Source organism: Schistocerca nitens, chromosome 2 (assembly GCF_023898315.1).
Source record: "Schistocerca nitens isolate TAMUIC-IGC-003100 chromosome 2, iqSchNite1.1, whole genome shotgun sequence".
NCBI classification, from domain to species: Eukaryota; Metazoa; Arthropoda; class Insecta; order Orthoptera; family Acrididae; genus Schistocerca; species Schistocerca nitens.
The window spans coordinates 763,122,782-763,194,870 of record NC_064615.1 but is presented as its reverse complement, the minus strand read 5'-3'; the positions used below and the strand labels follow the sequence as shown (position 1 = coordinate 763,194,870).

The 72,089-nt window shown below is 40.7% G+C and overlaps 1 protein-coding gene across 1 annotated transcript; it reads right to left on the bottom strand.

The window, feature by feature from the left end:
• Positions 1 to 38,262: 38,262 nt before the first annotated feature.
• Positions 38,263 to 57,379, bottom strand: LOC126236996 (protein takeout-like). The gene is made up of 6 exons (XM_049946721.1): positions 57,249 to 57,379; positions 47,806 to 47,898; positions 43,922 to 44,066; positions 43,193 to 43,326; positions 41,042 to 41,191; positions 38,263 to 38,435 (listed from the first exon to the last, which is right to left on the bottom strand). The coding sequence occupies exons 1-6, from the start codon at positions 57,313 to 57,315 to the stop codon at positions 38,281 to 38,283; spliced, it is 744 nt and encodes a 247-aa protein (XP_049802678.1). The 5' UTR covers positions 57,316 to 57,379; the 3' UTR covers positions 38,263 to 38,280.
• Positions 57,380 to 72,089: the final 14,710 nt, after the last annotated feature.

The window sequence follows — 72,089 nt, the reverse complement described above, 5'->3', positions numbered from 1 at the left end:
CTTGATAAATCCAAATTTGGACGTAATCAGATTAAATTTCTAGGTCACATAATAACACCACAAGGCATCAAACCTGACAGCAAAAAACTTGATGCAATTCGTGGGTTTCCTAGTCCGAGAACTAAGAAACAACTCAAAGCATTTATAGGTCTAGCATCTTTTTTTAGACGGTTTGTTCCAAACCAATTAATGAATAACGAATCTTTATTGAGCCTGTTGCGTAAAAATACGCACTGGGTGTGGACAGAAGAATGTCAGCGCGCATTTGACGCTATCAAAAATGCCTTGGTGAACGCAAACATACTGCGACACCCAGACATGACAAAAGATTTTTGTATAGCGACAGATTCGTGTTCATACGGTCTGGGCGCGTGTTTATTTCAGTGGGACAGGAGCAACGACCCCACAACAATCAATGTAATCGGGTTTGCCAGCCGCACACTAAACAGCTGCGAGAGAGCATATTCTGCTACCGAATTAGAGGCTCTTGCAGTGGTTTGGGCGGTAAAGAAATTTAACTATTACATCTATGGTAAAGAAGTCAAAGTATTCAGTGACCACCAGGCTTTGAGCTATCTAATGACTTGCAAATTATACCATACCCGCTTGCTAAGATGGAGGTTAGCATTACAGGAATATAAAATTAAAATCATGTACCTAAAAGGACAAGATAATGTTGTAGCAGACGCTTTGTCGAGGCTTCCACTAGGGCAATCCTCAATGTCAAATATTTTGGAACAATCGGAGGAATATCGAATACTCTTAGTACAAGATAAGGTACATAGGAGGGACTTTTTACATATGTGTAAGAATATGTCTATATTGCAGGAAACTGATCCGACTTGGCGAGATATCATTAACAAAATTAAAGAAGGAACCAATCTTAAAAGTGTTCAGAATTTCAAAATAGTAGATAATATCCTATATTATAAAACAGGTGTGTCAAATGACCATGGAGTCGTGTGTATACCACAACAGGCTATCCCAGCTGTAGTGTGGCACACGCATTTGGCATGGGGTCACCCTGGGATAGGCAAAACAATAAGGATTTTATCCAGATTCTGTTATTTTAAGGGGATAAGCCAGCAGACTCGCACCATTATCAGGACTTGTCCTCTGTGCCAAAAAGCTAAGTCTCAAAATAAGTCCACAAGGTTTGAACTGCATCCTATAGTGCCTCATCGACCACTTCAGTTAGTATCTATAGACATAGCAGGACCCTACCCACGAGCCAGGGGTGGATTGAAGTACATTTTAGCGGTGTATGACCTTTTCTCAAAATATTTAAAAATATACTGCCTTAAATCAGCCACTGCTCGTGGAATAGTTAAATGGTTAGGGAAAGAATATTTTACACAAGTAGGTAAGCCTGAAGCGATACTATCGGATAATGCTTCCTATTTTACAGGCCATACCTGGAAAAACTATTTACATGAACAAGATATAAAGCACATACTAATTTCCCGCTTTCACCCACAAGCAAGTTTAGTAGAGAGAACATTTGGAGAGTTAAATAAATTTTTCAGGTTATACATTGCATATAAACACACAAGATGGCCAGATCTGTTACCTAAGTTTGTAGAAATTCACAACGCAACTCCGCATGCTTCTACGGGGTATCCACCAAACGAGATATTAATGAATAATAATAGAGTTTTGAATGAGTGGCTGGCACCTTTGCCTAAGGTCCCAGTCATTCCTGAGCCTAAGGAAGAGAAGATAAGAAAAGCAGGGTGCAACCTTACCAGGTGCGCTCAGAAAAGGAAAGAAAAATATAATCGACATGTGACGAATAACCAAAAATTTAGTGTTGGGGACTTGGTACTCTTACGCAATCATCCTAAGTCCTCGGCATCCTTGAAACAGAATAGCAAGTGGCAATTGGTGTACAATGGACCTTTTAGAGTAGTAAGTGTGCCACATGAGTGTAGCTATCTCTTAGCAGATCCCCACTCAGGGAGAGTACGGGGACTGTATCCGCGTAAGGATGTAAAAGCATTCCTACAGTAAAAGACTAATAGTCCTATGTGGACACCACTCTTTTGTAAATAATGAACATTAATAGTGTGTGTACTAGTGTAGAAGTGTTTAGTTATAAGTATATGATTGATTTTCTCATGTGTATGGATATTTATGTTATGTACTCTTTTAATTTGTGTTATCTAAACCATGCTCTAAATGTTTGCACAGATAATCTGATTAGTGCAATTATGTGTAGTGTTAAGCTGTGACAAAGTTCAGTCAAGAAGAACATTTTAGTAAGGATTAGTTAGTGTACTACATAATTTCCAATATGTGTGTCAAATTTGAAATATTTCTTGGCACAATCTTTTCTATTATGTTTATGTATGTATATATGTGTAGCTGTCAGATTGACAGACTCGAACCCAGAATAATATCAGTAATATGAGGCCCTGAGAACTTTATTATCTCACCAATATTATCAGAGAAAATAATGCACCCAATAGTGACCCGAGGGCACCACGGGAGGCAAACTTGTTGCAAATTTATGTAACGCAAAGTTACGCACAAAGAAGCTTCAATTGAAGCATGTGCATATTCAATCAGTTAAAAGGAGCTAGCCAGATACAGTCCAAGTCAATTTTTGCCTACAGAGACTACACTGTAGTTACGTAGGACGTTGATAGTAAAGTGTGACATGAGTACAAAGGAGTTATTGAACAATATGCCTGAATCCGGCTGGAATGCACAAATAAAATCTAATCGAACACGAATATAGATGACTTTGGGCAAACTAATACCGAATTTTGAATATTTGTTACCATGTACGCAAATCTCACACCTTGGTAAAGAGTTACAAATGTGCTGTTACAAACAAAATTGAGCAGCGGACATTGTAAATAAAAATAAAGGAACTTTAACAAAAGTGCAGTATTGTGCGGCAGAGACAGACAGTGACTGTTAAACCTGCAGCAATACGTCACGGAGTAGTTGTGTATAAGTAATAAAAAACTGTATCATCGCCGTGTGTGCAAGTGGACAAGGAACTAGCACGACACGAACAGTGAGCCGAAAACGGACGGTGGATCAACTTAGTGTCAAACTTTAACTCTTTGTGTGTCAAGGGACGCTAGGAAAGCGCATTGACTACAGAAATACATTTTGATTTTGTCCTAAGGTGAAAACTTGCGTGTGACTAATGACAAGTCACGACATGGTGAAGAATATTGTGTGCCCATAAAACGTGTTACTGTGACAACGATACATTGTGCAAACCAGACTAGTGAAGGCCTACTGAGTAATAACTGCCACTAACTGTGTACGTTCTTTCCCACAGCAGGAAAAATGCCTATAAGGATAGTACACTGTTTGTGAACTTGTTGCATGTTTCCTGGAGCACTGCAAGAAGACGTCGCACGGGCGAGCTGATATCCAACGCGCATCCGGCTACATCAGCTATGCAGCGACCACAGCAGCCCGTAGCAGACCAGCAGCCACGCCCCTCCGCGCCGTAGCTGTCAACGCCGGGGGCGGTGACCTACACGGAGTCAGCGCGCCGCGCCGAGCGCCGCCCAACAATCACTCCGCACCGCTCACCAAATACAACATTATTGACTTTTTTGAAATGTTCACATAAACTGAATAACATGTCAATGACTTCATTTCGATAAACATTGAACATTTACTATGTATGTCCGTGAGTGATATATCCTAGCACAAGTGACCTTGTAGTGTATCACAAGAATAATAGTATCACACACAAAAAACCTTCCGTTGAACTGTATGTGACTGTGATATTGTGTAATTGTATAACCCCGTTTGTGACAAACTGCTAATTTAATTCAAATGAATAACTGTTAAAAAGACAATAGTGACTATAAACCAACTGGGATGGCTGGGCTCCGGCACAGTTTTGCCCAGGTTTCCTGTTTGCCTACGCACAAATGGGGGAGCCATGAACTTATATAACCCTGGGACTAAATAGAAGAGCCATTCCGTAAAACATACAGAAGTGTAAAGAACGTTACTGGCACCATTGTGTCAAAGTGTAAAAACTCTTTGCCAAATGCTGCCAGGGGGCAATGTAACGTTCCCTGGCATTTTCACGTTATTAAACAACAAGAGTGTATTTGTACCATATACGCCGCTCTGGGCAAGTTGTATATATCGTAATTATTGAACAAAAATATTACTGAATGTGGTATAAAATACATTAGTTATTCTCATTATATTTTTTGTTGTAATATTTCTCTGTATTTAGGATAGGAATTTTTCTGTATTTATTATGTGATTGTAAAATGTGTCAGTATTTGCGGTATCAGAGATATAAAAATTTGCCAGAAGAGAATAATACCGTCAATTTACAAAGAAATGTTAATAGTCGGCAAACGCTATATAAGCACTAAGCATTATGTATTCTTTGGTCTTCTCTGTTCAGAAGTTATCGAGGTAGGACACTGTGAAGAAGCTTTTAACGAATGTGTAGACTTCTTTTGTCTCTGTCTGGACTTAGCCGCCATTAGACGATGCGTTACGAATTAATGTGAGTTGAATTGTTGTTTGAGCTAAATATATCAGTATTTAACAGAAGTGTGAATTATTTATGTAAATTAGCTTGCCCACGTCATCTATAAAATTTCTTTAAGAATTTTTCAGCATTTTTTAGCGGTGTTGCTGGGCTGTGCCGCGACCAACAATCGCAGATCTGAAGAGGCGGCACATTTAAAAAATTATCAACCCCGTAAATCGGGAACAGATGCATAAAAATCAATAGTGAATTAAGAAATTGTTTTCCTTTTCAGTGATCCCGTCGCTGATAAAATTTGAATTAATTATACGTTTGTGCATTCGTAGCCGGATAGTTAATGTTAGTTAACATTGAAATTTAAACAGTTCGGTTCTTTAAAATAACTCAAATGCATAGTAAAGTAGGTTTGATCAGTGATAAAGATCGGCTTGGCAATAATTAAAACATTTTCTGCTGATAGAGATAATCTTGTGTTCTATGGCTAGTGCCGGGATAAAATTCAGTAAAAATATTTAACAAAAAAAACCCACTGCATCTGGAAAGTGTATGCCAAGGCCGAATGATTTAAAGGACTCAATTCTCAACTAAATATTCTTAACCAGTTCATATGAGTTCACGTAAATATTTTTTCTTTAAATGTACGTAATTCTTAGGAAAGTAAAATTTTTTATTACCACACGAAAATAAGAGAGTGGTTCTACAACAAAGTTCGCACGAAAGAAAATTAACTTAAAAGCAAAAGATAAAATTTATTATTATTCTTTAACGAAAAATCAATCAATTCCATTCATATTCCGACGATTTCGTTAAAGCCTGAAGGTGACGGTTTTTGGCGTCAGAACGGGTAGCACCTTTTGAACAAACAACGCTGGATTACAACACAGCTGTTGGTTTCAGTTATCATTATTCAAATACTTCGTGTCCGCCTGCTGAATGAATCAGTGTGCTCGATGGATTACCAGAGAATTATGAATGTAGACAGTCAGTGGGTCACATTTACATTTCGTTAACAGTCGTAGTAATAGGAAAATACTAATTTCAACATCAGTTTGATACAGAAGCAAAGCTTTGTCTGCAGAGTCACAGCAGCAGCAGTTGGTGTTACCAAATATTTGTTACCGAGAATAGATGCTATTCCTCCTGTTCATGACAAATCCGAATACTGTTCCCTGCTTTAGAGAAGAGCTATTATACAGCGGAGTATTTATTATAGAAGCAAAGTTGTCTCAGCTTCATTGATAAAGAAACCAAATAGTACAAACTGCAGCGTCCACTTTCGAGTTCTCACTACACCATATATGAAGTTAGTCATAACCCGTCAGTTATTCAACTGAGACCTCTGCTAGATACGTGAATGTGTATTTCACAGTAATCAAATACACTGCTGGCCACCGTAAATGCAACACCAAGAAAGACAAGAGGTAGCACAACAAGATTTATTTTGTAGATAACATGTTGACCAAGTATCAAATGATTACGTTTACAGACGTCTGTGACATGTGGTTCCTGCCAGTATCAGTACCAGAGTAGCCGCCATTGTTGGAGATCACCGCTGCCACACGTCTAGGCATTGAGTCAAAGAGATGTTGGATGTGTTCCTGGGGTACAGCAGCCCAAGCAGCTTCCACACGTTGCCAAAGATCATCTGGTGTGGTAGCTGGGGATGTAATCTGGGTCACTCGTTGAGCAACCATGGACCACATGTTCTCTATCGGCGAAAGATCCGGAGATCGAGCCGGCCAGGGAAGCAATTCAATCTGGTTATTGACGAAGAACCTTTGGACAATGCGTACCACGTGTGGTCGTGCATTATCCTGTTGAAATATGGCTGTGGCCGAGCCCTGAAGGTAAGGAAGGACAAGTGGCTCCAGCACCTCGGATATGTAGCGCCGGCTATTTAAAGTACCGGCAATGCGTACTAGAGGCGTGCGAGAGTAATATCCAATACCGCCCCATACCATAATACCCGGTGCAAGACCAGTGTGGCGGTGCATAATGCAGCTGTCCAGCATCCTCTCTCCACGGTGTCTCCACACTCGAATCCGACCATCGTGGTGCTGCAGACAGAAGTGTGCCTCGTCAGTAAAGACAACGTCATTCCATTCTGCCGTCCACATCCGTCGGTCATCACACCATTGGCGACGGAGACGTCTGTGGTTCTGCGTCAATGGTAGACGAAGCAATGGACGTCTTGCGGACAGACCACTCTGCTGTAAACGGCGTCGAATGGTACGCGCAGACACTGGATGATGCGTTACAGACGCAATGTGCTGTGCTATGGTTCGGGATGTCACTGAGCGATCCGTCACTGCCACGCGCACAATTTGCCTATCAGCACGTGCAGTGGTGCACCGAGGTGAATGCGATCGACCACGTCGGTCCGTCGTACCCTCCTGCATCCAACGGTCACATATCCGCATTACAGTTGTTTGGTTTCGTCCAACACGACTAGCGATTTCTCTGTATGATAATCCACAATCTCGGTAAGCCACTATCCTTCCTCTCTCGAACTCGGATACTTGATCAGACGATGTTCGCTGTTGTCTACGAGGCATAACTGATTGTCTTGTGAATCAACCACAAGGTAAACACACGTACCGAACGTACACTCGTCGAAATCTCCAAGCCTTAAATGGCGCTATGAGGTGGCGCCACAGGCGCGCGTGATGTGCGTCTGCGCTGAAATTCTAATCAGTTGCATATCTCATCGCTGCAAACCCATGGTGTAAATTTCACTTGATTCGGATGCTTCCTTCAGGGTGTTGCATTTACGGAGACCAGCAGTGTAGATAAAGATGCAGAAGTATCGCCTCGAAAAAACAAACTTACGTAATTAATTATTTGCCTCTTTACTGAAGTCCCACACCACGTCACAGTATCATACCTGCCAGACAATCCAAAACAAAATAGTGCAGCCAATTCATAAAATGGAACCAAAAAAATGGCGCATGCCTTCTCTACTTTATCAGTTGGCATCACCAGTTTGTCTCTGCTTCTCTAGCAGTGTGCTATGGTGGTGTACGCGGTAATTTGAAAGTGTACCTGAACTATGAACAAGTGCTTGCCATATAACAAAAATTAATTGCTTAACTTTATTTTATCGAGATGATAATGATAACTTTATCGCTACCCTTTGTATTACTGTCTTTTCTTTTACCATTCGTTGACAAAATGTTGATAGGATGTCTCTGTGCCAGCTGTTCGTAGTCCAAGTCCTTTATTGTGCTACCATGGTTTGAGCTGAAGAGTAGAGTCTTGAGCAGTCTTTCGTGAAATTTTCTAAATAATTTTCATAGGAAATTGGGAGAGTCAAGTCTTTTCTAGAACAAACGTTGCTGCACTTCAGCTACATTCTCCTGCGACTCAAAGAAACTTATGATAATACATGGTGCCCTTAGTATTCTACTACAAACCGTACTAGTCGTTCATAACCTACTGTTTTCGAAAGAAACTCCAGTGTTTAGGCCCGCCATTTCGTTCCATTTATAACTGTTCTGACATCATTGTTCTGCTTCATATCCTCATGCTTTATTACGCTCAGGTATGGGATGCGGACTCTCGTAGTTTTTATTAACCTTTATTTTAGCGGTTAAAGAACTGCAGAAATTTACAATAACAGCTAGTTACCATATAAAACACGTTTCTATATTGCCAAAAGCTTGTGGTTTGAGAAACGTCTGTTATTTCTCTCTTATTGTATGACTCTCCAACCACAATAGCAGAAATGTCGCTTTCTGTCAGTCTGCAGATCTCGTTAGGACTCCAGAGGTCTGTGTGTTGTTGAACAAAAATACTTATGTCTTAAAATCAGCAAACTTAACTAAAACACATTGTACAATAAAAAGTACACCTTTTGACGTGTCAGAAAAGAGCTGAAGATTTTGAAAGGAAAACATCTTTAAAAATTACCTTCACCAATTACGTTATTTCCAGCCAGAAGTCGAGAAAATCGCAGTATTGATTCCTTAGTCCGAAATTAGTTATTACGAAGCGGAGAATGAAAGTAAAATTATGAGCCGGATTGGGAATCGAAAACAGCCACTGTCACCAGTCAAGATGACGCAGTGGTTGACACATTACACTCACATGTGCCGGCCGCGGTGGCCGAGAGGTTCAGTCCGGAACCGCACTGCTGCTACGCTCGCTCGTTCGAATCCTGCCTCGGGCATGGATGTGTGTGATGTCCTTAGGTTAGTTAGGTTTAAGTAGAACTAAGTCTAGGGGACCTCAGATGTTGAGTCCCATAGTGCTTAGAGCCATTTGAACACTCACATGTGGAGGATTAGTGTTCAATTCCTGGCCCGAACATCCAGATTTAGATTTTCCGTGGTTTCATTAAAATTACGTAAGACAAATTTCTTGATGGTTCCAGCGGAAAGAACGAGGGTAATTTCTTCCCCCTTTTACCGCATTTCAAACTTCTGCTCCATCCGTACGGCCCTCGTCGTTCGCTACTATATATTTTCTCTCTTCTGAACCTTTACAATCCACGGATCTCTTTGCTCACACTCCGCCTCACGGCCTAATCCTGGCAGCACATCTCTCGTTCTCTCCTTGCTGAACTAGCACTCCAGTAAGAAAATATCCTACGGAGAAGTAGCTTAGCCACAGTCTAGAAATGTTTCTGAGAATTATTTATTTTGAGTTGACCTGTCCTGCCCTATTAAATCTGTAGAAGTGTTCCTACGAAGTTTGTGAGGTAAGTTTTAAGCGAGAGATACCGGCAGAATTAAAGTCTTGAAGACCGGTCGTTAATAGTTCAGTCGGAAAAAGAACTGCGCATGGTAAAACTGTTGTTCTATTAAGTTCGCATACAACAGGTTGAGGACGAGTGTACCAAGTATCATGTGGAAGTTAGGGAATATTTGAAGAGGCAGTGTAATATGAATTCTGCGGTAGTATCCACTAGGTTTCTGGTCTAGCAGTGTAAAGGGGCCATTCAGTGCTAAGAACGATGCTGTTGTGTTTGCCCAATTCTTAGGAAAGATGATTCGCTACCTTAATCGTGCAGTTATTCAATGTGACCAACTTTCTTTTTATAAATCAGGAAAAAATGTCAGTAAATATAGGAAATCAAGGAAATTGATAGGTAACTTTATTATGTTGTTACCATCAAACCGTTGCGTAAGAACTGCTACAGAAAAATCAGTGCTGCTACATCCATCACCATTTTTGGAAAGGGTTCCAAATTCTATTGCAATCTGCAGATATTTTAATGTTCACAGATATGTTCTCTGCACACAAAAATTGTATTTTAAGTTAAATATTTTATTCTTAAGTTTAATTACGAATTAAATACATAAAACTTACTATCCTCTAACTGTTTCTGTTTCATTTCATTACAACCGCTACTGTGGCACTGCTCACAAAGAACATGACTGAAGCGTGACTCCAGTGCCATCTTTAGTGTTGGACGGCAGAACTCTTTTACAAGACAGATGTAACGTACAGCAACGTTCAGCAATGGCTGTGCATTCCGAGCATGTTTAGTAAGACACACGATATTAATTTCATTTTGCTGGGTTTGCAATGAAACAACGTGAATATTATTGATGTGCAGGTGAGTGTTAGGAGAAACAGACAGAAAAGTGATTTCTGCTTTGTGAGCGTGGAAGCCCGAAAGTGAACTGTTTAATTCAAGAAGTGTAATTTCTGTCTTGTGACAAGTGGGACACATAAGTGATGAAATCGCTGCTGTGCCAAGTTATCGCTATTCGAAAGGGAATAATTTGAATACGTTCTATTCCATGAACTTTTGCAGCTTATTGTACGGGATTTCCCTTTTTCTGTCCTCCTGATTGCTGACTGTCGCCATCTAATATTTCATTCACAATGTTTGTGGAGCAGTAGGGAGGTGTTGGGGAGTGTTAAGGCAATGGTACTGAAACCACAGAATGAAGTATACTTGAGCATCAGTTTAGTATCAGAAACAATTAAACTCTTTACAAAGAGAGAATAGTGGGAGCGCTGGTGACTAGTGAATAAAGCAGTTAAATCCAAGGCTCACTATATCAATAAATACAATCCTTGAAATACATGGAGGATTACGATAATTAAAAAAAATACAAACACACTTGGTGTGTGTTTTATCAAACTAAGTTAAATTTCTGAGCAGGTGTAGTAATATTATGAATGCCCACACAGTGTCACTTGTTAACAGACAACTACAGGTAAAGTACATCAATAGATCAAGCAAATAATTGCACTTAGCAACTGCACAAATAGTTTAAAGCCCAATGACAATTCCGTAAAACATCAAAGTCAAAATAATTTAAAGTGCTTAAACTTTACATCCGTCATCCTTTTTGGAAACGGTTCCATATTCTATTGCAATCTGCACATATTTTAGTGTTCACAGATACCTTCTCTGCACATAAAAATTGTATTTAAAGATAAATATTTTATTCTTAAGTTTAATTACGAATTAAATACATAAAACTTACTATCCTCTAACTGTTTCATTGAGAAACATGATGCTGTAGTCGAAAAGACCAGTGTATGCCAACATTGACCATTCTTAAATGAACAGAATTTCACCACAAGGAGCTTAAATAGCATTTAAGACAGTTATAGGATAACTGAATTAATGCACAGTGCCCAAAAACAGACATTATAGTTCGTGCTTTCTGACTTGCATGAAATCTGGTTAAAATACAAGAAATCGATTAGTAATTAATTTGAGGGATCTTAAGCTTACGGCTGAAAATGCCTTCATGTACAGGCAAGTTGTCAGGCTTAAGCCTAATTTACACGACGACATTGGGTTGCGCCACTCATTCCTTGGAATGAGTTGCACGCAAGTGGTTTCATATATGACTGTAGAAACGGTGACACCAGTATGCACTTAAGTTTCGTCGTTTTGTGGATCCCTGAGTCGTGTCTGAAATGAAGGTTTTGGCAGTTGCACATCCCACGAGTTGTGACGGAGTTGAATGTTGTTGGATGGAATCGCAGCATAAGAAAAAAAATAAGAAACTTTTTTCGATTCGTGACCGGATGTAGAAAAGACAACAGATCGGTTGCTCAGCATCCTTGTTGAAATAATTTACAACAGAAGATCCAAGAAGTTCTTTTAATTGTCTTAAAATGTCACCAGAACTGTTCACAGTTCTTCTGAATAGAGTTAACTATGCGATAAGGAATAAACGTATTGTAATGCATGGAGACTGTTGCCAGAGCTGAAATTACACATCATATTGCGTGCATTACAATCAAGAACACTCGTCATGCCATAAGATGCGGTTTAAGTTGGTGATGACGCTTTTTCATTAACACCAACAATTATTAACATTAACAGTAATAATTATTAACATTAGCAGCAGTAAATATTCGAAGCAGGCCGCAGTAAGAAGAGAATCCTTTGCAAACTACTCGATTGAATATATTTATTTATTTATTTTTTATTTATTTATTAATCCATCTTTAAGCATTTACATGCAATCGATGTCGTCATGAGTAATGTGCAATTTACATATTAAGAAATATAACTATTGTGAGGTATCACACAAAGCTAAAGTATACATTTTAAAAGAACGTACACAATAAAGGAATACATTTGATACATAAAGATATCCCACATAACTAAAGTGTGCATTTTAAAGAATGTGCATAATAAAAAAATACATTTCATACCTAAGGATTTCTCCACATGTTTAACAATTAAATGTGGGACTACAGAGACAAAAAAAGCTTAGGAAGAGGTACAAACAGAGTTGCAAGTTGTTTCGTAAGTCAGGTCTATTTTTGAAGAGTTTTCAAATTCTTTAACACTGTAAAAAGCTTTGTCTTTCAGCCGTTTTTTAGTCTTACTTTGAAATATATTAAGAGAGACACAATGTGCCTGCACAGGTAATGTGTTGAAAAGCCAAGCCTTCTTCTCATGTATTAATAACTGTCTTGTGTTTTCTTGAGTCGAGTTGTTGGTATGTCTATCTTAAATGTTTGACGAGTGTTATGATTATGAACGGACTGCCTAAGGTTGTAACTGTTAAAGTTTTCTTTTATGTACAAAAGGCAGCTGTATATAAAAAGAGAAGGGACTGTCATTATCTGTAATTCTTTGAAGTATGACCTACATGATATGTTATTTTTGGTAATCCCAGAGATGCTCCTGATGGCTTTCTTCTGCCAAATAAAAATTTTCCTGGACCATGAAGAATTACCCCATAGAAGAATACCATAGCTAATATGGGAATTAAAGAATGCATAATAGGAATTAATCAGTAGGCTTTCAGAAACACAGGTGCATAATTTTTTCAGTAGATAGATAACTCGCGAAATCTTTCGAGATATGTTGTCTATGTGACTCTGCCAGGTTAATTTCGTATCTAAGTATATGCCAAGAAGTTTGGTAGAAGTGTACTCAATATCAGCATTGGATAAGCTGAAGGATATATTTACAGTCTTTTCATAGTTAATAGCTAACTCATTTGCTTCGAACCACATATTGGATAATCTGAGAAAATCTTTACTTTGCTCCTTCAGTTTATTTATGTCCTTCCCTGAATTGATGAAAGTTGTATTATCTGCGTAAAGCACAGATTTGCGTGGCATATTGCTGGGCAGGTCATTTATAAATATTATAAACAGTAATTGCCCAAGCACTGATCCTTGGGGTACACCTCTAGGGACATTCAGTAACTGTGACTTTTGAACGTTGTAGCTTACAGTTTGCTTTCTATTACTCAGATATGATTTAATGAGGGAGAGTTCCAGATCCCTAATGCCATAACACCATAGTTTTTCCAGCAGTATTGTGTTGTTTACAGAATCAAACGCTTTGCTTAAGTCCACTAGTGTGGCTTCAGCAGATAAATTGGATTCAAAAGAAGATTGCACAATAGAAACAACATTTTCAACAGCATTAATTGTTGATAACTGGGCCCTAAAACCATATTGAGACTTAGTCAGTACATTGTTCCTGACAAATGCATGTTAATTTTCTTTTGTATACAATATTCGATTATTTTTGAAAAAATACGTATCAGAGAAATTGGACGATAATTATTAGTGCAGTTTTTATCACCCTTTTTGTGTAATGGAATTACTACTGTCTTCTTTAGACATTCTGGAAAAATACCACTGTCAAATACCCAGTTTATGAGTGTGCAGAGAGGGAATGATATCAAGTCGATTATTTTTTTAATCACAAAATTTGAGAGGCCATATATATCTTTTGATCTGGAGCCACTTAACTTTAATTACATCACTTATTTCCACATGTCCTCAATTACAGGTTGGCACAGTATCAGCAAAGTTTTGTAAAAACTGGTTTATATAAGAAGATTGTGAATTTGATTTTGAACTCTTCTTATGAGGAGGTGAGGGATTAGGGTTTGGTGCATTGATAAAAAAGAGGTTAAATTCATCTGGTGTGACATTAACATCAGTTGTAGCTTTTAGACTATGACTACCTGTACCTAATTCTGCTTTAATGACCCTCCACACAGCCTTACACTTGTTATTTGAGTTTTTAATGATGATATCATTTGCTCTACATTTGGCTAATCTGATTTGTGATCTGTAGTGTCTCTTGAGGCTAACATACATTGAATTGTCAACACTACCATTTTTTACCTTATCATAGCACATCAAAACCATTAATCTTAGCTTCTGTAAATATGGTGTGAACCACCTATTTGGAGTAGTTCTACCATGCTTTTTTGCCATAGTTTTGTTTCGTTTGGTAACCATTGGACAGGAGGTACTGAAAATTTCAGATAGAGTACTAACAAACCTGCTACAAGCCTCCTCAACATTGTTGGAATCATATATTATATTATTCCAGTTTAGTACCTTCAGCTTATCCCTGAAGCTATTTATGTTTTTATCATTTAATAACCTGACATACCGGGTTGGTTCACAATCCCCCATTCTTTCATTAACTGTTAGTTTTACCCATATACCTTTGTGATCTGTCAGATGGTCGACATTAAGGAGTCCCAATTCAAAATCATCTTTATGTATATTTGTGATAAAATTGTCGAAACAAGAAAGTTGTCTTGTGGGACTATAATTTGCACAGAAGAGAATATGGGATCTTAGCATGTTAAGCAAATTAGTATTTTTGTGTGTTTTTTTCCTTACATCAAAATTTAAATCTCCTAAAGTTACTGTCTTGTGTTTGGTATATTTTTCTGTATGGTGAATAAGTTTATCTGAACACTCTACAGATTGATCGGCATCACTATCAGGAGAATGGTATATTGAAATAACTGTGAGTTTTAATGTTGGTAGTGGCACTTCAAGAATGCCTTTAACACATATGTCCATAACATCAAGCACAGTATATCTTAACCCTAGGTTGTCACTTATAGATATTGAGGAACCCCTATAACCTTCATTGGGTCTGCAGTAACTTGTAATTAAATTAAAACATGGTGGTACATACAGTTTTATCTCTTCTTCTGATAACCAGTGTTCATTAATACATAGTATTGTTTCCATTCAATACAACACCAAGTTCATCAGCTTTATATTTCAGAGATCTAATATTTATGTACATGAATAATATTGATTTTTCACAGCAAGAGGGAAGATGCTTGGTGTCTTGGGCCCAACTGGATGCACACATGGTGGTTTGCCTTTCACTGATCCTCATGTATGGTGTGGTGATGGTGTTATGTTTCGATAGCAGCTGGACTTCCTTGTGGCAATATTTCAAAATTCTAACATATGTTAATGGGGAGCACTGCAGTGACGTTTTAAATAGATGAATATTGAACAAAGAATGCAGCTTCTTGAATTTGTATAGCCTTCCCTCCTGTCAACATACTGAACCAAGAAAAATATTAGCAACTTAGGTACAAACTCAAACTGGCACCAACATAATACAAGGTCAAAGAACTCTCTATGAGTAATTCCCCATTCAACAAAACTATACAGCAAAGGTGTCAAATATATGGTAATAATACACAAGTGAAGGATTTTAAATTAAAACTACAGGAATTCCTCGAAAACAACCCATTATAAAGAACTGCTATAAGGAACTGCTCAACAAAAACATCAGATAATGGATCCCAAACTATTGACCTTATTCAACATAACTGAATGTAAGTTTTATTGGTATAAATGCTAAATTCTGGTACAGAATAAATATAAGACCTATGTACATTAGACATGTGATATAAATATGTAATCATTTTATCGATTCATATACATGTATCTCTTCTTATAAATGCCCAATACGTATCAAATGACCTGTACTATATCATGATGTGCATTTCTGAATGATGTATGATTCAGAGGATCAAAATAAATAAATAAATAAATAAACAATATTGCTTAACACAGAGTTGGGCAAATCGAACAATGGGATTTCAATCTTGAGAGCATTGAAGCAGCTAGAATTACAATAGCTTGTATTTTTCATAATTCAATTGTATGTGTGCTCCTAACGCAATAAATTTTGCCCTGCAGCTCAGATGTTGTCAAACCATCTCTGTTATGATCACACATAACGGTCTCAGCGGCAGCAATATGTTGCTTATTTTTGTAATCAGCACTGAAATCCCCCTGTGCAAAGCATAGATATCCAAAACGCGAACATTATTCTACGTTCCCCACTTCATATTTCGGTTTGTCTACACTCAACGAACACACATAAACTCAAAAACTCTTGCAACTAGTGCCGCCAAAGTTTGTAATACGCCGAAAGTGTTTCGTTTCACCTATGAGTTGTGCAAACGTGCAGCTCGTATGCGCAGTAGCCGGTAGCGCAGTTGCTAGCAACCTAGTGTCGTTGTGTAAACTAGGCTTTATAAACACAGTGTGCTTTACGGCGCAATGGCCGACCAAAACTAGGTCGAACTATACTACAGACCGCCTCTAGACGATTTTTCTTCGATTTACTTAAGCGAGATTTAGAAAAAGATCGACTTCAATAAACCATAAGGGAAATAATACATAAAAGATGTGTCAATTTGTTCAGAATCGTGTATCTCTGAAAGTTCGTTACCAATTGCTTTAAAATTTTGACACAACGTTGCATTCGCATATAAGCATGTTTTTATACACCTACTGGACTGCCATATGATATATAAATATAAATATTATATATAATAAATAAGAATGTAATATATTATTGCCGTCCCATATGTGTGTGAAAACACGCACAAATTCGAAAGCAATGCTGTTTCAAAATTTCCACACTCTATCCCCCAATAAACCATGGACCTTGCCGTTGGTGGGGAGGCTTGCGTGCCTCAGTGATAGAGATAGCCGTACTGTAGGTGCAACCACAATGGAGGGGTATCTGTTGAGAGGCCAGACAAACGTGTGGTTCCTGAAGAGGGTCAGCAGCCTTTTCACTAGTTGCAGGGGCAACAGTCTGAATAATTGACTGATCTGGCCTTGTAACGTTAACCAAAATGGCCTTGCTGTGCTGGTACTGCAAACGGCTGAAAGCAAGGGGAAACTGCAGCCATAATTTTTCCCGAGGTCGTATAGCTTTACTGTATGGTTAAACAATGATGGCGTCCTCTTGGGTAAACTACTCCAGAGGTAAAACAGTCCCGGCGGGGACTACCCAGGAGAACGTCGTTATCGGGACAAACAAAACTGGCGTTCTATGGATCGGAGCGTAGAATGTCAGATCCCTTGATTGGGAAGGTAGGTTAGAAAATTTTAAAAAAGCAAATGGATAGGTTAAAATTAGATACAGTGGGAATTAGTGAAGTTCGGTGCCAGGAGGAACAAGACTTCTGGTCAGGTGAATATAGGCTTATAAATACAAAATCAAACAGGGATAATGCGGGTGTAGGTTTAATAATGAATAAAAAATAGGAGTGCAGGTCAGCTACTACGAACAGCATAGTGAATGCATCATAGACACGAAGCCCGCACCTTCCACAGTAGTACAAGTTCATTTGCCAACTAGCTCTGCAGATGACGAAGAGATTGAACAAATGTATGATGAGATAAAAGAAATGATTTAGATAACGAAGGGAGACGAAAATTTAATAGTCATAAGGGACTGGAATTCGATAGCAGGAAAAGGAAGAGAAGGAAAAGTAATAGGTGAATATGGAATGGGGGTAAGGAATAAAATAGGAAGCCGCCTGGTAGAATTTTGCACAGAGCATAACATAATCACAGAATCATGAAACAAGGTTGTATATGTGGAAGAGGGCTGGAGACACTGGAAGGTTGCAGATAGATTATATGATGGTAAGACAGAGATTTACGAACCAGATTTTAAATTGTAAGACATTTCCAGGGGCAGATGTGGACTCTGACCACAATTGGTTATGAACTGTACTTCCCGACGGAGGTTCGAGTTCTCCCCCGGGCATGGGTGTGTGTGTTGTTTGTAGCATAAGTTAGTTTAAGTAGTGTGTAAGTCTAGGGACTGAGGACCTCGACAGTTTGGTCCCATAGAAATTCACACACATTTGAAGAGTTGAACTGTACATTTAAACTGAAGAAACTGCAAAAGGTAAAATTTTAAGCAGATGGGTCTGGAGAAACTGAAGGAACCAGAGGTTGGAGAGAGTTTCAGAGAGAGCATTAGGAAACGATTGACAAGAACAGGGGTAAGAAAAACAGTAGAAGGAGAATGGGAACTTCTGAGAGATGAAATAGTGAAGGCAGTAGAGGCTCAAGCAGGTAAAAAGACGAGGGCTAGTAGAAATCCTTGGGTAACAGAAGAGATATTGAACTTAATTTGTGAAAGGTGAAAATAAAGAAATGCAGTAAATGAAGTGGGCAAAAAGGAATACAAACATCTCAAAAATGAGATCTATAGGAAGTGAAAGATGGCTAAACAGGGATGGCTAGAGGACAAATGATACGATGTGGAGGCATATGTTAGTTAGGGTAAGATAGATATTCCCTACAGGAAAATTAAAGAGGCCTTTGGAGAAAAGAGAACCACCTGTATGAATATCAAGAGCTCAGATGGAGAACTATTTCCAAGCAAAGAAGGTAAATCAGAAAGGTGGAAGAAGTATATAGCGAGTCTATACAACGGCGATGTATTTGAGAGTGATATTTTGGAAATGGAAGAGGACGTAGATGAAGATGAAATGGGAGATACGATATTGGGTGAAGAAGTTGACAGAGCACTGAAAGACCTAAGTCGAAACAAGGCCCCAGAACTAAACAACATTCCATTAGACCTACTGATAGCCTTGGGAGAGACAGCCCTTACAAAACTCTGGTGAGCAAGGTGTATGAGACAGGCGAAATACCCTCAGACTTTAAGAAGAATGTAATAATTCCAACCCCAAAGAAAGTAAATGTTGACAGGTGTGAAAATTACCGAATTATCGGTTTAATAAGTCACAGCTGCAAAATACTAACACCAATTCTTTACAGACAAATGAAAAAACTGGTAGAAGTCGACCTTGGGGAGGATCCGTTTGGATTCTGTGGAAAAGTTGGAACACGTGAGGCAATTTTGAACCTACGCCTTATCTTTGAAGATATATTAAGGAAAGGCAAACCTACGTTTCTAGCATATGTAGACTTAGAGAAGGCTTTTGACAATGTTCATTGGAATACTCTCTTTCAAATTCTGAAGGTGTCAGGGATCAAATACAGGGAGAGAAAGGCTATTTACAATTTGTACAAAAACCAGATGGCAGTTACAAGAGTCCAGGGGCATGAAAGAGAAGCAGCAGTTGGGAAGGGATTGAGATAGAATTGTAGCCCATCCCCAATGTTATTCAGTCTGTATATTGAGCAGGCTGTAAAGGAAACAAAAGAAAAATTAGGATTAGGGACAAAAATTCGTGGGGAAGAAATAAAAGCTTTGTGGTTTGCCTATGACATTGTAATTCTGTCAGAGACAGCAAAGGACCTGGAAGAGCAGCTGAATGTAATGGACAGTGTCTTGAAAGGAGGATGTAACATGAACATCAACAAATGCAAAACTACGATAATGGAATGTAATCTAATCAAATCAGAAGGTGCTGAGGGAATTAGATTAGGAAATGAGACACTTAAAGTAGTAGATGAGTTTTGCTATTTGGGGAGCAAAATAACTGATGACTGCAGAAGTAGTGATGGTATAAAATGTAGACTAGCAATGCCAAGAAAAGCGTTTGTGAAGAAGAGAAATTTGTTAATATCGAGTATAGATTTAAGTGTCAGGTAGTCTTTTCTAAAAGTATTTGTATGGAGGGTAGCAATATATGTATGTGAAACATGTACGATAAATAGTTTAGACAAGAATAGAATAGAAGCTTTCGAAATGTGATGCTACAAAATAATGCTGAAGATTAGATGGGTGGATCACGTAACTAATGAGGAGGTACTGAAGAGAATTGGGGGTTGTGGCACAACTTGATTAGGCGAAGGGATCGTTTGACGAGACATGTTCTGAGGCATCGGGGGATCACCAATTGTGTTGGAGGGCAGCATGGAGGGTAAAAATCGTAGAGGGAGACTAAGAGATTAATATACTAAGCATATTCAGAAGGATATAGGTTGCAGTAGTTACTTGGAGATGAAGAAGCTTGCATGGAGAGCTGCATCAAACCAGTCCCTGTATTGAAGATCACAACAGCATGACACACCATTAGGTAATAAAAAACACACATGTATTCAAATGCAACATTGTGTCAACATTTTAAAGCAGTTACTGAGGAACTTTTGGAGAATTAATATTCTGAACAAACTAACATTTCCATCTATAGAAATGAAAATTTAAATGTTTGTTTGTTCAAAATCTTAAGTCTCCGAAAGTTCTCCACTGATTGCTTCGGAATTTGAAACTATGTTGTCTACTTTTAGTATATACAAAAGTACATAACATATAAACAGGAAACATTGTTACCAAATATCTCAAAAAGTAATAGACCTACTTCCCTTGGATTTTTACTTATACTGTAATAAAGGTACATACACACAGAAGTTATATATTTTAATAATTATAATATATAAGTATACCTTTTCATATGTGTTCGATGTGCCTCCCTTGAGATGCAAGGCATATGTCAATGCGGTATTCATGTTGTTCCCACACTGCAGCGAGCATGTCTCGAGTTATGGCTTCCACAGCTGCTGTTATGCAATCCTGTTGCTAAATGAAGTTGTTCGAATCAGTCTGCAACTGTGAAAAAAAAAACGTTCACAAGCATGTCGCACATATCTCAAATAACGTAATAGTTATGATTTTTTTAAATTCAAATGATTGTTTTTGATACACCCTGTATAATACTGAAAAGAATTAGCGAACAGGAAGGTTGTATTTCTGGCTTATCGGCTGGTGATTAGAATCACTACAGAATCTGAATTCGCAATAAAAATAAACAAAGATGAAGGTCAGAGATGGGGGGGAGGGGGGAATAGAAAATGGACTGAGGGGTAGGAGGAAATGGACATAGAAAGGGAAAGCGGGAGTGGACAAATGGAGGGGAGGAGGAGATGAATGGAGACATGAGGGAGAAGGAGATCATGAAGTGGATCCAATACTGATTCATATTACATATGTGTGCTTTCCCTTTTTCTTTTTTTTTTTTTTTTGTTTAATCAAACTCAGTGACAGCAATGCATGGCTGGTAACAGCTAGTTGTAAATGCAAACATTCCCTTGCCGATATGTAGAACACAAAAGCAAGACAAATGCTTAATCTCAGGGGATACAGGTAAATGAACAGTTGCAGTACCCAATCAAATATACACAAGGAATCAGCTAAGCCCAGCAGGGAAAAATGTTTAAAAAACTAATCACAAGATAATTACTGCATAGGTGGCTAGTTCGGAAAGCTGCCACTAACAAGTAATGCAGAGTTACAAGAGTCAACCCATTATCAAAATACACACAGATATATGAGGTATTTTCTTATTATTTGGTGAATACCACAAGATCATCCAAAGTAGTCAATGAGGCTCCTTTCAAGTATTGCTCCCGAATTCAATAAATAAGATACAAAAACGCATCAGTGCATGGAAATATGGAACAAATCTTTCAGTATTTATAGATCATCTTCAACCAGAATACCACGGACTATATATGAATGTCATAAAGATCAGCGTAGGCAAATAACTCCCGCCTTCCAAGATAATTTCCATAAACCAGAAGCAGTAATACAAAATAAGCAGTTGCTCAGTTACCAAATAAAGACTGGAAACCATGAACTGCACAAAATAATGCATGAAGTCACATGAAAAAGGGAAGACAGGGCCACTTCCACCCTTCATCCTGTCTTACTCACCCCCCCCCCCCTAACTTCATTCCACTTCTTGCCTCTCACTTTTTCCTCCAACTCACTCTGCATCACACTACTATGCCCTTCCCTTACTGTCCACTCATCTATGCTTCTCGCCCCCCCCCTCCTCCCACCTACTCATGATGACACTAAATTTAAACTCCATCTCTACTCCTTCATTTCTCTTACACAGTAGCATAATTAAATACAATAACTCACATGTGTTGAACTACAGAGAAGAGAAAACGTAGATCACTTAAAAACTAATGGTAATGTTGGCATCATTGCAAAATATGATACATGCTTAGAAGTATGCAAAGAAACAGTGAACAATGGTGTGTGAAACTGTGCTCTGTTAGACCTCAATGCATAGTTTTGCAAACCAGTGTATAGTTAGACCACAGTTATTTGTATCTAACGAAGAAAGGTACGAAAGACAGACTAGCAGACTTCAGTTCCAGATATAGGCGAGAAACTAAGCAGAAATTACCGTCAGTTAAAACCAATAAATTGTAAACAAACTGTGTTTCGATCTAGAAAACAAATCAAATTGTAAATATCTTTGATCACAAACCACTGATGATGCGTTTCTTCAATAAAGGGAAAGGTATCTTGTGAGATAAACATGCCTTTCTTGTAATTATAACGATGCAACATAAATATCCTCAGAAATTGCAAAGCAAGTACAGACAATATAGTTACATAAATGAAGAATTTAATGACGCCTTGTCAAGCGTTAGCCGTTGGTATCCATCCCACTTCAAGAAGATTCATTTCATTCTGAATAAAACTGATGAAACTATCCACCTTAATGTCCAGTGTAAACACAACAATCTTAGGCCATAACAAATAAATGTAAAGATGGAAAACAGTTCGAAAGCAGCTAAAGTTGTCAGACAAGTTGCTTCAGATGTCTAGTGAAACACGAAATGAAATTACTGTATACGAATAAAACTAATACTAAACCAAAAATTATAAGAAATTCACCTTCAGATAGCACAAAAATTAAATATTCCTGCTGTTTTCGCTTCTATCATGGAAAAAGTCAGATGTTACACATGTAGGGCAATAGACAAAGTACGACTAAAGCATAAGAAGAAAATTAAAATCTCAAATTGCAGCGTACAAAACGACATTAGAACAAACATATCCACACACACTATTTCTATCCAAGAGTGGTCAATCTTACAGACAACAGTATAGCACTAAATAAAAACGAACAGCAGCTCTTAGAAAAGGATTTAAAACACAGTGTTGACTCAACAGCAACTGAAAAACAAATAGAATATCCCATTACGAAATCTGAATATATATACTCAATACAGAAGAAAAAATGGCAACAGTAATGCAAATAGAGGTGAGCTAGAAAATTAATAAAAGAAAGAAGTAAAAACATAGCAACATATGTTAAGAAAGAAAATAATAAACTCGAAAATAACTATGACGAAAAAACTTAAAAATCTAAAGAAAAATTTCTGATAAAGACAGTAGTGTTGTCTCATAAAATTAAAAGAATACATAAAAAAAGAACACATGAATTCATCACCAAAAACGACATAAAATAGTTAAAATCAGACCCAATAAACAGATTTCAAATACATGTTAAGAATACACTCTAAAACCTAGAATATACATCTACCGACAGAGAGAAACTGAGACTTATACAAAAAAATCCTTAAACTCCCAACATGAGATGCCATAAAGAAAATATTCCTGTTCATATGACAGTTAATTTCAGAGCAGCTCCCACATACTTGCCAGTGAACAAATGCAGTCACAGCTCCCCCAGTACTACAAACTTGAAAATGATAGAACAATAACAAATACCTCTCAGCTAGTAGAACACATAAGAAACATTAATATCCCTTGCACAACACTGCTCTCTTTTGATGTAGAATGTATGAACTGTTGCATCCTGTTAATTAAATCATTTAATGAACTAAATAAAACCAGAAAACACACAAGTAGGTATTTTATGAACACACAGATGAAACAATAAAATTGTTATAGTTAATAACTCACGAAAAGTATTTTGAATTCACTCAAGAATATTACAAGCAATAAGAAGGTTTACCCATGGGTTCACCTACTACAGTAATATTAGCCAGCATTTTCATGAATCATATAGAAAAATTAATATTTGATGACATAACAAAAAGATACATCGTCATCTGCTGGTGCAGGTACATGGATGACATAATATGTATGGTAGACAAACGTAAAAACAAAATACAACAACACAAAGACATCAATACGATACATAAGAACATAAAGATAACAACATAAGAAAAAGATGAAAACACACTCAACTTTCTAGACATAAGAAAATACAATCACAAACACATATTTGACATATACAGAAAATCCACAACAAGCCACACTACCTTAACGCAATTTCAGGTCGCCCATAGAATCAGAAAAAGGCCGCAATGAGATACATCAACTGAACAGAATCCCCTTAAACACTTCTGATTATCAAAACGAGCTGGCCATTATAAAACAAAAAGCACTATTAAATGGACACAAAGAAACAATAGTAGACAAACCAAACAGAAAAATAAAGACGGAAACTATAAAAAAGCTAACCTAACCACACAAACACATGCAACCTCCACAACCACAGAAAAATGGCATACAATGATCTAGCATAACAGAGTCACGCATGAAGTATGTGTCATATTCAAAAAAGAAGGCATAAACATTGCTTACAAAATATATAGCTCAATAAAAAAGCACATCCCAAAACTGAAATCAAAACCAGACAGATAGCAACAATTTGGTATCCTTCAGGTCAATTGCAGAGACTGTGAAAAAATATACTTTTGAATAACTGGCAGGACATTTGACACAAGATATAAAGAACACATCAAACCATGGAAATGCAGCTCAAAATATTCAACATCTGGATACCGTCTCGAACTGGAACACTATTGAAAAAGCACTATTGAAAAAGATGTGAACACAGTAAGGATAGGCAAAGACAGAAACCTCCCCTCTTTGCAAGAAAACTTACACATGGAAAATATATCAACAAAAAATAAACAGTTGTTCGATGACCAAATAAATATTGGAAATCAAACACTACACTAAATTATTGAAGCAATCAGATAATAAACAAAGAAGAAGTGCCCTTTCGATCCTTCTCACTCAATCCCTTCCCCTCCCCCCCTTCCTACCCGAATTTCATTGCACTTCTTGCCATCTTTTTCTTCCAACCCACTATCCGTCACACTACTATGCACTTACTGTCCACTCACCATTGCTTCCCTCCCCTCCGTCCCTCCTCACCACCTCCTCACAACGCAAAATGTAATATATCGCTACTCCATTATTTCTCATAGACAAGAGCATAATTAAATAGAATAACACACGTTTAATAAACTACAGAGAGAGAAAAATTATAGATCACAGATAAACTAGTGGCAATGTTGGCTACTCTACAAAACATGATACACCCCTAAAAGTATACGAATAAACAGTGAACAGTGATGTACGAAACTGTGCTGTGTTAAACATAAAAAATGCATAGTTTTGTGAATCAGCGTAAAATTAGACCACAGTTATCAGTGTCTAACGTAGAAAGGAACCAAAAACGTGCTAGCAGGCGGCATTTAAAGACGTAGGCGAAAACCAAAGCACAAATTACTGTAAGTGAAAACCAGTAATATGCTAACAAACTATTTTTCGATCTAGAAAAAAAAGTTGTAAATATCTTTAATTGCAGATCACTGATGATATTTTACTTCAATAAAGCGAAACGCGCCTGCTGAGAAAAATACGCATTTCTTGTAGTTGTAGCAACGAAACAAAAATATTTTCAGAAATTGTAAAGAAACTATCGACAGTACAGTCACACAAATGAAGAAATCAGTAAATAAGACATTAAATAATAGCTAATCTGTTCTGTAAAACACACACACACACACACACACACACACACACATAAGCAGGATTAAGCACTGTTCTAATAAAATACAAAACACCAGTGATAAAATAAGTTTGACAAGCACCGGAAGTTTTAACATTATTCTAAAGAAATACATAACACCAAAGAATTAAACGATTTTGACAAACACTGACATGATCACATACTATACTAATAAAATAGAAAACACCAATGAATAAAAAAGGCCAGCTAAAATAAATAGCTAATGTTCCGAAAAAGGGCTTTACAGTTAACTCGACAGAACAATTTGACAAAAAAGCTTACCTTGCATAGGCATAAAATCAAGCCACGCTACCAGTAATATAGTAAGTAGACAAAAAAATCAGATTATAATCCATATTCCAAAGAAATCGCGCTGTAAGTACCAGCTAGTACCGAAAGGAACCAGGGTGTAGTGGGTACATGTGTTAACCAAATTACTGTCCCTTAAAAAAGAAACTTCAAAATGTAGTTCACAACAGGCTAAGGAATGGTTCCCCAAGCAGACCCCTTTTTCCAAGTATTGAATAGCTGACAGCCAAACTCCAACAAGCGTGATGGCACAAATAATATTCAACCGCAGTAACCGCAGATCAGCGTCCTGTCTTTCGGCTAATCCTCAAAACTGGCCTGAAATTTCTCCTAGTACTGTTCCAACTCAAGCTGCTCCTTCCTGACCTTTGAGGAGATCTGCTGTCTCACATTCGTGTTGAAACATTCAGCACCCCTTATACGACCAACGGTAAAACAGAAGACAGATATCCACACAGCCCACTGGGCTATTCTCCCCATCTTCTGCAGCCTAGCTATCACCCACATTAAGACCTGATTGCTGGTCTCTAGGCGAAATGAATTATGACCAAGAAAAAACGTGAATCGTTGCAGTCCAAAGAACACAGCTAGCCTTTCTACTTAATATACACAGGATTTGCACTTCACCACTGATAATGAGCTGGAGGCATAATAGATCTTCTTCCTCTCCTTGTGTTAGAGGAGGATGATTGCGACACCTGAATTCGAGGATTCTGCCTTCAAGACAAACTCTCCATCGAAATCTGGTACAGCTAGGACGGCGCACTTCCCGATGCCCCTTTATAATGCAATGCAGTATGCTTGTCGAGTATCACTCCAGTGAAAGTGCTCACCCTTCCTCCAAAGTTCGTTAAGGGGGTAGCCAACTGCACAAAGTCGGAAATGAATATGCGGAAAAAATTCACCGACTCCACGAATCTAGCTATACCCCTTTTTAGACGCCTGAGGAACAGAAGAATAGATTTAATTCGATCATGATTCACCCTTACACCTTTACAGGATACAAGGTGACCAAGGGAAAAGATCTTTTTTAATGCCAGGTTGACCTTAGCAGGTTTTACAGTCAGCCTGGCTTCCTGGCCATAGTGAAGGACTTACCCTATATGATCCAGTTGCTCAGAGCAGGTTTTGTTGTAAATAACCACGTCATTTAGGTAGCTGTAGACACACTTAAATTTTAAGTCATACCAGCACGAAAACTAGCTAGCGCAATTATGTGGCTGCTCCAGTAGCCGACCCCAACAGAACTTGGTTATATTCAGAAAGGTTCCAATCCATGCAAAAAGCAGTAAGAGACCTGGACGCCTCTGCGAGAGGCTTGATTCGGGTCAAGAATGGTAAAATGCTGCGCCTATGAAAACAATTATGATGTTCAGGCAATGGACGTATTCCTGGACCACTTTTGATTCAGTGCCCTCCAATCCAGAGCCGACCAGTATCCTTCCCGACTAGGTTTGGGAACCAAAAAGATTAGTGATGTACTGAGTGATCCAGAGGTCTGATTTCACCGTCAGCCAAAATCTGATCAACAGGTTTTTTTTAATTCCCTCATTTTCAGTGTTGCTAATAGAGTGACTGCGAAATTGGCGCCTGATATGTCAGCGAGATCTTATACCTTACTTTGTCAGTGACTCCCAGCCATCAGTGAGTCTGAGTACTGTCCCAAGACCTCCAACAAGGCACATCCCTGCTCTTTACTCAGTAAGTGGCGACTGCTCTGCCTCCGAAGAACACACCACACTCTTGGCCGGCGTCTGCACAAAAAGCTATACTAAACGCTGCCTCTAGAAGGTGTTGATTAGATTTACTTAAGTGGGATTTGGAAGAAATCAGTTGCGTTAAGCCATAAGCGAGATTAATTATAAATATAAAGGTTCCCTTATCTGCACCATGTACAATTGAAATATAGACCATGAAAGCAAGGCAAATGCTTAATCTTAGGGGTTACAGGTGATCGAACAATGGCCAGCAGCCGATCAAAAATATGGAAGAGGTCAACTAAGTCTGGCGGGCAGCATTGACAAAAAAAAAAGCACAAAGTAATTATCACATGGGTGGTTAGTTTATAAAATGGCTAACAACAAGTAATGCAGATTTACTAGAATCAGCTGGCTAGCATTTTTACCCGAATGACACCTTCTCCACTGGTATATCAGGAATTTACATTACACAATGATTTGGTGAATGTTATAAGACCAACCAAAGCATACAACGAGGACCCTTTCAACGTTTACTCAGAATTCAACAAATAAGGCTTTAAATAATGGATAATCTGTCCTGTAACACACACACACATAAGCAGAATTAAACACTATTCTAATAAAATACAAAACACAAAGGTGAACAATGAAAACGTTAAATACTATTCTAATAAGATACAAAACACCAATGAATAAAACAAGGCTGGCAAACAATAAATAGGTAATATTCTGGAATGTGGTTTACAGTTAACTCGACAGAAAAATTTGACAGATAGCGTGGACTTGCATACACAAACAACCAACCCACACCACCCAATGACATGGTGAGTAGACAAAACATAAAATTGTAATCCACATATCAAAAAAATCGCGAATACATGTCCATAAAATTGGTTAAACATAGCCTAGTAGGAATACCAGCTAGACTCAGAAAGTAACGAGGACGCACTTGGTCGCACATCAGTTAAGAACCAAATTACTGCCTGTTACAAAAAATTTCACCACACAGTGCATGTTGTGGGCACGTAACAATTCCCCGTGCACGCCAGCTTCTTCCAACGGTAGAGTTGCTCACATTTAAACTCCACCAGGCGTGATGACTTCACTCTCCACAGGCCACGCCGCTGCTTGCAGCTATCATCGGCTTAACAGCCTGCTCCACATTCAACAGAAATCCGGACCTCCGACTCTCCACACCGCTGCCAAGAAGCACGCACCAGTGTCGGCGTCCACGACTCCCAGACGTCCTGTTGTGGGCAGCTGCCCTCCGGTACCCCATCAATGGGGCAGAGACGTACACAGGGAAGATACAGTCGATTACTGTGCAATAAGGCTGTAGTGTACGCATGGCCCACGCTATCTGTCAAATTTTTCTGTCGAGTTAACTGTAAACCACATTCCAGAATATTACCTATTTATTGTTTGCCAGCCTTGTAACAGAAGATTAAATATAGAGTTTCGTTTGATTTAACTGAAACTGATTAATTGAAGAGTCAAACAAAGTTTCTTAGTAGAGCAGGTATGAAAGTGTCAGTGAAAGGAGAACGTTTTGTATAGCGATACACCTATTAATTTTGAAGAGTGATTGTGGTAAGAGCAGTATGTCACTGTGTGTCAGATAACCGCATTCCACTTACAGGGTGACAATTATTGAACTGTATGACAAAAAACGGAAATTAGTTGCTTTACTCAACATGTGAACGTCGCTACAGATATTCCGATTTAGGTTATGACATGTTCGATATGCCCTCCTTCATTGGCGATGATGTGGCAAAGACGCATGACACGCTGAAGTGTCGGAACGTCGATGCTCTCGATGATCTCCTGAATGGCTGTTTTCAACTCAGCAATGGTTTTGGGACTATTTTCATACATCTTGCCTTTAACATAGCCCCACGAAAAGGAGTGGCATGTGTTCAGATCCGGAGAATATGGCGGCCAATCGAGGCCCATGCCAGTGGCGTTTGGGTATGCCAGAGCCAGAAATCGGTCCCAAAAGTGATTCTCCGGGACATCAAACACTCTGCTCGAGCAGATAGGGTCGAGATCCGTCTTGAATGAACCACATCTTGTCGAAATCAGGGTCACTTTAGATAATGAGGATGAAATCATCTTCCAAAACGTACCGCTCGGTAGCCACTGTTCCATCGAAGAATATCGCACCGATTATTCCGTGACTGGACATTGCACACCACACAGTCACCCCTTTCAGGGTAAAGATACTTCCCAATCGCGAAATGCTGATTCTTAGTCCTCTAAATGCGCCACTTTTGCTTATTGACGAACCCATCCAAATCAAACTGAGTTTCGTCGCTAAACCCAACCACACAATTCGCATCATGTCCCGCGGCCAACCTTGCGGTTTGAACATCCTAATTCAAACCGTTGAGAAGTTATGACAAATTTATTTCATGCAGTTCAATAATTGTCACCCTACACGTAGTTCCCGTAGAGCTGTTTCCAGATTCCAGTGTAATTTGCCATCGTTCTTTACGCGTAAGTATAATGAAGATTTGCGGGAACTGTAATTTTTGTCATTGTTGTTGTGGTCTTCAGTCCTGAGACTGGTTTGATGCAGCTCTCCATGCTACTCTATCCTGTGCAAGCTTCTTCATCTCCCAGTACCTACTGCAACCTGCATCCTTCTGAATCTGCTCAGAAGGATGTAGGTTGCAGTAGGTATTGGGAGATGAAGAAGCTTGCACAGGATAGAGTAGCTTTTGTCATGACAAAAGCTATTCAAGATGTTTTCACAGTTGTGGGAAACAGTGAGCCTGTTGGACGTTTCTTAGCAAACCATAGCATCCTTACACTTTCCCGTCTTTTCCTGGCCTTTACCCTGTATCTTCACAAAGTCGGGAAGTTCGGATTTGTCAGTATTCGCAGTAGGTGGTTCCTATCGCTGTCTCTGTATACGCCCAGTACTTCAAGTTGAGCCTATAGAAAAGACATCCTTGATGTTTATACATCTCTTTAAGCCAATACAGTAGGTGGTGAATCTTTCATAAAAGATGAAAACGCGCGACCATGCAGCTGTCGTCTTATAGAAGAAAAATTCTATGGAGCCCACATAAATATTTTATTCCTCTATCTTTTTGCTGTATTCATTACATTTAGTAGTACATGTTCATATATTCAAATAATACACCTACCAGAACGTAAGTCTTTCAGTGTATTTGCGTATATATATATCTTTGCTTTAAGAGGGCCTGTTTCCGACTACTGAAACTGAACAAAAGAGTGTACAGCAATAACAAGGAGTACGCTGACTATTGACGTGATGGCTGAACTAGTGTGTTGGTTTCCGTGTTTAAAGACGCTGGTAAAAAACTTAAATTAATACGTGCACATTATCTATAAGAGCTTCAGAAAGACAGTGATCAGTATTGAGTACATTGTGAAGCATGTGCTGTACTTGAATTGCTGAAGGAAGTGAGATAGTTTTCACATGTGGAACGGAAGCAAATCGGTGGGTCATTGGTGCAGTAATGCGTTGCACGCTATCAAGTTCGAATTTTCAAAGGCTGTGCTTTGGTGTGAATCAACCTTGAACAGTGCCATATTAGTCACTGAACCGAAACTGCTTCGTGGGTGCCACAGAGTAGGACGTTGTATAAACGAATATACTCTGTACATGCATCAGCGCCTCGTATCTCAGACTGTGCATAACGCGGAGCTGCACTCGCACGAGATCAGGCTTATGACGAAGCTGCGATTGTACAAGAATCCTATCACTACCTGCAACATGTACTTATATAACGGATCTCGAGACCTTATTCACCACACAGACTCGTCAGATACCAGCATCAGTCATTATCGCTACACTATCTCGGAATCCTCAAACGCCGTGAGGTGCAGCAGAAGTGAAGGTTTTTAAAAAAGATTGCTAATTAAAATCAGACTCGCAATTGAAAATGATTTATCTCTATTCTCTTCACATATAAAACGTTGTTCCAGTCGTAATGCAGTAATATGTCGTGCTACAAGAGTGAGAGTGTAGTGTTTACTCCATATCCCTCCCCACAATTTTTTGATTCGGCCTATTTATAAAATATTACATACACACCCTCCCATTCACTCAGTACATTAGCTACGCTTAACATATTCTGATTTCTGATGTAGGAAGCAAATTTTTTCTGAAGGGAACATATTTGTTAACCGCCATTATGTGGTATCGTATGAGCTCTTTTCTCTTTGGCAGTAAATGATAAGTGCACCAAGTTTTCTTGATATAGGTGCAGAGGTTTATGAGGATGGAACATCCATTTTTGTAATTTACAAGTACATTTGCGCCCCATAAATTCCAGCTACGTCCATTCCACAGCCTATGCTGCTACTAATCAGTCATTATGTTCAATACATTGGGCATTGACTTCTTGAACATATTATACTAGTTAATGATCTCGCGTTTGAGACCCACTGGCCTGTTTACTAGACATCTGTCACTCTGTGTTTCGAGCCTTTGCTGCCCTCTGTCGTTGTAAAGGAGTAGTGCGGTCGCAAGTCGGACACACTACGAAATGCTTCAGGTAAGTCATAATTACATACTAATTACTATGACAACCACATTTCCTGCTGCTCAAGAAACAGTATTACAAAGAACATAATTTTAATGATTGAGATTAATTTAAGAGATATAACATTATGAATATAATGAAATATTCTACATACGCGGACTCGGTGGCAACATTTTTTACCCATTAAGATGCAGTGAAGGCTATGAGATAATTGTTGTTTTCGACCCGTTACTCTATAACAACATTCATTGAATCAATAGCTCATTTCTCTTTTGCCACGTAACATAATGCATCATCGTCATTTATTGTATTAACGGGTCTTTAAGGCCTTCATCAGAAAAAAACGAAAGAAATAATCACACTACGAAAGGAAGAAAAGTCAGCACATTACGGAGAAATTATAAAAGAACAATAAAAATTAAGTTAGTTACAACAGGGGAGATAGGTACTGCAACTTCATCTTGTAGCACTATCGGCTCTACTTATTCGAGGATTGTTAATACTCGATCGTTCCATCGCGTACTTGGGCGCCCCCTTGGGCGTCTGCGTTTCCCAGGTGGTTGAGGGTGGTAGAGAATTGAGGACCCGGTATGGAAGGTAACCACCAGCTCGAAGGACGTGGCCAAACCACTGTAGCCTCTTCTGCCCTAATATTCGGCCAACGTGTGACGTGGCTTTCCAAACCAGTGGTACAGGTCTACTTTTGTTCTTCGTTCCCAGTTACCTGCCTTGGTGATGTAGACGGGTCCATAGGTATTTCAAAGTAACTTCCTCTCGAAGGCACCGACTGCTTCTTCAGTTGTTGTCACCCAGATCTCACAAACAGCATAAAAGTAACACCTATGCAAGTGTTATCTACAGCTGGATTTTATCCATCTGTCGTATCAGTAGTGACTTGAATAAGTTGTTCAGGCTTAGAACATGAGATTAGCATTTACTATTCATTGATTCACTTCTGCCGGCCGCTGTGGTCGAGCGGTTCTAGGCGCTTCAGTCCGGAACCACGCGGCTGCTACGATCGCAGGTTCGAATCCTGCCTCGGGCATGGATGTATGTGCTGTCCTTAGATTAGTTAGGTTTAAGTAGTTCTAAGTCTAGGGGACTGATGACCTCAGATGTTAAGTCCAATAGTGCTTAGAGCCATTTGAACCAAGCCATTTGATTCACTTCTTTAGTCAATTAACTTTTATTAGTCAGTATGGAGCCCAGGAAATTGAATTCTTGAACTCTTTCAGAGGTGTGCCCTTCAACAACAGTGGCAGGATGGAGAGCCTGACGACACGATACGAGGAGATAGTTAGCTTTATCATTATCCATCACTAGCCCAATTTTCTCCCCGCTGAGGGTAAATCGTTAAGCATCAGCTCATACTTGCAGCGGGGTGTCACCAGATATCACAACATCGTCAGCAAATGACAAGATTGTGTCTGCTCCCACCATGTCCATTTCTCTGGATTTCTCCAAGGCTAAACTGACGAATATTGGCGCCAATGGATCTCCTTGCCTCAATCCATTTCGAATACTAAACGGTGGCGATCGTTGGTTGCTGGACGGTACTTGAGACGTTGACTGAGAGTAGCAAGCTGCAATTAGTCGGACGTATTTCGATGGGATGTCAAACTCCTCTAACATGTTCCATAATATGGAGCTGTGAATGCTGTCCCTATGTTTGTCGACTATCAATGAAGAAGAGATGTAATTTCCTATCGAACTAGCAAAATTTTACTATGTGCTGCCTGAAGGTAAATACACTGCTGGCCACCGTAAATGCAACACCCTGAAGGAAGCATCCGAATCAAGTGAAATTTACACCATGGGTTTGCAGCGATGAGATATGCAACTGATTAGAATTTCAGCGCAGACGCACATCACGCGCGCCTGTGGCGCCACCTCATAGCGCCATTTAAGGCTTGGCGATTTCGACGAGTGTACGTTCGGCACGTGTGTTTACCTTGTGGTTGTTTCACAAGACGATCAGTTATGCCTCGTAGACAACAGCGAACATCTTTTGATCAAGTATCCGAGTTCGACAGAGGAAGGATAGTGGCTTACCGAGATTGTGGATTATCATACAGAGAAATCGCTAGTCGTGTTGGACGAAACCAAACAACTGTAATGCGGATATGTGACCGTTGGATGCAGGAGGGTACGACGGACCGACGTGGTCGATCGCATTCACCTCGGTGCACCACTGCACGTGCTGATAGGCAAATTGTGCGCATGGCAGTGACGGATCACTCAGTGACATCCCGAACCATAGCACAGCACATTGCGTCTGTAACGCATCATCCAGTGTCTGCGCGTACCATTCGACGCCGTTTACAGCAGAGTGGTCTGTCCGCAAGACGTCCATTGCTTCGTCTACCATTGACGCAGAACCACAGACGTCTCCGTCGCCAATGGTGTGATGACCGACGGATGTGGACGGCAGAATGGAATGACGTTGTCTTTACTGACGAGGCACGCTTCTGTCTGCAGCACCACGATGGTCGGATTCGAGTGTGGAGACACCGTGGAGAGAGGATGCTGGACAGCTGCATTATGCACCGCCACACTGGTCTTGCACCGGGTATTATGGTATGGGGCGGTATTGGATATTACTCTCGCACGCCTCTAGTACGCATTGCCGGTACTTTAAATAGCCGGCGCTACATATCCGAGGTGCTGGAGCCAGTTGTCCTTCCTTACCTTCAGGGCTCGGCCACAGTCATATTTCAACAGGATAATGCGCGACCACACGTGGCACGCATTGTCCAAAGGTTCTTCGTCAATAACCAGATTGAATTGCTTCCCTGGCCGGCTCGCTCTCTGGATCTTTCGCCGATAGAAAACATGTGGTCCATGGCTGCTCAACGAGTGACCCAGATTACATCCCCAGCTGCCACACCAGATGATCTTTGGCAACGTGTGGAAGCTGCTTGGGCTGCTGTACCCCAGAAACACATCCAACGTCTCTTTGACTCAATGCCGAGACGTGTGGCAGCGGTGATCTCCAACAATGGCGGCTACTCTGGTACTGATTCTGGCAGGAACCACATGTCACAGACGTCTGTAGACGTAATCATCTGATACTTGGTCAACATGTTATCTACAAAATAAATCTTGTTGTGCTACCTCTTGTCTTTCTTGGTGTTGCATTTACGGTGGCCAGCAGTGTATATTGTCAAGAGACGACACTGGATAGGGACCTACCGTTCCATCAGCCAGGGATTTCATGCTGTTTAGCAGCAGCGTCGTAGAGACTTTATGACAAGTTTCAAGTAATGAAATACATCGTTATTTGGATATTTGTATAGCACTACCCTTCTTGAAGATGGTATATGTAATTGCACCTCTTCCGTTCTTCAGGAATTATTTCTACCGTCAAGTAATGAAATTCCGCTGTAGCTGGATTCTTGTATAGCACTACCCTTCTTGGAGATGAGAAATATATTTTCTCCCTTTCACTGTTTATGAATTATTTCTGCTGTCTAAATGGTAGATATTAACAGCTTCAAAACATCCATTAGTGTTGCACCTCCAAAATGGAGCATCCCAGCTGTGATACCACTGTCTCCTGAAGCTTTGTTGTTCCTGAGGGCCTGTACCTCAACACTGATTTCTTCCTTCGATGGTTCAAGGGCTTCCACTCTATGAAACAGGGTCCGCATCTTTGTTGTCGGTGCTGTTGAAATGCGGTGATTCAGTAAGGTTTCAAAACGTTTGTAAAGAGATTTACCTGCTCCAATGGTGGCACCACATCACCAGCCTCATTCCTCATAACAGAAGTATGTTGTCGGCCTCTGACAAATCTTCTGGCCCTGAAAAAGGAGCGCGACGACTTTGATTCTTCGGCGGCTATCAGTAGACTTTTATGATGTTCCCGCTCCTACTTCCTTTATGAGCTAATCTGTCTTGCTTCGTAATATGCTACCCTTGGATTTTCCGAAGATTGTTCCAGCCATTTTAGTCTCTTTGCGAATCTGGTCTCTACAGACTTCAGACGTTCTTCATAGAATTATGGATGACAAACCATCCCTTCTTTTGCACTAACTAATAATGCATTCAGTAACGTTAACCATGCACCTTATACTTTGTTAAGATCCTCTGAAGTTGTGAGGTACACTAATAAAATCTTTCAGGGACCTCGTCCTGTAATTTGTGTTTTATTCTATGACATTTCTATTAACAGCATGTGGTAGTTGGTTAACAATTAGTTTTATTTACAGGTCACAGAAAGCTGAGTCACGCAACAAATGCAGACATTGTCAAGGAGATCCTGGACTTGCCAGCAGCGAGATCTGTCTGATGCTAAAATAGTATGCCAATGATGAACAAGATAGGTGGAGAAGATTTGCTTGATCAGCTGATTGGACTCTACAGATTCTTCTTTATATTTAGCAAATGGACTCTAACAACGGCCTTGCCGCAGTGGTAACGCCGGTTTCCGTCAGATCACCGACGTTAGCGCTGTCGGGCTGGGTAGCACTTGGATGGGTGACCATTCGGTCTGCCGAGCGCTGTTGTCAAGGGGGGGGGGGTGCACTCAGCCCTTTGAGGCAAACTGAGGAGCTACTTGGCTGAGAAGTACCGGCTCCGGTCTCGGAAACTGACATACGGCCGGGAGAGCGGTATGCTGACCACGTGCCTCTCCATAGCTGCTTCCAGTGACGCCTGTGGGCTGAGGATGACACTACGGCCGGTCGGTACCATTGGGCCTTCATAGCCTGTTTGGGAGGAGTTTAGTTTAGTTTTATATTGACTCTAAGAATACTGGTGTAAGTTACTGATTTGGCTTTAGTTAACAGCTAGTTGTAATATCGAAAGTGTTGTCCACTGAAGTCGACTTGTTGTATTTTCGAATGTTTGAAGCTGAAAGTCTCGTGATAGAAGGGGAAAATGGAAAAAGTAGCAATGAAGAAGCTGAAAAAACCTTTCTACAGAAAATATCCGGAGAAGACAGGCGACCTCCACCAAATATACCATACGATGCTATCTCCCATGGTAGATCACCACAATGCTGTAGGTAGAGGTACAAACAACCCCTGTCAAAGAAAATAAAAAATGCTATGTTCAAAATGTGGTATTCACCTTTGCCTAGAGAAGGATGTAAATTGCTTTCTGGTTTTTCAGAGGAATTTACCAAGATCAGTTGTATCTAAATGCACCACCTGCATATTGTTCTTTATATGATATCAGTATGGATATACTTTATACCATTTTTACGTATCTGAGACGATTACTATTGCGTACGAGTGTTTAATGACGTATTTTGTAAAAAAAATCACTTTTATCACGGCTTTCCATAGTAAGCGATTCTGTAAAAAGTGTTAATTATCAATAGCTTATTTTTCGTCCCCAACTACCTCCCAGATACGATGTTCAAAATATATGACGAATTTTTTAAGACAAATATGACAAATTTTAATTTTTCTCAAATGTGACATGAATATCTCCATGGGAAGGTGGTAAAGTGCAATTTTTTTCAGTTTTCAAAATAATTCAGTACTGAAATGATCTTGAGAAGTGTTTTGCTAACCGCAGTCCTTCGCCACAGAATCTTGGCGAGATGAGAACATCGTCGCAAGGAAAACGCCACGGACATCATGTGTTGATCATATTTATTGTCGTTAATAGCATCAAAGTGTTGCACTTTTTGCGTTAGTGTCATCGGTATCAACATCCAGGCTTCTAAACCTATTTGTGTTTCATACTGGATTTGTTGCCTAAGCTATTTTTCTTCTGTGTCTCGCTACCTTCTTCAGTAAACAGTAATAATTCACTTGGTTTTTGGAAAACTCGTGGAAAGGCCAATAAATTAATTTCAGCATTTGACTGTCGGAAAAATGGAAATAAAAGCTTTCTCTTAAAATTAATGCTCTTCATTCCTATGGCGAGACAACAATTTAGCTGAAAGCATGGGATCGAAAAACAATCTCGTGATCTTCATCTGATAAGCACAATAAATTTCACACTGTACTTTGAAAATGGTCTTTACAGTTCAATTCCTTTGTGTGTTCATAATTTCGCTCATTGTAAGAGTATGTTTCTTCTTCACACTCAACTGTATCAGATCTCATGGGCTGAGGACAGTCTTAGAATACATCTACAGTAACAGGATAATTGTCAGCTCAAAATATTACACTAAATTGTGTGGAGGAAATTTAAGAAAAAAATAGTCCGAGAAATAAGATAAATATAGTTTATTAATTTTTAGGGAACAGATCATCATAGGTGAAATGTGATGTAATGTTGTTGGCAATTCCAAGCAAAACTTCTGCTATCGTCTGCTCGGCAATGGGTTTGATGGTCGGCCAGAACTCCCCGGAATTCTCGTTCAGCGCCTGGTTTGTAGCTTCACCTAAACAGAACCATACAATTACTTTTCAGTTCGTACAAACTCTAGCGAAATATGTGCGGTGAAAAAGAGGAGTTGTCAATAGTGAATTTACATACATGGGAAAAAGGAGCGAGAGGTCTTATGAGATTGCTGGTGCAATTGGTGGATTTCTCGCCCATGCTCATTATGTAATTACTAGTACTCTAATTATTTTATAACATTATTGTTATCATCAACAGTATTTTTCAGATTCCATGCTGATCATCTCTCCATTAAACTGCACTTTCCCACATTGTGGAGCCTAACACTTTCTTTTCGTTGATGGATATTTCAGAAAAAAATCGGATAACAGCATATTTCAGCATAACATACCAAGAGCTTCCATCGTTGACGGTTTCAAGTATTGTGTTTTATGACACATTACAAAGTTATTAACTTCCCGTAAAATGGGTCTAAATTCTTGAAAGGGCCTTATATTTCACCTATGGGTGTCTAGGGTTTCTTTTTTCTGTTGCTGTTTCTGCGTTTAGTTAATTATCAAGTAGAAACAATTGATGTCACGTCACGGAACAGTTATATGCTATAAATAATGGTGATGTTGACTAGTTAGTCTCTGAGGTGTACACGTCCCTCTTTGTTCTCTTTGTTACTCCTTACTGTCGCATTTGTAACTCAATCTACCTGAGAACTAACGTGAGTGATGTAATTATGTTAAAGTGGTCACGTCTATCGCTTCAATTGGGGTAAAGTGGGACATAAATAAACCATTACTTATAATTAGTATCTATGCCATGACATGACACAATTCGTTTGTGCTTTATAATGGTGTAAACGCAGAAATTGCAGCACCAAAAATATGATCCTTAGCAGTTATAAGCAAAATATGACTTCCTTTCAGGAAGTTATTAACGTCAGTATTTGCTATTGTTGTGATAGAGCATAAACGTCGCTCTGTCTCACATTGGCATCTTTAGCATAGCGCATCGCACATTCACCTTCACTCATAATACTCAGCAACTCGAGAAAAAAACAGGAATCGAACAAAAAACGAACTTCACTGCCTCCGTTCGTGAGTCATAAGTGCGTTTGCTGACACACAACTAGAGAGAGTGGATAATTATAGTTCCCACGAAGCAGCTGCCATCTAGCGTGCAATTAAGACTCCTTTATTTGCACTTCCGCTGGAGTTAAAGCAGAGAGCTTGGCGAAGCAGTTGTAAGAGCAGCAGCCAAGAGCCGGAACCAAACCGCGGTTTTCGCATTGCGGCTCAGATACGGCACGTTTCCCCCAGTTGCTCCAAGTGAATGTTTTTGCTGAGGCATTACTCTGCGACGCCGTTTCAAATCTGCTTGGCAGAATTGAATCCCTCGGCATTTGGTAGACCAGAAATTTAGAAACGGAGCGAGGTGGAGTTGGGGTCGGCACACAGGACTCCTATTCTGGTGGTTCAAGTCCCTAACCAGCCCCCAAGATTTAGGCTACCATGATTTTACTAAATCGCTTGAGATAATTTCTGGGATGGATGTAGGCCGATTTCAAATCCATGCCTCGCCCAACCAGAAATTCTGACTCATCGCTAATGACCATCTCGTGACGAGATGTTAAAGCGTTATCTGCACCATAAAAATATTCGAAACCAGTCAAAAAATTTTAGTCGTAGGTGGAAACTAAAAGTAAGAGTGTCTTCCGTTGATGAAGTGATTTTCTCTATATATTGTAAACTGTATTCCCGCCAAATGGAAACTGTGCGAACCTCGTAGTAGGAAAAAGATCTTTATTCACTTAGATAGGAACGAACATCCACTACGATATCGGTCTCGTTTTCTCCATACCAAAAACAGCTACAGTATCAAAATTACTTACGTCGCTTCATCCTGCGGTAAGAAACAAATAAATGAAGCTTACAGATAAGTCTACTCCCTAAACGTTTCAGATGCTCACTCGTCAATCGTAATATCGATTTACTTCTCCCAAAACGTACACTAATGAGATTTCGAGCTATCCTTGTGAAACTTTGCATGTTTTATAGTGCTCTGAGTGTTACCGATTAAAATATTTCGAACAGCAATCTTCTGTCCAAAATCGATGTGTCCACCAATTTCTTACAAAAATCTTTTCCATCAGATCATCCATTTTATCCGCTGTTTAAGTTGTTCCATAGTTTTGTTCGCCTTCTCTTCTCTCCTCGATTGTTTCGCCAACTTCATTCTGCAGTGTAGGATTGCCACAAAAATGCTGTTTCTCGTTAAATGATGGCATTTTCACTGGCTCTTTGCCAGCATTGGTTTCCGTCTGACATCGAAATAAACCCTAAAGTACACCAGTGGTTCAAGAAAGAACACTGGATTGCTACATCTGCTAAAAGCGTTTCGTTAATTATTTTATGAACAGGAGTAGACTTAAAAGAACTATCTTTATATAATTCTGTATCGTTCTCTCTGATAGTTTTGATGTAATTACAGTTCATAACAAGTTTCGGCTTGTTCAGTTTGATAGATGTTCCCCACTTTCCTTTTGCTATACGTTGTCGCATGTTGCACTAGAAATTTATTGCAGTTACATAAAATTGGCTGATGATCACGACATAAAAGGGAAGTAAAATGATATCAAATAATTCTCGTACTTACCCAGCACTTTGTCTCCATTAAAGAGACCTTCCAAATGGACCTGTACATGTTTCACATCAATAGAAACTTCAGTGTTGTAGAAGTACAGGTAAGGAGACCCGTTTTTCTTCACAAGCTGACCCTTCAGAACAACATCGCCGCTGCATTCAGCTGCAATAAAGGAGGTGTAAATTACAACCAAACAAACTAAACAATATTAGCAAACATAATAATTACAATCTCAACGTATCGTTGTAAGTAACTTTATATAAATTAAAGTTCTTCGCGATTTATGGGTATTACGCTGTAGAAGTATACTGAACAAATTTTTAATTTTTTGCCGTCGGTAAAATGAGCCACTGAATAAATATTTAAAAACTTATTAGCTACCATCTTTGACGTATCTAGTGAATCTGTAAATGACTAAATAGAAGGGGACGAAGCTACCCTTTCCTTAGCAATGACCGAAGGCATCGCCTTGTTGATGTAGCTGTCATCTCTTGTCCCTCTGCACCTGATTCAGCAGCTCGTAATTACTGGTGTTAATTCCGTTGAATACAGTTGGCTCACTATGTGAGGTGCTGCGCCTCTCTCTTACTTTACTACGAAGTTCTTTTTCTTAAAAGACGTTTGTTATGAAGTCCTTAAGTAATATATGGGGTTCGTTACTTCAGTATTCATATTCTGTATGGTGTTAAACAACGTCCCTCGTTCTTTTAGTTTTCCCATTTGATTTTCCTTCAGTCAGTGTCGCTACTGTCGTTGTTCTCCATATCCACATGTCTATTGAGACGTTTCTTCTTTTTTTTCCTTGTTTCTTTAGAGTCCATCGTTCAGAACATCTACTGAAACCCAGCAAGCAAATGTTTCTGTAAATTAATTAATTCCATACGAAGGCGGTGTCCTTGTGGTTTGGGACCCTGGCACAAAGTCTGATAACAGCTCAAAGTACATCCAGTTTCTAAGAACGCATCCATGCTTTCGAAATTTTTCTCATAATATGGACATCAGTGTTTCGAATTTCGTCAAGCTTTCACCGTGCATGTTTAGTCATTATATTTTGGTTCCCTCATGTCACACGTATCATTAGAAGCAACATCAATCAGTTTTATAGAATAGGGCGATAATGTGCATATGTGCATGTAATATGAGTAATAACATTAGAGAATATTGTCGCGTCATATACGAGTAAGTTCGACAGTGGTAGAAAAAGTATTGGTGCTGCCTGTTTGTGGAGCGCAAAAATTTGCATGCAGTGAACGTGAACTAACTGAACAGTTGTGTGCCCATCAGCTGGTGAAACATGTTATGTTAAGAAAGTACTTCAATCAGAAAAGTAACTTAGACTTAAAGAAACAACAGAAAGAGCCTGGAAAACGACAGCTAAATCTTTTATGCTATGTGCCGCACAATGCCATCAAATTCTAATGACTACACCGCACAGAATACTATCTCAGATAAATTTCGTCTCATTTCACATAACAGTTAGCGAAACCGTAGGCTGTTGTTGACTTGTGTCAGTTCAGTAAATTGGTTTTAGCACTCTACTCACATTTACTTGAGACTTTTGTGTTCAACACAAGTTTCTAAATCGTTTAACATGACCATTTCAGTCTCAAAATATGGAATATCTTTGAAGTAATGGAGTTTAATTCCAGTGTTTGTTCTGTTGGTACTTCATGATTTTATGGCTTCAGTATCGACATACACACATCCGAAACGGTCATGAACTAGCACTGTGCACCAGACATGTTTCGAAAAATGTCATTTCTCTGTGCTTCTCTGTCTCAGGAAGAGCCTGCACGTAAGAGTGTCCTACATATATATCAGACCACATGCTGCAACAACCTGACAACACGATCGTTTCCCTCTCACGTGCGCAGTCTGTTATTTGAAGATTACTTCAGCGATACCAAATGCAAGGCTTGGTGAACTTAAGGAAATGGGATGTTGGAAACTTATTGCCGGCCGGGTGGCCGTGCGGTTCTAGGCGCTCCAGTCCGGAGCCGCGCTGCTGCTACGGTCGCAGGTTCGAATCCTGCCTCGGGCATGGGTGTGTGTAATGTCCTTAGGTTAGTCAGGTTTAAGTAGTTCTAAGTTCTAGGGGACTGATGACCACAGCAGTTGAGTCCCATAGTGCTCAGAGCCATTTGAACCAATTTTGAAACTTACTTGCGTTCGCAGTTAGTGGTCCTCTTCCCTTCAGCGTGATCGACAACAGCTTGGCATCGACGTCGTAGTCAGCTTCGAAGTACAGGCTAGGAATTTTTATCGCTGCGGAAAACTCGTGCTTTGGTATATCAGCTCTGTAACATATTTGTACTATTTTATCTCTTGTGTTTTAAAGACAATGAATGAAAATGAAAAAGCCTTTAATTTTTATTTATAGGACACACATTAATATCTGGAACATACATAGACAATGCTTAACTGCATTCATAAATAATCAATCTGTCTATGTGGTCATCACTCAAGGAGTTTTTTTACAGTGAAAAGTGCATTTATCTTTGTGTTTATCTTCGTTATGTTGATAATTTACATCAAGGAAATCAAACTAATTGTGACAAGTTCAAAAAGATCTCTAGTAAGACTTTAAGGGTCTAAGACTAGTGTAGAAAGGACTCAGATAAATGAGTAGATACATATTTAAAAACCTCCCAGAGTGTATTAAATATCTTAGAGGTGATGCAGGGGGAATTTAGGAACGAATTAAATAACTTCTTGTTAGGCAACTCTCTCTAACTCTTTGGGGAAAAAGTACGAGAGTATTATCAGAAACACACAGCTTAAAATTTAGCATATGTGATGCCTGTTACGGTTTCAACAATAAAGGATACTAGCTGAATGTGTCAAATTTGTACAAAACGTACGACTAGGAAAGTTACTAGGCTAGAAACGCACGTGATGCTGGTGATAGTGAAGTGGCTGGCCCCGTGGATTCTGACGTTGGTGCCCACCGCTCGGATGTTCTGTCCCTGGTTGGGGCTGATGGTCAGCTGGGGGATGTACAGGGGCTCCAGTTTGGGCACGTCCAGCTCCGGGATCCCTGCAACACGCAGCCACACCCATCTCTTTTCTGTTGTCACTTAAAACTAACTAAAATACAAAGAAATACTTCCAAATTACAGCTGCTTGCTTTGTGAGAAGCAGACAGCCGTTATAAATAGTTTGGCATTTTATGTACACTGATCAGTCAGAACGTAATGACCATCGAACTACTGTCGATATAAATCACTCTAGGCGATAGCAGCGTCCCCTGCTAGTGAGGGTGCTGTCCGTGTGTAGAATGGGGAAGACGCGCGATCTGTGTGAGTTTGACCGAGGGCTCACCGTGATGGCCAGGAAGCTCGGCACGAACATTTTGGAAACTGCACGACTTGTCGGGTGTTCAATGGTGAGTGTCTTAAACACGTGGCGAAACCATTACAGATGTCGGACGTAGTAGGCTGGACAGACTGCTGAAACAGGACAGGCGGCGAACTGTGGCGGAACTAACATAGACTTTAATGCTGGGCAGAGTACAGTGCACAGAACATGCCTAACGATGGGCCTCCGCAGTCGAAGACCCAGGCGAGTGCCAATGTTAACACCACGACATCGGCAACTATGACTGAAATGGGCACGTGACCATCGGCACCGGACGTTGGCGCAGTGCGTTGCATGGTCTGATGAATCCCTACACCTTCTTCATCACGCCGACGGGAGAGCGCGAATCTGTCGTCTTCTAGGGAACAGCTCCTTGACACCTGTACTGCGGGACGCCGACAAACTTGCGGCAACTCCATTATGATCTGGGGAACGGTTCACATGGGCATACACGCGTCCGGTGGAGCTCGTGCAAGGCACCAAGACGGGCAAGGAGTATCGTCCATTGGTTGCAGACAACGTACTCCCCTTCATGACAATCACGTTTTCCGACGACAGTGGCATTTTTCAATAATATAAATAAAGAACAGATACCATCTTAGTATATATACAGTTAAAGCACACCGGCCACTTGACCATCTTCTTCTTCTGTGCGAATGCACAAACAGTGCCCGAACTCTTACGGGAATCGGCAACGCGCCGCGAGTAATGAGTATAATGGGTGGGGGCACTACGAATGTAGTGCGGAACAATACGTTGAGAATGTGGGTTTCGCGGGACGCGTGCCAGAGATAAATCCCTGCAGTCGTGCTATGTGTCCTCGGCGGCTCAGATGGATAGAGCGTCTGCCGTGTAAGCAGGAGATCCCAGGTTCGAGTACCGGTCGGGGCACACATTTTCATCTGTCCCCGTTGACGTATGTCAACCTGTAAGCAGCTAAGGGTGTTCATTTCATTGTAATTTTTCAATAAGATAATGCGCCTTGTCACAATTCCAGAAGCGTGATGGAGTGGTTCGAGTAAAAGACTGTCGAGTTCCTGTTAATGTGCTGCCTCCACAACTTGCCCGATCTGAACCCGACCGAACACACCTGTGGTATTATTGAACGTGTCGTCAGAGTTCATCGCCCCCTTCCCCGCAATTCACAGGATTTAGATGACTTGTATGTGCAGATGTGGTGCCAACTCTCTCCAGCGACCTACCAAGGACTCATTGCTTCCATACCACGACGCGCTGCCGCTGTTATCCGTGCCAGAGGTGGACGTACCGGCTGTTAGGCAGGTAGTCATAATGTTCTGGATGATCAGTGTACAAAAACCAATGGGTAAAAATTTATAACCTATTTTTCTGAAGCCAACGGCAGCTTCTGTTAGCAGACGAGACACCGCTCTCCGCACATGAAGTAACAAGACCTCCAACGCGAGGACGAGAGACGTTGACCGCTATGTAAGCAGGGCGGGCGGGTAAACATGGGAAGTGTTTGCACCCGTAGTTCCCGTATTCTGTAGCTAAGCGATTCTGCAGAGGCGCTCGTTCAATTTCCCTTAGCAACTGAAACATACTGACACATGTAAACCTGTTGCAGCTGTGTTACACGTGTTGCATAAAAATTTTTAACACGTCTAGATTTCTACGGTTGTTATTAAGTGACTGGTTACAACCGTTAAATTAGATCATCTTCAGGCGGTGCTATGGTTGTCGCAGTAGCTCGTCACAGTTGTCTGATCAGAACTTGCCATACTGAAGTAAGGCTTGTGGTTGAAACTGAATGCGTTGTAACAATTATAGCGATCTTGGCGCACTATGCATTTAACTCACCTAGCGCTCTCCTAAAATTAGGTATGTTAAATATCTTGTGTTACAAGTGGCGTTCAATCGAGCGAAGAATCAGAGCATATGACCTAGTCGTAATCGGTCTAAAATTAGAAGAACGATTGGTTTCTAGACTGATTAGACGGTATACTGAAAATAAGTAAACTTTATCAAATAGCCCTGCGACTTTTCTATAGTACATCAGTATTGTTCCTTTTGTAGACTTTGCGTGGCACATGGGGCAGGGATCTGCTTCTCGGAGCCATTTCATTTCGTCACAGTGCTTGACGGTGACGCAGTGAAACCATTTATCGCATTCTTAGTTCCGTTTACAGTTCGCGTTCAATGATACACATGCTTATTGTGTACATTCTATAGTCACGGCACGAGCTCAAAAAATAATGTTAGTTTACGCTGGGATTTACTGGTTGAATCTTGAATTTTAAATTCTCAAAAAATTTATTTTGTGCTATTCTTCGTCAAATTATTTAAAATACCGTAAGGATGTCATTTGTTGTAGCCAAGTACCCTGGCCCTAGACATGACGAGAGACCCGATCTGTGGCCGACCTTCTGTAAACGAGGTTTCTGCCAGTCGAACTTACAGCGTGATTCCGTGATGATTTTACAAACTTTCTGGTATCACGGAGAAGGGTAAACGTATTAATTTGAAGTAAAAGACGCTGGTTTGGAAACGACCGACTTGAAAGTTACAAACGAAAATCGTTCTGATACCTCTGACAGTGGACCCTTCTACTGCAAGCTCTTTGCTTTACTTGTTTTGGAGGAGGTGTGTGAACCAAAAACAGAAAAAAATGTGAAGTGAACACTGACTGTAAAGTGTGTACCCAGAACACTTGTTCATGTTTGCTACTGTGAAACACATCTCTTCTACTGAACAAGTATTCATTTTAGAGTCCATGTTGACTACATATTTTTTCTTGTTTTGGACCATATTACATCCTCCCAGAATGTGGAAAGCAAAGAGCGTGCAGTATAACAGGTCCGCTGTCAGAGGTACCAGAACAATTTTCATTTATTTATTTCTACTCGGTCGTTTCTGGACAATGGTCCCTTGCCCCAGGTTGATACATTTACCCTCCTACATCATCCCTGAAAATCTGTAACATCATCAAGGAATCATCCTGCATATTTAATTGCTACAGACTTTCGACAGGTACGAATGTTCAGCTATTCCAAGAACCACGGATTTATTAAAACATACTCGCATACCTCAAACTGCAAAGTAACTCAATTATTTCTGCAATATTTGAAGATACTTTTTAAAGAATAAGAGGCAGCGGTTGTAAGGACTCGCGGAGTTCTACGGGGCCAGAGTAAAATTAGAGCAAAAACCGAAGCTCTGTTCACGTTTGAGATTTCGTACGCTACAAAATACTACTACGTCCGATAATTCTAACGTCAAGGGTCTGTTTCTGTTTATCAGATGACCATGTACGAACAGTAAGCCACTGTGAGTCACGAACACGTGCGACACTCGTATCGTGTGGAGCACGACAGCAGCTTGGAGGGCCTTAGCCGGCATACAGCAGCCCGTACCTACGCTTGAACATAGGGAAGGCTGCCCTTGCAGTCAGTGTTACTTACCCTCCGCCAGCTTTGGCTTCAGCTTTTCCACTGCATTCTTGATGCAGTTGTTTATGTCTGGGTCATTCCTTTTGCAGACAGGGATGTAGCTGGCTGCAATAAAAAAGAACAAAAACATTATAAACGATACTTCATTCATTTTACAGTTAATATTATAACTCCCTCCTTGATTACTGTAAGTAACAGTGGTGTTGTTTCTAACTCTGTCACATACATAATCAGCCTTACAAGTACACTTCGATAAAGATGTTAGTGTGCTACAGCATTTATAACTGTCTTTGACGTTCTTCTCACTTTCCTCATTTTTTTCCGTGTTCATTTTACAAGTATCCGAAAAGACCGCAACGCAACGTATCGGTTTATTGTATTGTCAGCCACAAAACTGCTGTCTAGCCTCACTTCAAATTCCAGTGGCTATGCAATTGCTTTAACTTTTTCGTTTCTTTTTAAAGTAACTTATTGCCTTTAGGGCACTATATCTGCCCATGGAAACTTACACGAAGTGGTCTAATTACAATATTTATCTATGTCCAAGAACTTTTTTTGTTCAGTTATGTAAGTTTAATAACGTGTGTCTGAGAGTGGTACTTGAAACCGAGAGAAGGCTACAATTTGAGGAAATAAACTTTCCACAGCTACACCTATTCTAATACTCATTTTGCCATGGCCAGTTTCAAGGCTAAGGCTTCATTATCAGATGGCCTCGCTCGTTGGAACCAAAAAATGAGCTGCATCGCGATATCTGGCGTTGCAGAAGTAAATCATACCTGACGCCATGCATTTATATCTTAATTTTTAATTACTTTTATACTTTTATTACTATTTTTTAAATTTAATCCCTAAATAAAGACTCAGAAGAACTTCTCTAAAAGAAAGTGAAGATCACGAAAAAAAGTGGTTCAGAAGTAGTCTTGCGAATAGAAAGAATTTGAAAGGAGGAGGAGGGTGTTAAACCCTGTCTGTTTCTCCGTTCAAATTCTGTTTAGGCAAATTTCGGAATTGTTCTTCTCAACAAAACCATAGCCAACCTCCTGACCGGTCTCCGACCATCTCAGCTAGCGATCCATCGCCAACCACCTCGACGTCAACGAGACGGTACACTCTACGTTTCCTATCACATTTTCTTGATTCAAGAAAATTATTCTCCTGGATTGGTATGAAAAATGGTTGACATAAGTAAATAAACTGCGAAAAGTTGGGTGCTTGCATCGATCTATTCCAACAAGGCAGTGAATATCCTATTACAAACTACTATGGAAAGAGTTTCATTTGTAACTGAAGTCATTTCCTTTTACTTATCGCACCTAAATATGATTATATAATGTGCACTAAAGATCCCTCATTTCGGTTCAGAACGTAGGAAATGTTCTCGAGAGAGTTAAGGAAGCTAAGTTCGCGACGCAGCTAAGTCCTGAGAGGCCCCTGACCTGGCGATTCCACGATCTTCCGGGTACCTCCGACTTCGTGACCCTGAGCGGGGGACTTCACGCCAGAGTGCTCTCGAGCCGCCTGACACTACTCGACTGTGCTGTGGAAAACAACCGCTCTCGCTGCAACTTGGCGTCTCTCCCCCTCTCGACTCTACTGCGCATAGGCAGGCCGAAGAGTTGGTTAGTTTCACGGGAAGCCTGTCTTTCACTAAAAAGAAAGACCGCGCTTCCTGCAACGAGATTTCTTGGTAGTTTATTTCAGAGAATGTCGATTGCAGTTATCATGTTGAGTGTCCTTTTCTGCTCTCGGAGAAAGAGGTGTGCCCTGTAGAATGAATAATGTGATTTCTTTGATGGTCTTCATGCAAATGTTTACTATGATTTGACATTTCGTTCACATATTTTCTTGCTGTACATGTGTCTAAGGTGGTGTGTAACACAGGCTGACGAAAGCATTGATAGCAGCGGAACCTGGAAATGGCATAATACCAAGCAACGTTAGAAAAATGTAATCAAGTTTGTTGTATACAAGCACGATTCTTCTTCGCTGCAATCTAAAATGCGTGCAATGTTTTCTTTTTATTTTCAGTGCTTTCGTTATTACCGTATCAGCTCACTACAGTTTCTTAGGCCATCATTCCCAGCTGAGAAATCCAAGGTCGTCTCGGCCCAGCCTCCGATTGAACTTAAGTATGCGTGAATCTTATGTAGATATTTTGTTTATCCTGTAACGCTACAAAACTATAATACTGACTCGATGTATTAAGACTATTTGTTCCCTAAATATAACTGAATTAATATCAAACTATAACAGCAGATTCTCGCCATGTGCATTGCCCTGTTAATTGACTGCCTTGCGTATAAACAGGGTACTTTTGTGTAGTCAATAATTCTATTGCAGTTAATGAATGACGTTGGTCTAGATACATCCGATAGTTATTGGACGCATGCAAGTGTAATTTATGTCTTTTTTACATACCTAAGGATGCTACTAGCTTTATTAAAGTGACGTAGATTTATTGTGCCAAATCATGATTTTTCTAAATTGGCGGATCCGTTTTGTATATTCCTAATACGACCCAAATGAGAATAAAAATTCGTTCTACGGAATTTGAAACTGAAGAAACTAAAAAAAGGTGGGAATTTAAGGAGATGGGACCTGGATAAGCTGAAAGAACCAGAGGTTGTAGAGAGTTTCAGGAAGAGCATAAGGGAACAATTGACAGGAATGGGGGAAAGAAATACAGTAGAAGAAGAATGGGTAGCTCTGAGGGATGAAGTGGTGAAGGCAGCAGACGATCAAGTAGGTAAAAAGACTAGGGCTAGTAGAAATCCTTGGGTAACAGAAGAAATATTGAATTTAATTGATGAAAGGAGAAAATATAAAAATGCAGTAAATGAAGCAGGCAAAAAGGAATACAAACGTCTCAAAAATGAGATCGACAGGAAGTGCAAAATGGCTAAGCAGGGATGGCTAGAGGACAAATGTAAGGATGTAGAGGCTTATCTCACTAGGGGTAAGATAGATACTGCCTACAGGAAAATTAAAGAGACCTTTGGGGAGAAGAGAACCACTTGTATGAATATCAAGAGCTCAGATGGCAACCCAGTTCTAAGCAAAGAAGGGAAAGCAGAAAGGTGGAAGGAGTATATAGAGGGTTTATACAAGGGCGATGTACTTGAGGACAATATTATGGAAATGGAAGAGGATGTAGATGAAGACGAAATGGGAGATAAGATACTGCGTGAAGAGTTTGACAGAGCACTGAAAGACCTGAGTCGAAACAAGGCCCCGGGAGTAGACAACATTCCATTAGAACTACTGATGGCCTCGGGAGAGCCAGTCATGACAAAACTCTACCATCTGGTGAGCACGATGTATGAGACAGGCGAAATACCCTCAGACTTCAAGAAGAATATAATAATTCCAATCCCAAAGAAAGCAGGTGTTGACAGATGTGAAAATTACCGAACTATCAGTTTAATAAGTCACAGCTGCAAAATACTAACGCGAATTCTTTACAGACGAATGGAAAAACTGGTAGAAGCCGACCTCGGGGAAGATCAGTTTGGATTCCGTAGAAATGTTGGAACACGTGAGGCAATACTGACCTTACGACTTATCTTGGAAGAGAGATTAAGAAAAGGCAAACCTACGTTTCTAGCATTTGTAGACTTAGAGAAAGCTTTTGACAATGTTGACTGGAATACTCTCTTTCAAATTCTGAAGGTGGCAGGGGTAAAATACAGGGAGCGAAAGGCTATTTACAATTTGTACAGAAACCAGATGGCAGTTATAAGAGTCGAGGGGCATGAAAGGGAAGCAGTGGTTGGGAAAGGAGTAAGACAGGGCTGTAGCCTCTCCCCGATGTTATTCAATCTGTATATTGAGCAAGCAGTAAAGGAAACAAAAGAAAAATTCGGAGTAGGTATTAAAATTCATGGAGAAGAAGTAAAAACTTTGAGGTTCGCCGATGACATTGTAATTCTGTCAGAGACAGCAAAGGACTTGGAAGAGCAGTTGAACGGAATGGACAGTGTCTTGAAAGGAGGATATAAGATGAACATCAACAAAAGCAAAACGAGGATAATGGAATGTAGTCAAATTAAGTCGGGTTATGCTGAGGGAATTAGATTAGGAAATGAGACACTTAAAGTAGTAAAGGAGTTTTGCTATTTAGGGAGTAAAATAACCGATGATGGTCGAAGTAGAGAGGATGTAAAATGTAGACTGGCAATGGCAAGGAAAGCGTTTCTCAAGAAGAGAAATTTGTTAACATCGAATATAGATTTAGGTGTCAGGAAGTCGTTTCTGAAAGTATTTGTATGGAGTGTAGCCATGTATGGAAGTGAGACATGGACGATAACTAGTTTGGACAAGAAGAGAATAGAAGCTTTTGAAATGTGGTGCTACAGAAGAATGCTGAAGATAAGGTGGGTAGATCACGTAACTAATGAGGAGGTATTGAATAGGGTTGGGGAGAAGAGAAGTTTGTGGCACAACTTGACTAGAAGAAGGGATCGGTTGGTAGGACATGTTTTGAGGCATCAAGGGATCACAAATTTAGCATTGGAGGGCAGCGTGGAGGGTAAAAATCGTAGAGGGAGACCAAGAGATGAATACACTAAGCAGATTCAGAAGGATGTAGGTTGCAGTAGGTACTGGGAGATGAAGAAGCTTGCACAGGATAGAGTAGCATGGAGAGCTGCATCAAACCAGTCTCAGGACTGAAGACCACAACAACAACAACTACGGAATTACCTTAGAAATATTTATTTATTCTGTGCCATATATTCTATACTCTTATTACATTCTACACACAATTCTTGGTTGTGATTATTTAGGAGTTTATGGCACTCAATTTAGGTAATGTTCACGTTTTCGTAAACTTTCACGAAGCACATGTTATTAATTAGAGATGCAGAGCACCATAATAAGAAAGTCAATAAAATACAGTTTGTTATAGGAAAAACAAAAAATTGGCGTTGATTGTTACTAATTTTTTATTAACCATACCATGCCTTTTTAAAGTGATAGCTATAACAACATAAATTACTTAAAGATCATTTTAAGAAGGAATATATTCTGTTCTGGAAATATTTTATAAAAAACAAAAGGCTAGACTACTACAGGACTGTGGGTTCAGGAAACAGAAAATCGTTTTATTCTACTGTTCATATATAACTTCCGCCATCATCGGATGTTAACATTTACTTTCCAAAAGTATTTTTTTCCCTCTACACATTAATCTATAAGCCATCTTTGACGCAAGAAAGAAAGAAATCCTATATACATAGAAAGTTTCGTTGTCTCACAGCTAGAAATGCAGCATGTACATTTTTGACAATGCGTCAATTTTTCAGCAATACCTTCGCTAGTGAATAAACTACACGTATAGAGACTATGACTTAACATAAATTATATGTGGTAAAGCGCTAAGCGAATTCAATAATTCAAAAGGTAATTGTATCCTCATTTCTATATCAGTCCTGTACTACATTGAAACACGAATTGTGGCAAGGTAAGTTCACGGAATCAGTAGTAATAGCCAGAACTTCGAACCTTAGGTTAAAACTGAAGGTGAAATCAGCGCGCGTGTACTTTACGTCAGAACCGGTTCCCACGCGTTCAAGGCACCTACCTCGCGTCCTTAAAATCTCTAGGTCCAGACCAAACCGGCTGCTTGCTTCCGCAAATCATACTCCGTTTCTTTTCTTCTGGCGTTCCTTGGTGGCACAAATCAAACATCTACTGATCCGTGCAAGTGAATTGCAGCTATATTGTCACAAAAGGCCCGTCATATACTGTTATTGTATTATTAATGACATACTGAGATCGATATTTTTCTCTTCGAATGACTTTACGCTTTCTTTGGTACTACATAGCGTGTGGTAGGGCAATATGAAGCGACGTATGGGTCAGCGAATTCGAACAATTACTTCTGGTGCGGGACGGCACTTGAAAAAAAAAAAAAAAAAAAAAGAACATTCCTTATTTATATACACGAATTTGTAGTGACGTATCAGCTTGCGAGTATTGTACAGCTGCTCGCCATGTGATACTAGGGCTGCTGCGAACGCGACAGAGATTCTTACGTACTTAACAGTGTCTTTCTCTAGAATAACAGAGTTGTCTTCGGAGCATCATACGTCGCTCAGCTGGTCGCAGTAAGTGTCATTCAAGTACTGAAATAAATATTGCAATTCCACAGAAAATGTAGCTTGCAAACGTCAAATTTACAATACTGTAGAAGTAAGTTGAAGAAGTAGTAAGTAAACAAGAAAGATGTTGAAGAGTATTGCAAGAAAGGACGACCAGTATGGATTGAAGGAAATGCAGGAACAACAAAAGTGATGAGAATAAGCAAGAAGGAAGCGTAAGAGTCTTTGACGGAAAAAAGATAAAACAATTAAAATCTTTTCTGTACCTAGGAAGTTTAATGATATGGTACGGAAACTACAAAAAAGTGGGCAGTATATCTTTGGGAAAGACAGTATCTGAAAAGATGAAGCAGTTCCTAAAAGCTAGACGATTACCGATGGAGTTGAGGAAAAGCTTTGTTAAATGTAGCGTCTAGAACGTACCGTTATACAGTAGTCAACCATGGACAGCTAAAATGACACAAGAAAGACATACAGAAAATTTTGAAATGTGGCTATAGAGAAGAATGCTTAACGTGAAGTGGGCTGACTTATTTAAGAACGAAGTATTAGTGAATCTTGGCCGGAAATTCGTAGGAATGGGCTGCAACAAACAATTATAGAAGGAAAAGTGGAAGGAGTGAGAGGAAGAGGTAGATATAGAATTTGATTGATGAACTACATTAGAAGTGAACGAAGACAGAAACAGACGAAGGAAGATGCTGAGAACTGCTGAGAACGGGAAACGACGGAGAGCCTCCAGTTGAAAACCGTCCTAAGACAAGTACGCTAAAGAATAATAGTCAGAAGAAGAAAAAAAGGTAAGTGGAATGCCTAGAGCGAAAATTGAGGTGCTGCTGAATTGCAATCGTACCTGGCTTTATTGAGCAGCAGCTAAATGGAACAGAGTGCAGTGACGTCACACGGATTACAACATATTTTCTAACGTCCCAGCAGTCTCGTAGCCTACCTCATAATGTGATTGCAGAAGAACAGTTCCTTCGATGAGACTCGTGGTGATCGGTCAAGCTGTGAAACAAGAGCGAGAGTCTTAACAAATTTATGTGCATGAAAACATTTCTCCAGACTGGCTGCCATAACGCGGATTAAAGTATCGCTTTATTTAGCTTCAATTTATCCCACATAGCAAGAGCGGCAGAATGTTGTCATCCAGGCCGTGCAGCCCTGGCAGCTCATTCAGTCCAAGCTCTTCAACGCCGCATACATTAAATCTGTTGCGGATTACAGTGCCACGTTACCATGTCGAAAAGTAGCTTAGTTCCACTGTCCATCAGATGCTGTGCCGAGAATCACCGAAGTTGAATGAAAATGTTGTTAGTTTGGATGGAACTTTACCAGCGTTCAAATGTATGTCATTAATATACTGTTGAGTTCACCCGGACATGCATTAACCTACGTTTTGTAGCTGCCCTAGGAAAATTACGTGAATTACGTTATCGTTGGGCAGGCACGGAACTTCAGTGACTTTATGTTTCGCGTTGATTTTGGCTGAACGCAAGAACTGGTATATTTTATGCTTGCATTGAATGGTGCAGGCTCAACCTTAACGCACGTAAATGGAACATATTGTACATGCATAGGCAAAGAAATTCACTGACTTACAAGTACAGTATTGACAGCAAACTGCTGGAAACAGTACCCACCGTAAAATATTTAGGAGTCAGTATGGAGCGCCTTAAGTGGACTGACTGTATAAAGCAAATATTAGGAAAAGCCTATGTCAGAATGAGATTCATAGGAAGAATCTTAAGGAAATGTAGCTCATCCACGAAGGAAGTAGCTTACAAGGCACTTGTTCGACCGATTCTTGAGTACTCTTCATCAATCTGGGATCCTTACTAGGTAGAACTGATAGAAGGGATAGAGAAGATCCAACGAAGAGCAGCGCGTTTCGTCACAGGATCGTTTAGGCGTCGCGAGAGCGTTACCGGGATGCTGAATAAACTCAATGGCAGACGTTACAAGAGAGGCGTTGTACATCACGCAGAGATTTACTATTGAAATTTGGAGAGAGAACGTTCCGGGAAGAGTCGAACAACACATTACTTCCTCCCGAGTGCCGGCCGTAGTGGTCGTGCGGTTCTAGGCGCTACAGTCTGGAGCCGAGCGACCGCTCCGGTCGCAGGTTCGAATCCTGCCTCGGGCATGGATGTGTGTGATGTCCTTAGGTTAGTTAGGTTTAATTAGTTCTAAGTTCTAGGCGACTGATGACCTCAGAAGTTAAGTCGCATAGTGCTCAGAGCCATTTGAACCATTTTCCTCCCGAGTACATCTCGCGAAATGACCACGACCACCATTCGTGAGTGGAAAAAGAAAGTGGGTATCACTTAGTGCCACCAGAAGTACCCTCCGCTATTCACTATTTCGTGGCTTGCGGGGTATGATATAGACAGATACATAGGTGCACCAGTGCTATTCATTTTCGAAATTGTTACATTTTAGATTATGAATTCACACTTTCGGTTGAGCTGGACTTTGACAAGCAAGTCTGAAAATAAGCTTGTGTAATTTCCACAAAGATCGTGTGAATTACATTCTATCAGTACTACAGGTGCGTGAATTATGCAGTAATATAATAGTAAAGAAATGTAGTTACCGTCTTGTGACTGGTCGTCTAGCGGATAGATGGCTAGACTTCAGCCCTCGAAGTTAAGGGTTCAGTACCGTATAGAGACGGAGATGTTTCCTCGTTCGCGTCCCTCCAGGACGGTTTCAGATCCACTCAGCCTGCGACCAAGTGAATACCGGGGATCTTTCCCAGGGCTAAAAGGCAGGTTGGGTGATGGGCTGGCCATCCTCCCCCTCCTAGTGCCACGACGAAGAGAGGCTGTATGTATAGTCACACGCCACAAACGTTAGCTTTACTTCTTTTAGTTACTGTGCTAAGGGTCCAGATGTATACAGACAGAGGACCACACTAACAACCAAGAGAGCGCGTCACAGAAATGCTGGAAAGCCTGAACGGGCAGGCAGTTGAAGGTAAACGCCAGTTATGGCACGAAAGCCCACTTACAACACTGCAGGAACCAATACTGAGGAATCGAGGAATAGGCTGCAGGTCTATACGTATCGCTCCAGTATATACAACGAAGGTAAGATTATGTTCAATACAGTGCGTACACAGGAATTGTAGGCATCTTTCCAGCGTTCCAAACGCTAAAGGAAAGGTAAGAAACACTCCTAGGTGGTTCTATGCGAAGTATCCTCCGCCATGAGTGGTTAGCAAAGTAGATGAAGATCTCTGAAGGGTTCAAATCACAACACGGGGCCGGCATTAATGTAGAGCCCCCCGTGGAGTTGGTTCCCACCGAGCGTGCTAATGTTTCGCGAGCACAGAGCAGAGATACTCACGGATGCTGCCTGCGACGGCAACGGCGACGGCAGCGGCGAACGCCAGCAGGACTCGCACCGGGGCCATTGCGGTGGGCAGTACAGTGCAGAGCCGTGGCCGGCCGCCGCTTTATATTGCGCGCCACAAGGACACTCCAGCCCTGCTCCGCCCGCTTCCTCCCAGGCCGGCCCGGACCATCCCACAACACCCGCAAGACGCGTCACGCCGCGAAGCCCCTGTACCGCAGCAGCCGCCACAGGCAGGCACAACCACCTAATAATCCCTTTGCAGATCTCTCTAACTTTTTATACATGTTGATTCAAAAGTAAGTACATATATTTCGTTGGCGTAATGCATGCATCAAGAAAGTAAAATGTTAAATAAAACTTTTGTCTCAAATTCTTTTTTTCGAATTATGATCCATAATGTCATTTGTGTTAGGCATTACGCCACGGGCCAGTAAAGGCTTGCATATTGACTGATTTTGCTTTGCACACCACTCTACACAGCTCCCTTGATTCTTGCACGAAATGCCTTTGTTTACTTGACTTCGGTGTGGTCCGTTGTACTCCTGGGTGATCAAAAAGTCAGTATAAATTTGAAAACTGAATAAATCACGGAATAATGTAGATAGAGAGGTACAAATTGACACACATGTTTCGAATGACATGGGGTTTTATTAGAACCCAAAAAAAATAGAAAAGTTCAAAAAATGTCCGACAGACGGCGCTTCATCTGATCAGAATGGCAATAATTAGCATAACAAAGCAAGACAAAGCAAAGATGATGTTCTTTACAGGAAATGCTCAATATGTCCACAATCATTCGTCAACAATAGCTGTAGTCGAGAAATAATGTTGTGAGCAGCACTGTAAAGCATGTCCGGAGTTATGGTGAGGCATTGGCGTCGGTTGTTGTCTTTCAGCATCCCTAGAGATGTCGGTCGATCACGATACACTTGCGACCTTAGGTAACCCCAAAGCCAATAATCGCACGGACTGAGGTTCTGGGGACCTGGGAGGCCAAGCATGACGAAAGCGGCAGCTGAGCACACGATCATCACCAAACGACGCGCGCAAGAGTTCTTTCACGCGCCATCTGTCGGACATTTTGTGAACTTTGGTTGTTGTTTTTTTTTGTTCTAATAAAACCCCATGTCATTCCAAGCATTTGTGTCAATTTTTACCTCTCTATCTACATTATTCCGTGGTTTATTAAGTTTTCAAATTTATGCTGACTTTTTGATCACCTTGCATATCGTGCCGTTCTAGTGTAGTGGCACCAGGCGTGCTACGTACATTCATTCTGTCGGTAGCTCATAGGCTGCTGTCATTGTGTACTGTACGATGGTGTACTCAGACGGTGAATACGCGGATTGCGCCTCCTTTACGGAGCAGCAGAAGCGTAAAACGACGGCTTACGGAAATGTTTCCAAACAGAACAGTAGCAAACCGTCAGGCTCTCACAGCTATGGACAGGCATTTAAGGGGGGTTGGACGTCAAACGGGCCGACTTGGAGCAGGAGAGGCACCACAGGACATTTTAATTTCTGTACTTTTACAAATAAATTCATAAAACTTTGTCCGCATGACCAGGAGGGATTCAGGATTCACACTCGTAGCAGCGTAAGTTCAAAAACATAACAAAATATTTTTTTTGCATGTGAAATTTCATCATTTTTTCACTTACTATTGGCTGCATTTGTTGCTATAGGTACACTTTTCTTCATAAGTAAGAGAGACTGTTCGATGAATTTTGCACAGCATAAAAACCATACTTACAGGTCTCTGAAACTCTAGAATCTATTTAATTTATGAAAAAATGAATGAGCTGTTACGTTTTAAACTTTATGTTTAGAAAAAAATCAAATTTGGTAGTTAATTATCCCAATTTTTACCACAGTTGTTAATAGATTTAGAAAATTCTAGAGTTTCATACACCTGTAAGTATGGTTTGTATGCTGGGCAAAATTCATCAAATAATCTCTCTTACTTGTGAAGAAAAATGTACCTATAGCAACAAATGCAGCCAACAGTAAGTGAAGAAATGTTGAAATTTCATATCTAAAAAAAATTATTCTGTTATGTTTTGGCACTTCCACTGCTATGAGTGTGAATCCTGAATCCTTCCTGGTCATGCTGACAAAGTTTTATGAATTTATTTGTAAAAGTATAGACAGTAGAAAATAAAATGTCCTGTGGTGCCTCTCCTGATCCAAGTCGGCCCGTTTGACGTCCTACCCCCCTTAAGCGAATTACTTCATGGGTCAGTACAGGCTACGGCGTCTCATGTTCGCCTGCATATTGATTGATTTTGCATTTGTTTATTTGACTTCTTTACTTGACTTCGGTGTGGTTCATTGTACTCTATGGCGTTGGTGTAGTTTACAAGCACCAGACGTACTACATACACTGATTCTGTCAATAGTTCATCGAGTGCAGTCGTTGTGAACTTTCCGACGCTGTTTTCAAAAGGTGAATAGCGGTTCGCACCTCCTTTACGGCGTAGCAGAAGGCGAAGCACGAGTAGCAAGACGACGGCATATGGAAATGTTTCCCAACAGAACAGTACCAAACAATCAGCTCTTGACAGCTGTGGGCAGCCGTTTAAGGTAATATGGCGTTCGTGGTGCGCTACAGTTAGGTCGACCTCAACTAGATGGAATGGGTGGTGAGAAGATCATGAAAATTGTAGATGGAGATTCGACCAGAAGTACCCGCTGTGTAAGTGCCACTGTATGGGTTCCTCAATCAACTGTATCACGCCTGCTTCAGGAGACGGAAATTCCATCCATTTCACCTCAAAATGCTTCAAATGGCTCTGAGCACTATGGGACTTAACTTCTAAGGTCATCAGTCGCCTAGAACTTAGAACTACTTAAACCTAACTAACCTAAGGACATCACACACATCCATGCCTGAGGCAGGATTCGAACCTGCGACCGTAGCGGTCGCGCGGTTCCACACTGTAGCGCCTAGAACCGCTAGGCCACCCCGGCCAGCCCATTTCACCTCAGAAGGTACAAGAAAAAATGTTCAAATGTGTGTGAAATCTTACGAGACTTAACTGCTAAGGTCATCAGTCCCTAAGCTTACACGCTATTTAACCCAAATTGTCCTAAGGAGAAACACACATACGCATGCCCGAAGGAGGACTCGAACCTCCGGCGGGACCAGCCGCACAGAAGGTACAAGAGCCGACACCTGTAAACTATCCTAGACGGCATAATTTCGAGCGCTGTGCTAGTGAGCCACTGTTCGGTCGTGGCGTACTGTTTACGGATGACAACGTCTTTACCCGTACAGTATCGTGAACGCTCATAATATTCACGTGCGGGCGTAAGAGAATCTTCGCGTAACTGCAGTACGAAGATATCAACATCGTTTGGCAGTGAACATTTGGTGCACTATAGTGGACAATCAGTTTTTCGCGCCGCGTGTTATCCTACAGCGCCTGTCTGGAAGATTGTATCGACAGTTTTGGAACGTATATCAGGTGGTTTACTTCATGGTGTCCCGCTCCCTGCACGATGCAACTTATGGTTGATGAACGGCGGTGCCCCTGCATGTTTCAGCAGGGAGACAAGAGAGTATCTCAAAGTTGCTCCTCTCGATAAGTGGATACGTGGTGCAGGACCAGTTGCTTGGCCCGCGAGATCTTCTACGTTTGGGGCCTTCGCAAGGAGCTCTTGTATGGTGACGCAACTGAGACTGTAGCACAACTACACCGGTGAACTGAAAATAGCCGTGCAACTACAAAGAATGAGATAAACTGAAGGTGCAACATTCCGCAGCGGTAAGACTTTGAGCACGTCACTGTCCTCGTTTACATCGTTATCATGCTGAACATGTTCTGGGATAGATGTACAGTATGTAGTTGTGTTGAATTTCGGGTCCCTTCGTCTCGTTGCTTTCTGAGAAGGATTAATTTTGTGTTGCTTGTATTGCACTTGTGATCCCTACTCCACTGCAAAGCTCTGAAATAAAGAAGTTCACACAAAACTTTATTTAACATTTTGCACTTGTTTTGATGCATAAATTACACCCACGAAGCGCGTACAGTTACTTCTGAACCACCGTGTATACGAGATGCCCCCAAAAGTTCTCGAAATGTGTATGGCCAACGCTCACAAACGATAATACAACCGAACGCCAACAGGAACAGTGTTAGTATACCTAGCGGCTTGGATCTAAGTACACGGGTTTCTGTTGTTGGCCGGCAACTTTCCATTGTGGCGTTTGCTTGTGTTAGCGATTTTGCAGTGACCGACTTGAGATAAAAGCTTTTCTGTATCAATTTCTGTCAGTGCAGGCATTTGATAATGATGCTTTGAGCCACACAATAACGAATGACTGGTTTAAACGTTTTAAAAATGGCCGATGGCCAGGCATCAGTTGATGACGATGATGAATATTCGGGACGACCATCTATCGGAATTATAGCAGAAAATGTAAATGCTGTTCGGAATGCGGTTGTGGAAGATCATGGGCAGACCATCCACGACATGTGGTGATGTCCCACGACAGCTAAGGCAGGATGTGAGAAGAAAACGTCCAGAGAAGTGGCCCAGGAATGACTGAGTCCTTCACCACGACACAGCTTTCATATTGTAGCAGTTTCTGGGAAACGGCGACTCCTCCTCAGTCACGGTACTCACCCGACTTGGTTTCGTGTGACTTCTGTCTCTTTCCCAATTGAAAATTAAAGGACAAACATTTAGCACGATAGAGGAGATCCAAGCGGAATCGCAAGTGGTATTGAACACTCCGATTAAAAAGTCTTTCAGGATGCATTCCGTTCGTGGCAGGAGCGCTGCGATCGGTATCTGAGCATCCAAGGGGGCTACTTTGAAGATGTCAGTAGCGAATAAAAATCTTGCGTGGTGTTATTGTATTTAGTGTTACATTTCGGGAATTATTGAATTACAACTCGATGTTTAATTACGCCAAGAATCGTTTCGTGCTTTCGCCCATCTTCGGTAGACGTAATACATTTGTAGCTTCGTCAGTTGTACGCATTCATTGTTCTGAATTTTGAACGCTGCAGCCACTCTGTGCAAAATTAAAATTCATTTAGCTACTATTTTTCCTGACTTGTATATTTCGGTCTAATTAGTAGTTAGGTATACACCTCCGTAGCCGAGGTCGCTAACGCACTCTTGAGTGCGTTGAGGCTCGACGCGGAGGTAAGCCGGATTGAACGCTAGAGGTAGACAATGTTCACTGCCATTATTTGGCCGACAAGAGGTGTTGAGGAGGTGGCGTAAAGATCTCGATCACCAGTCTTGGTGCCAAAAGTCCTGGATTAAATTTCAAACTCAATCTCAGTGTCTCGTGAAGTGAGACCACGTGCAACTGATAATTGTGATGCGTCAGTCGGATGGGGACGTCAGCTCGCCGACCCCCTTGGTGCTGCTCGAGAGAAGTGGGCTATGTGGCGTCACCGGGATACGCCCTCTCCCTTCCCTTCGTCAGTAGCAACACAAACCCAACACCACGCTGTTCAAGCACCCATCACAGTGAGTCACACGACACAGACACAATCTTGGCACTTCGTAGCAAATCAGAGTAAGCCAATGGTAAAGCATCTCCACTAGGACCTTTCCTAAGACGGCGGTGCAGGATTCCTGCATATGTTCCCCTACTCTCATTTCCCTGATTATAGAATTACTTTGATTTTTGAATAGTTACGTGTATTTACTTTTGTTCTGTAACTTATAGCACCCTTTTCCGCCTTTATAGGGCGTAGCACAAACACCTTTAATCTCACTGATGCACTCGGTTCTAGGCGCTTCAGTCCGGAACCGCGCGATTGCTGCGGTCGCAGGTTCGAATCCTGCCTCGGGCATGGATGTGTGTTATGTCCTTAGGTTAGTTACGTTTAATTAGTTCTAAGTTCTAGGCGACTGATGACCTCAGATGTTAAGTCCCATAGTGCTCAGAGCCATTTGAACCATTTTCACTGATGCAGTGATGAAGTACAGGCAAATGGTTCAAATGGCTCTGAGCACTATGCGACTTAACTTCTGAGGTCATCAGTCGCCTAGAACTAAGAACTAATTAAACGTAACTAACCTAAGGACATAACACACATCCATGCCCGAGGCAGGATTCGAACCTGCGACCGTAGCGGTCGCTCGGTTCCAGACTGTAGCGCCTAGAACCGCACGGCGACTCCGGTCGACCAAGTACAGCAGTCGGAAGGTGACCGACTCATGCTTTTGTTTGTATCGGACGATACATCTAGAAACAAGCTAATTTCGAGTTTAAACTTGTTATATTACACTGTATGACCAAAAGATTTCTTAATGTACAATATGCAATGTACGATGTCGTAAGTGGCAGTAGGTTATTCCACGGGTAGCATTATTTCGTATGGACCTTGCTGAATGATGCAATGCTTTTAGATTTGGTTTTCATCTCTCTCCGTGGACTTTTTGCATTTCTTCAATCCATTTGATACCTTCTTCAAACTATTTTTTTAACGTTATTTTCTGGCTCTACTGCTTAATAAGTTAAATTTCGACTGAACAGTCTCCTGTGTGCTAAGTCCGCTACTTCTTTTATCTGGACTTCCTCATCGTCGATTTTAACTTGACGGAAGCATGGAAACTTCTTTAGTTTTCCTATATATGCCATAATCTTGAGTGTAAGCCTCATTGTTGGGAGACTTTAAACACGTTGTAAAATTTTAATCTTCGTTTTTTAACTTTGCTGCCAGGTTTCATAATTTCTGTGTTGCTTTACGGGATTTTTGTTTCTATCGGTCCTCAGTTTCTTTTCCTGGGATAAGAAATGTCCTCGCATTTCTTCGACTATGTTTTCCACACCGCCTTTTCCGCTGGGAATTCAAGTTTCGCTCTCGACAGAGATACAGGTTTTCTCCCGTTTTGTATGCGTGGATGTCCGCTTTTTGTTGACGCTGTCTTGCATTCTCCCGCACTCTATGTGCTTCCTTTTCTAGCCTCGTTGGTGTAATGATGTCACCGAGATACTTGAGGCGTATGTTTCTCTTTATTTGCCTATAATTCATGTTTAATTTCTGAATGTTTCTTGCTTCTTAAGTTTAGAGTAATTCATTACAGTTTTTTCAAAAGAGATTTGAAGGCGAGGTTTCCCAGGGCATTCATTGAGGGATCTCTTTGACTGCTATGATTTCATTGTCATTCAGTATCGCTAAATCGTTTGCGAAAGATAAGCAAGAGATCTTAATGTTACCTTTTGTTCGTTCATGTTGAGTAGGCTTCCAGTGTATTTGGGTTTTTAATTATTTTTCCCATTCCCAAATACTTTATCTAAGATTAGACTGAGGAGGAACGGCGACAGTCCATCTCCCTGCCGAACACCGGCCTTAATTGCAGAGGGCTCTAATATTTCCTCTATAAATTTTACCATGGACTTTGTGTTTGAAAATATTTACCTGATGAGACTTACTGTCCTTGGCTCAACTCTCTGTCCTTCTAGGACGTCAAAAAGAGACTGTTGGTCAGCCAAGTCATAAGTCTACTAGAAGTCGACGAATGTGCAGATGCTTGGAATATTTCTTTTTGGACTAGACATATGTTCTGCGCATGAGCGCCTTGATAGAAAGCTGGCATGATAATCGCCGATTTATGTTCAAGCTGTGTTTGTGTTCTTTGTAATAAACATGCAGAGAATATCTCGTACGTGACTTAAAGGATAGAAATCCCACTTTATTTATAAACATATACAGAGATACAGGTTTTCTCCCGTTTTGTATGCGTGGATGTCCGCTTTTTGTTGACGCTGTCTTGCATTCTCCCGCACTCTATGTGCTTCCTTTTCTAGCCTCGTTGGTGTAATGATGTCACCGAGATACTTGAGGCGTATGATTCTCTTTATTTGCCTATAATTCATGTTTAATTTCTGAATGTTTCTTGCTTCTTAAGTTTAGAGTAATTCATTGCAGTTTTTTCAAAAGAGATTTGAAGGCGAGGTTTCCCAGGGCATTCATTGAGGGATCTCTTTGACTGCTATGATTTCATTGTCATTCAGTATCGCTAAATAATTCCTGCTATGATTTCATTGTCATTCAGTATCGCTAAATAATTCCTTGTGGTGAGAGTGGATTAGTACGCACTTCGAATATTGTGGCAATTTTTCTGTGTGTCAGATATCGTTAATGATTTGTGTAATTTCCTCGAGAGTGTTTGTCTCTATGTTCTTTAATAACTACGCAATGATGCCATCTTCCCCAGATGTCTTGTTGTGTTTGAGGTTAAATATATGTTCGTAGATTTCCTCTTTGGTTTGTGGTTTAGATTCTTCGTGTATATAAAATGGTCTTTCTGAGAAATCTTGAAGGAGGTTCTGGACAGCTGACAAGGGAACATCCCCATCGCACCCCCCTCAGATTTAGTTATAAATTGGCACAGTGGATAGGCCTTGAAAAACTGAACACAGATCAATCGAGAAAACAGGAAGAAGTTCTGTGGAACTATGAAAAAATAAACAAAATATACATACTGAGTAGTTCATGCTTAAGATAGGCAATATTAAGGAGAATGTGAGCTCAGGAGCCCCGTGGTCCCGTGGTTAGCGTGAGCAGCTGCGGAACGAGATGTCTTTGGTTCAAATCTTCCCTCGACTGAAAATTTTATTGTCGCAAAGTTATGATCTGTCCGTTCGTTTATTGACGTCTCTGTTCACTGAAATAAGTTTAGTGTCTGTATTTTGCGACCGCACCGCAAAACCGTGCGATTAGTTGACGAAAGGACGTGCCTCTCCAATGGGAACCGGAAACATTTGATCGCAAGGTCATAGGTCAACCGATTCCTCCACAGGAAAACACGTTTGATATATTCTATACGACACTGGTGACAGCATGTGCGGCACATGACAGGAATATGTTGTCCACCCACCTAACTAGAACACTTGGCGAATGGGTAAAATGATTCTTCTACCTTGCCCGATTTAGGTTTTCTTGTGGATGTGATAATCACTCCCAAAAAAGTGATGAAAACATAAGAGTTTGTCACATAAACTGAAAACAAAAAGTTAAATTTTTCACTCGAGGGAAGACTTGAACCAAGGACCTTTCATTCCGCAGCTCGTTACGCTAACCACGGGGCCACGGCGCTCCTGAGCTCGCAATGTCCTTGATATTGCATATCTTCCACATGGACTACTCAGTTTGTATATTTTGCTTATTTTTTCATAGTTCCACACAACTTCTTCCTGTTTTCTCGATCGATCAGTGTTCAGTTTTTCAAGGCCTATCCACTGTGCCAACTTATAACTAAATCTGAGGGGGGTGCGATGGGGAGGTTCCCTTGTGAGTAGCTTACTGAAGTATCGCGCCAGCTCTCTAAATCTACAGTGATGTCACAACAGTTTTACCGTCCTGCTTTCTGCAGTACAAGTCCTATAGCGAGTATCCGCAAATCTTTCCTCTGAACCTCCTGTAACAATCACGAGTGGTGCGTTCCATAAAGTTCATTTCAATAGAGTCCAATTCTTCCTTCATTTGTCTCCTATTTGTTTGTATAATTTTGCCACCTGCTTCCTGGTTTCCAAACAGTATTGCTTTGTTTCAGGTAAACTTTTACTGTTATATTCTTGGAAGGCTCGCTCGTTTTACCAAAGCAACTTCTCATGCTGAGCCTCAGAAAGAGTGTTCTGCGGAATTAGGTTTTTAGCTTCCTGTACGGTCTTGGTTTGGAACTATTCCCAGGTGACTGCCTTCCATTTCCCTCATTCCTCTTTTATATTAACCTCTCTTTCTCCTTTTTTAAATTTTCTGAAGGCTTGTCGTCTTGTGTTATGTTCTTTTTGAGGTAAATTTAACTCTGATTCCCACAAAACAGCGATCCGTGTCAACGTTTGCGCCCCTTCGGATGTGTACGTCATCATTATTCTCTCAGTATCATATGATGGCTACGTGATCAATTTTTAATTCACAAACCTATTGTACGCGTGACCTCCAGCTCTTTTACCTTGGGGTATGTTTCATCAGTGAGGTCGACCTGATTTTCAGATTGTTTTGTTGATAGTGGCCCCATTATTGTTGGTGAATTTATGTGCTGAGAGATTACCTACGGTTTCTTTGGTGTTCGTTTTCTTCCACAAGGTGTACTTGGAAATCGTTCTGTAGAATTCTTATATCCCCACCAGAAATTGTCGTCAAGAGTCCTTCTATTTCAGACTTTCTTTCAGATCTTTCGTGTTAGTGACGTGTGTGGGAGCAAGTGCAGTAATCAAAGTGAACTTCTTATTCGCACAGTGTCCGCACTTTGTCATGATCCCCTTGTTCAGGAGTGTAAATTCTTTCATTGTGTTGAATGACTTCTCGTTTACGAAAACAGCCATATCCAGGCATGAAGTGATATCTCTTCCGACTCGCTTGTTGGTTTTTGCTCTTGAAGTTACAATACTTAGCGTCATCTTTACTGTCCTAGTCTGTGAAGCGTGTTTCCCGAAGGGCTAGAGTTTTCTGTTGATGTAGTTCTGATATGAGATTGTGTAGTTAGCCTTTAATTATGTTGTTGTTGTTGTTTTTGGAGATTCCAAAGCACGTAGGTTTCTTTGCTGGTAGCTTGCTTCCCAACCCAACTCCTGCAAAGTGTTCTTTGTCAGTCTAGCAGAATGCGGGCGCTGTTATCCTGGACTAGTATCACTTCACGTAGTCTTCCTGGTCGTTGTTCTTGGACGCCTCAGTTGTTGACAATGAATGTCAGTAGGTCTTCGTACGGGTAGTTCTTCTTTGTTTGGGTTCAGCCATTCCTTATGTTAATATAAGCACACCATTTCTCGTCACCAGTAACGATACAGAAGACAAATGGTCTCTGTTGTTCACGAGCCGATTGAAGATGAATACGCAGAGATATGGCCACAAGATGATTTTTACGATTTGGGCTTGGAGCCCAATGATGACGATTCATAACATTGGTCAGTTACCGATTACACTGACTTGGGTCACTGTCGATTAATGCGTTTAAACGATCTTCACCAAACGGCGAAGGTCTTCCTGAACGAGGAGAGTTACGAAAATGAAAACGATCCTACTTAAGACGAGAAATCCATATTCTTGCCATGCTCTATCGAATGGCATTATTCATATGCTCCGATGCTATAACCCGTCTGCTGAATTCAAACAGATGAATATGTCGGAAATGTCCCTGTTTCTCCACTTGGCACTCCATTTTCTAGCGTTCAGAGCTCCACTCAATACCTCCAAATGACAAAATGACAACATGTAAACACATATAGCAATAGTGAATTACAAATAAAAAATGACAATCGATAAATAAATCCGAAGTAACCAGAACATCAACATGTAAAACAAAAACGCTACCAACTTCTGCACCAACCTAATATGTCCAATATTTATTGGATAGGAGATACATCTGCTTACAGGGATAAGTTTTCATTTAGTTTGTTGGTGTTTCAGTTGCGACGGGTTTATTTATTAGCTGTCAGTTTTCTTTTAAAGTTCAAATTGTTCTTTAGTTTAAGAACTGAATTTTTCAGTTTTGGAGATGACTTATTGGCTAATTCTTAAGTATCGTTTAAGCACTCATTTACTAATGCCGAATATGCCGATACTGTATTTGCGTACGACTTTTGAAATGGAACCGCTGCTGCTGCAAGTAAAGAATACATACGATAGACGATTTTCTAACCGCTTCATGTGTTTTCCCCAAATTGTCTGAGACTATTGTAGTCTTGAGTAGTCACCTTTCATCAGAATGAACAGAGAAAGGATGAAGTAGAAAACATTATTAATTTTGTAGAACGTAGTTCTCCAAAAATAGTACACAGAATTTCTGCACGTACCGGTGCTCAACATACAAGGACATGGCAGGCATTACGTATGGGCAACCTTGTTCTTACCAATTACAGTGGATTTAACACCTTGGACAAGGAGACGAAGGTAGTCGATTGGAATTTTGCCGTTGGAAATCCCTAACAAATCCCATTAATACCTTTTACTAATGAAGCTACTTCCACTTATGACGGTATCAGTAATACCCGTAACTCACATTGGTGGGGCGACGAAGACCTACATGCGTCCAAGTTGACACACTCTGAAGAACTCTTCTCTGTAAATGTATGTCGTGGCGTGATCGGCAACCAGTTAAATGGGCCTGTTCTGTTACCTCATCAACTTATACTGCCCCCTTACATAAACTTTCTTGAAAACGAGCTTCATGTATTATTCGAAGAGATTCCTTTGGCTACAAGGATATTATGTTCTTCCGAGAAGTTTCTTCATACAGGTAAACCAAGTTTCCTCTACATCGCATACTCTATGGACAATGTGTCGTGAAGAAAAATTGAAATGTTGTGAATAGGATACGTAGAAATGAAATTTCCTTATTTTCGAGTTTCCTAAAGATTCCACTCATCCAAAACCTATCCTGCGCCGTGACTTTTGACGTTGATTTTTTTTTCTGAACTGGAAGTGTATTGACCCAAACCGTTTTATAAGTTACTTTCGAGTGGCACCCGATGAGGATTACAAAATTCATCGAAATCGGTGGGTCGCGGGCTCTGACCTCTCCTCGTACGAGTCCCTCTACTATAATGCAGTTTTTCAGTCACTACTACGAATATTAGATCGCTGCCCAAATAGTCTCCTGCGTCCCTGAACATAGGCGCGCAAAATTCACGTGTTTCAACGGCAAATGAGCGGAAACATGTTCAATTAGTTCACGTTTGTGCAGTAAAAATTTAGGATTATGTGCCCCATGACCAGGCGGGCGCAGTACTTTGTCGTCCATTGCCGAACGTGTTCGTAGATCAAAATGCAGTCCTAATTTGTCGCTTTCGTACGCACTTAGGCACAATACTGAACTGCTCTGTAAAACTGGATGAGATTTCTTCTACTCGTATTATTTGTGACAGACTGAAACCATAAAAGACTAAAGAATTGTAATGGAACTTTGATGACAGTGAAAACATTCATATCGATATTTTGAGACTCTTCAGGAGGTTGGATGTGTTATGAAAAGTCCTATATACTTCGAGTTGTGACCAAATTTCGGGTCAAGGTCTCAAAACACAATGAAAAAATCGAAATAGATAATCCATGGTGACCTAATGAATTAATTTGATTGTTACAAGGAGACAGTTCGACGACGTATGTGTTTTAAACTGTCCAGTGACGTTATGTTGTCTATCAAAATGATGAATAACCACTTTTTTTGCAGAGCGATCCTCTCCAAGACATGTAGTACGAGTGTCAGCCAGGTTCTGGGAGATACCGACACGGATGTGCAGCCATGGCGACTCCAGCGACGTGGCCAACTGTGCTAGATTTCTGGGATGTGGATCCACGGCGCGAGCAGCGTGGTTGAGGTGGTCCCACTGATTCTCGATTGGGTTTAAAGCCAAGGAGTTTGGTGTCCAGGGGAATACGACAATCTCATGTTGGTAGCACGCAAGTGCACTGCAAGCTCTGTCATACGTTACATTGTCCTGATAGTAGTGGCCATTGGGCCAAGGTTGGTTGGTTGGTTGGGTGGGGAAGGAGACCAGACAGCGTGGTCATCGGTCTCATCGGAGTAGGGAAGGTTGGGGAAGGAAGTCGGCCGTGCCCTTTCAGAGGAACCATCCCGGCATTTGCCTGGAGTGATTTAGGGAAATCACGGAAAACCTAAATCAGGATGGCCGGACGCGGGATTGAACCGTCGTCCTCCCGAATGCGAGTCCAGTGTCTAACCACTGCGCCACCTCGCTCGGTCATTGGGCCAAGGCAACACGAACTGAGTGTAGGGGTGAACATGGTCCCCGAGGACAAATGCATGCTTGTGTTGATCCATTGTGCATTCCTGAATAACAAAATCGTCCAGGAATGCCACGAAAACATCTCTCAAGTCCCTAAAATCCCTCCTTCGGACTGCACTCTTCCGACGATTGATGCAGTGTGTTTGCTTTCAGACGTTTCACGCCATACACATCAACGGCCACCTGTCCAGTGGAGCACAAGGCGTGACTCATCTGAAAGGGGCACTTGTCGCCACTCAGCGGACGTCGCGATATGCAAATTCTACCTTCGTCGTCGATGTATAGCATTCAGCATTGGTGCACGAACCGGGCGCCTGCTGCAGAGGCACGCAGGCAGGAACTTCCGCTGAACGATTGTTGAGGAGACACTTTTGGGATCCCCTCTGTTCATCTGAGAGGTCACTTCTCAACAGTTGCACGTCTATTCTCCGGTAAAAATCTCCACAGCCGTCGATCACACCTATCATTTACGACCCGTGGTGCATCACTCTTGTCTCGGCGCCGGTTTTGGATAGCGCCATTTTGCATTGCGCAGTTACATTAACTAGTGCTGCACGAGATCACTTCACAAACTCAGCCGTTTCGGAAATGCTTCCACCCTTGATAAAGCCAATAATCACGCCTTATGGACGTAAGATTAATCGCTCCATTTCCGCATTACGAAACGACTTCACTGTTTTCCGAGTCCTCACACCCCCCCCTCCCCCCTCACGCTTTATGTACCCTTCACAATTAGTGCTGCCATATGCGGTCTATGACTAGATACTGCCCTTTTACATCAGACATGGACAGTGGTCATATTTATGTTTCTGTACCGTGTTCAGCTGCGCCTGATAAAGTCAGGTCATCTTTCGTGTCCTTTACCGGACCATGTGCTACGACTCTTGAGTGCAAGTTGACATTTCTCCTCCACCTTCATACAGACAGGCTGGGCACACTACAGACATACAGAGGGATCACATTTCGTTACTTAGACCAGTGTGCCAAGTCTGTATCCATGATGTGTGAATCAGTGAGTTAACGCAGGGTTGAATTTGTGCCTTATGTGTGATTGTGAAATTGGAAGGAAGAGAGATGGGAAAATCCGGTGCCGGCACATAACTTGCTACATAT

What these genes read in the sequence shown, in the direction of transcription:
- LOC126236996 (XM_049946721.1), bottom strand. Translation starts at nt 57,315, where the DNA reads ATGGCCCCGGTGCGAGTCCTGCTGGCGTTCGCCGCTGCCGTCGCCGTT. An exon ending in TGCCGTCGCAGGCAGCATCC is followed by an intron (nt 47,899 to 57,248) that starts GTGAGTATCTCT and finishes TTTTTATTGCAG; the next exon opens with CCAGCTACATCCCTGTCTGC. An exon ending in TTCACTATCACCAGCATCAC is followed by an intron (nt 43,327 to 43,921) that starts GTGCGTTTCTAG and finishes AATATGTTACAG; the next exon opens with AGCTGATATACCAAAGCACG.